This window comes from Arachis hypogaea, chromosome 6 (genome assembly GCF_003086295.3).
Source record: "Arachis hypogaea cultivar Tifrunner chromosome 6, arahy.Tifrunner.gnm2.J5K5, whole genome shotgun sequence".
Classification (NCBI taxonomy): Eukaryota; Viridiplantae; Streptophyta; class Magnoliopsida; order Fabales; family Fabaceae; genus Arachis; species Arachis hypogaea.
Window position 1 is genome coordinate 112,943,014 of NC_092041.1, and position 63,926 is coordinate 113,006,939.

Consider the following 63,926-nt stretch of genomic DNA (forward strand, 5'->3'; position numbering starts at 1 on the left):
TCAGTTCTTGTACTTGTATTATCTCTCTGCCTTAGGAGCATCTCTCCCTTTGAATTGTTGCTTTTTTTTTTTTTTCTCTTTGGAAGAAAGAAAGAAAAAAATTTTTATTTATTTATTTAAAAAAAAAAATACTTTTAGTGATTTTTTTTTCTTTATGATATCTTTAAGTCTTTAACCATAAATCTAAATCTAAATTTTTATTATTTATTTATCTTTTATATTTAACTATTGAGATTCGATAACAAGTTATATGAATTTTAAAATTTGATTTTTTTTAAAATATTAATTCAAATTGTTTCGAGGGTAACAATAATGACCACAAGCCAATGAATTATAGTTCAAATGGCATAATCTCCCCATAATCTCATATTCAATTAAGAGGTTGCGATTCGAATCTTTTATCTTTGATAAAAAAAAAAAAACAATAATAACCACAAATAAAATAAGAACGATGATACTTGTAAACTGTATATAAAACAGGAAAACTTTTTTTTTTCCCTGGTACTTGAAAATCTTAATAGAATTCAAGTTAAAGAAGACTAGTCATCATCTAGAATCTTGGATTTTAACCTAATATATTGGATACTTCTAAAGATATTTATAATCTATCTATCTATCTTATTCTATCTTCTATATTGATAATAAATTTAAAAATCAAATTATAAATCTATGATTATCACGTTAGTATTTCTTATTTGCACAACTATCGCAATGCATTCATAATGGATTATACTAACACAAAAAAAAAAGAATTTTGAACAATCAACGTCAAGATAAGAAAAACCATTAACCCAAAGTCCTAAGCAATTAGACAATAGAACAAATTAAAGTTTCAAAATTCAAACACTAAACTAGTAGCAAGTCACAATTAAATATGACAATTAAAAGGGGTATGTGTTTGTACATTTTTAGTCAGGTTATAACAAAAAACTTAGTCATGTGTTACAATTTCAACACTACCTAGCATTGTATTATGTCAAAATAATATTCAATACATTTGACTCAATTTAAGGGTTTTTTAACTTAAAGAATTAAAAATTGTCATGTTCCCTTTATATAGTTTTCATTGAGTTTTGTAAAAAGTAATGTAATGGCCCGTATATGAAGTATGAACATACAAGTATGATAAGAATGTTAACTATATCTATTTTTTTTCTTTTCGTTTTTTTTTTAATTTTCAAAAATCTGGTAACAATAAAGAAACGAATGAATAAAATAAATATATATAAAGATTTCTTTTAGTATGTTCATAGCCATTGATCCCCCCCTCCCCCCTCTTCCAATGAATTCTAGGTAGAACATGATTACGCCAACAAAGAAAGAAGGCCTCAAGTTGTCAAAGCAATAAGGTAGTTCAACTCAAAAGAGAAAGTGAAAACTTCCGTAAAACTTTGCTCACATTTATTGCATAGTTTTTAAGTATCATGTAAAATATAACACATAATGTAATTATGAATGAAATTCAGACTAGAAAAGTTATTAGATATTATAAAGATCAAGTCAACACTCAATCATAAATTCATGTATCTAAAGTCCAAATGATAATAAAAGAGGATGAATTACTCTTCTGAAACACAGTACAGTAAAATGAAGGAGCTTTTCTTTGTTTGTTTTTAATAGAAAGCTCTAATTTTATTGAAAAGATGAATGCCAAATAACAAAACAACCAGGAACTATGGGGCCTCATGAATCGAATGAATGAGGTTTCAATGAAAGAGAGACATTTGAATTTTGACCATAAAAGTTGGAAAATTAAAATCTGAAGAACATTGTTCTGATAAGATCTTGGTATGTCACATCTGAGCTACATGCCTCATCAGTCTTCAATTGATATCAGAATTGATACTTTTGTCTTCCTCCTTATCATCGTTATCTTCTTCATCCGTAGAATAATCTTCTTCATCCATAGAATCTACTACAATCTGCATGGAACATCCACACAAAAATATTGTCAATTCAACCATCTGATGATTAATTAAAGCATAAATTGAAAATGGGGTCGAATATAACAAATACAGAATGTTACTTAAAACTCAAATTTAAACATAAGTTTTTTCAGTGCGCAAATAACATTGCTTAAAAAACATATCACATATGAATAACTTTCCCATATAAATTATAACTAATTAATGATAAAGTATACATATAAATATAATGCAAACAAAAAGAAGCACAAGAAACTGGAGCAAACCATAATTTCCCTTACAATCTGGAAGATTGCCGAGGACACACATTAAGATTCAAGGTAAGGCTTAATGATTGTCATCATATAGTTCATCTTTCACAGAATTTCAAACCTTGAACATATCAGTTTTCATTATATGAATATAATTAGACACCATATATATATTATCAATCAAAACCATAAGGGTCTCTAGGCAGGGCTCAAATAAAGAAAGCAATTGTTCAAGAAACAGTAAGGCCAACACAATAGTCTATATGGTGCAAATTGCAATCAACATTTCTTATTGAAACTGCATTAAAATATTGAAATTCTATGAAATTAACAGAGGAATATTGAGAGTACTTACACATTTCTCAACTTTTGGATTGTCCTTGACCTTTCTCACTTTCTTCATTCTGTCATAACCTTTGCTGTTATTCTTAACTTGTTGGTAGAAGCCGATACTCATGTCCCATAGAACCTTCCCACAAGTACTACAAGACCTGCAAACACAACATAGATAATAAATAAATTAAAAATAAATAAAAACCAGATAGGGTAAATTAATCAATCAACGAGATTGGAATGATTAGAATATAAAAAATTTTCTCCAAACACCAAATCCCAAGAACATTGTCGTTATCTTTTCTTTTCCGATAATTTTGTACTATATCTTAAAATCAAAATACAAATAAATAAAGAAAAGAAAAGAATTAAAGATGGCAATTATGATAATGCATGCAAATTGCAGTATAGATTTGAAAGAAAAACCCTACTCTTTGTAGTTTTGATACGCTAATTAATTGAAAAAAAAAAGAAGAAGAGAGGAATCCAGGGTAAGAAGAAGAACCCGTTGAAATTCTTGGGGAAAACGTCGGGAATTTGTTGAATTCTGGTTTGTTGATAGCGCACACAGTGATCACACCACTCCATTGTTATTGCTTGCAGCAACTAGTATTCGCTTCTCGAAGGCTCGTTACGTTCAATTCAAGCTCGCAAAGAAAGAACGAACTTGTTCGCTATGATGAAGAATGAACGAGTGTCTGGATTCGGTTCAGTTATGAAATAGTGAAGTATTTATTTCAGGTCGGGTGAAGTGACGTGTTGTCAGTTGTAACCGACTAAGCGCGAAGAATATAACTAACTAACTAGTTTGTTTCAGCATGTGATAAATGAAATGGAAATGAAAATGAAAATGAAATTCATATCATTCTAATTTAACGAATGAAAACCCTCTGAAATCCTTGGGGAGCAAGAAATCTATATATTGACTAAGTTTCATGAATTCTCTCTTTCTTCCTTTCATATTCGCTTTTCGGTTGACGTGGCACAAAGGAAAAGTATAAGGAGACAATAAGGGAGGTAAACAATGTGAACAATGGAATATAAAAGGAAGGAATTTCGCTAGAGAGCCAATGGAATATTTGTACAATGTGTACAATGGGATATGAATTAAAAAATGAACATCACCTATACTATCCAAAATAACCATCAGGTACTAGGGATAATAAATATCTCATGTCCCAAAAATTTAAGCAGATTTTGAGATTCACCAAGAATCGAACTCTTGATCTTTCGGATCTCTGATACCATGTCATAAAGCTACTCATCCCAAAAACTCAAGCTGATAGGAAAAGGTAACACTAATGGTTATATCTCTAATACATCCCTAAATCTCCATTGTACACATTGTAAAGGAAAATACTGTCCATGTTCAAATTGTCCTAATATTTTGGATGAAAACTTGAACAAATTTTAACACAAGACAAATACCGTTTACATGTTTTGTAACTGTATTTCAACGTCTCTATATTTCTGTTATGCAAGTTAGGACCCAACAGATTATACAGGAGAAACATGCTCAACCTTGTAAAGTGAAAAGTTAAATTGAGGATCCATTCCATGGTACAAAACTTAGCTAGTTGGAATTGGAGCAATCTATGGATGGATTCTAACAAGTGCTCAACACTATAAATTAACAATTCACACTGGAATTGTGGCTGCTAAGTCCTAACTTTGACTTCCTTCTAGTTTTGCTTCATTTGAAGAGTACTGCTCTTCTGTTGGGGCATGAATTGGGAAGGTTTTCTGAACTGCACCAAGATCATGGTCATGTTATCGCATCCCTCGCCAATAGTAATTGACGGTGCCAAACAACGATCTAGTACTCGCTCACACACTGCAGAAAGTTTTGTTTCCTGACAAGTTAAATAGTAACATTTTAAGAACATCTGTTGTTTGAAATCACATGAACCAAAACTACATAAAACTTAAATGTAACCTTGAAAGGTTAAGTATTGGTGTATCATGTTGCTTAGTAGTCCAAATACAACTTACACAACTCTGATCATGACATGACAAGAATGACAGGTAACTTCTTTTGGTTGATGAAAGATAACTGAAAACTTGAATTTACTTCATTCTCTTAGCTCAGTTTAGTTGGAGGATAAAATTTTAAAAGATCAAATTTCGAAAAATAAGTTATATACAAAACTCATCCACCAATGTCTCACTTCATTTATAGCACCTAAACCATACTGACCCTTATTAGGAAACTTGTATAAAACTCACCAACAGCAGTTCTTGACGCACGAAATCAACCAATTGTTGACTTGACATGCAGTCCCTGAAAAAATTAAAGAGAAACAAACGTTCACAAAAATTCAGGGATTTAAACAAGAGAAAGTAAAAGGGAAATACATCCACCAGTACAGTTTCTCACACTTTTATGACTCAAGTTTTAGTTTATGTGATGATTTGTTGTTAAGATGCATATTCAGGGATTTTTTTTTCTAAAATGTGTGCATCACTTCACTTATGAGGCTGCATCACCTTACCGCATCAAAGTGACTCGCTTTTTGGTTTAACACATCAATGTTTCTTTTGCCTTGGGGCAACACTGAGCTCACTTTGCATTTCTTAAATAATCATACTATTCTGCCAAATTCAAGATAACATTAAAAATCTAAATGGAAATATGAGAAACATTAGTAGCATACCATATGCCATCACAAGCGAGCACCATAAATTCATCTTCGTCACAAAGATCAACCTATAAAAAAAGTCAACCAATATATGTTAGCAGGTTAATTCGAGTTAAAAACTCGAAATAGAAACTAAAACAAATAATATGCATGGTTATGAAGTAATGAGAGACTCTTAACCACACATTTTATTATGAGTTCTAGGACTAGCATATCACTAAATCAGAAACTATGGTAGATCTATGTATCACATTGGAACTTAACTGATTTCAACAAGAACAAACTTACAATGTTTATATCTGGATTTGCAGTCACAATCTGTGTTTCAACTGAGAGAAATTTATTCTGCTTAAATTCCACGTCACCTGCGGAAAATTGATACACGTTGAATGTGTCTTTTCATACTGACAAATTCATGGATCTTCCTAATTAAATTTCTGAAAGAAAGAAAAAAGAAGAGAAAAAAGCTTAAACTAAAATTTGAAAAGCTGCAGTAGGTAAATACCTATAGCTCTTGCAAGATTTAAACTCCCATTAACTCGTCCTGCGTGAATGAAACCACCAGCTTTTAAGATTCTTTCCTTCTCAATCGCAAGGTCAGGTTTGTGGTCTCTTGTTAAATTGTATGCCTATGCAAAACAGCCATAGTTAGAACTTAAAAAAATACATCTACAATCTTTAAGAGACATAGTCCACAAGAGAAAGAAGCAAAAACAATATCTATGCATTCTAAGTTTCTAACTAGTTAATTCAAGAGACATATGTTATGAAATGTACACTAGCAATTCACAGAAAACACAGCATGCAGTGTAGTTATACATTCAAAGAAGCAGTTAGCATGATAGAAATCTAAGAAGCTTCAATATGAAGTTATTACCTGACCCTTCCTAGACAAAACACAACGCGAATCACCGGCATTTGCAATAAAAAGTTGGTTGTTTTTAACAATTGCTACACAAGCAGTGCTTCCAGAAGTTGGTCCAGCAAAATTGGAATGGGGTCCCTACTTAGAAATTACAATATATAAGATCAAATTAAGCTATGGTAAGTTGGTAAGAAAAGAAAAAGAAATAAACAAAACCCCTACCTCCTCAAAAGTCCAATCATCACTTTGGCAATTAACATTGTTGCCGCGTGGAGACCGAATCAAACCTTCCATCATCCCATTAAACTTGTTCATCTTATCACCCAAGGCTGCTAATTCCCTCCAACCTCTTTGACCCTGCATCATCTCGTCCATTCTGCATAATAATAATGAAAAACTAGTTCATAACTTCACCGTTTTCATATGCTATTTTGGTCAACAATATGTAGACTAAGTCATATACATTCACTAACTATATAATTTTATTTTATTTCATTTTTTAATTATTTTTCAGAAAAGAGAACCTTTTAAATATTCAAGTGTCTGGTATACCTGCAAGGGACTATTTAGGATGTTTGGTAAGACTAAAACATTAAAATCATTTCAATAATCTCTTATTTATACTGTCGCTTTTATGCATAATTGATTATGTAAGCACTTATTTATTTTTGGATAGTTTAGCTGGGAAGTGGAACCACAACCTCCTTTAAAAGTTTGTGAGCCAAAAGAAGGTTTATACTCTAAATAGTTCAAACTTCGTAGACTGTATACAAACACAAAACTTATTTTGGTGATGTAATTAACAAAGAACAGGGGAACACACTTAAGGGACCTCTTTCTCATATAACCTGAAAAAAGCTTTCTGAAGAGAAGCTGCTATATCTCCATCAAGGTATGCTTTACTCTTAAGCACCTGAAGGTGAAGATACTTGGCACAAAACTTCGCAACCGCCTTACCTGGAAATTTTGGAGTTTATTAAGCATCGAAAACACATTGTTGATTACAAAACCATACATAATTTCAGTAATATTCTGATAGGACATGTAATGTGCGTTTCCAAGTTGAAGTTTTGGAGGGAAAGGCTTTGAAAAGTAAAAGAGACTTCACTTTACACTAGAAATCCTTCCCTTTTCCTTCAAAATCGAAGAGTAACAATTTCATTCATATTTTGGGAAATTGTTATGTATAAATAAGAAAAAGAAAGAGATAGATAGTGATACTTGTAACTTAAGTTATGGTGAGAGTTTAGCGAAAGTTGAGGGAACTCGTAATTATCCACATTCTTGTAGAGATTTAGAGTTCGTGATCATATTTACTGACGATTCTATAGCAATAAAGCAATCCAGTTAGAGTCCAAATGTAATTTCTTAGTCCTGTTTTTACCCGGCTTTTCCCTAGAATATGCATGTAGCTAATTATTACTAAGCTCTAAATTCTAATGCCTAGAATGTTCTTCCTTTATGTAACAAACAGTTAAACCAGCAATCTGTCATTCTTCCCAAATAGCCAAACTTGTTCAATCCTCACCTCCATGCCCATCATATACACCAAAAAATGAAGTGGACGCATCCACATCAAGATGTGCAGCATGCTAGCAGAAGAAAATGGCATGAAAAAGTCAACATATTTTCATTTTCAAAAGCTATGTTCCAAGTAATTTATTACTGATTACTCACAGCATCTTCCATTGTTGCGCGCCACCCTTGCATCGATGACAAACCATATCTAAGACAGTCATTTTCTCCGTCTTCAGAAAACTTTTCAGTTTTGGGAAAACTCAGATTTGTTCCCATCCCTATCTGAATAAAAACATATGCATTAGTTTTATTTCTTCAAGCATTACAATGAAAGAAAAACCTACACCAAAATAGTGACAAAATAATAACCTGGATGCCATTTAATAATGTAATTGTTTTTATGAAAGATTTCACAAGCATTAAACAAAAAATTAAGAATCAAATCTTCCATTTTCAAAAGGAAAGTAGAAAGAACCAAACAAGAAAAAATATTGTCTAGAAGTGCCAGGGGCAATGAAATCAAAGTTCTGAAGAAAAATATTGATGACAGAATGCTTATCAGTTCTGATATCATTAGCCTATGAGGCACAAATACGAATACAAGTATTAAAAAGAAATTAGTTATAAATTTAACAGGTTTAAGATAGCAGTATTTGATGCATATATGCATAGTTTATGTACAAGCAAATAAGAAATTAAGTATTTGTGCATCATAATTCATAGGTGATAATAAAGCATTCAACACAAACCAAGGAACAAAATAACTAAATATTTCAACACAGAGCAAACAGAACTACAACAAGCAGTGATGAAAATGGAATGACAACGACAGAATATTTGAATAGATAAAACTAATGGAGGCCTCATTATATTTCAATTTGGCAAAGAATTCACCGGTCAAAAGATCAAACAGAGTCAGAATCCAAAATCAAGCAAGACACAGATGATAATAAAGAGAAAGAGTCAAAGAGAAGCTATGAACAAAAAAAGAGTTCCAAAACTCATAATTGTTTGCATAGCAGACTCACTTGACTTTTGCAGTGACTCCTTGGAAAGTCAAAAAGGAACTCTTTTTATGAGTTTCAAGAGAAGACTTTCACTTTATAAAGAAGGAGAAAATGAACAGCACTCTCTTTGTTTTGTTGAAGGAAAGGAAACGAGAACTGGAAATTGGGAATAAAAAAAAATGGGGAGAATGAAGAAAGGTTTGAGGCACAGAGCAGAAGAATGAATGTACATGCACAAAACAAGTTGCTAGCACAACTAGTGGTGACTGGTGTCAGTGAGAATAATTTAAAAAAAAAAAAACAAAAGACAAGAAAAGGAGAAGACTTTCTTTCTTTTTATTTTTTTTTTCTGGCACAGAATACAATGATCCTTTCATATGTTAGTTTGTGTTTTTAATTTTGAGGAGCTTCTAAGAAATTACAAGTTTTTCTGTGTGAGAGTGACTGTTCACCCACCGCCACCAGTCCACCACAAATGAACAATATTTTCATGGCAAAATATAACCATATTTGGATATGCAATTTTGGATATTAATATTCTTTTAAAGGATTAATTAACATGTAAAATAACAAATATCAGTTAATAATGAACCGATATAAATTTTGGATATGCAATTTCTTCTTTTTACTGTTTATTAGTTTATTTTATTAGATCCCAATAGAGCTAAAAAGAATCCAAATAATTGAGTTAAGAATTTCGTTAATATTTTTGTTTGTGACTTAAATAAATTAAATAAAAAAATAAATAAATTATTGTCCTATTTAAGATTGTTTTTAAATTTTTTTTAAGGAGAAAGAAGTTCAACATGATGAAATTGTAATTTTATTGTTATTTTTGTTATAGTGTCTGTCACCGTATTTACATCTCTCATAATCAAACAAAAGTTAACACATCAATTTCAATGCATGATATTCCTTATTTTGAACACCAACGGATCAATAAACCTAAAATTATCTTGGTAATTAGTAACAAGATTAAACGCTTCCACACAATTCATCTTATAAATAATATCTCGTTCACCCACATCCCAAACTAAGAGATATCCTCTCCAAATAGTAAATAATTTCCCTTGAAAAATACGCCATCATTCGCAAACATCTCATTTGCCAACTCCCATTACAATATCTAATAACGCAAGCAAAACCAACACTATCACCCGAACCAGGATAACTAGCATCACAATTAATCTAGAAAGTACAAATGCATGGAGATTCTAAAAACTATTTAGAATAGAAGGAAAGGATGTACGTTGTAATTCAGAAGTATTTCTAAGCTCCGTTTCTGAAGCTAATGCTAGACAAATTACTTTTTTCGGAGGCCAAATCTTATGAGGATTAAAGATGTCATTATTCCTTACTCGCCATATCCACCAAAATCCCGAAAAGAACCTAAACGGATGCTCTCTGCTATGATATAAGAACCAGTTCTTCAAATCCAGAGGATGACAAGAAATATCCAACATATGCCATATAAGTTGAGCTTTTGGACAATCTCGAATACAACGTAAAACTGATTCTTGGCTAGAAAGACATCTTGAGCACCTATCCGATGACGACATACCTCTTCTGAAGCAAAAATTTGTAGTAGGAATAGCCTCCTTAAGACACAGCCAAGCTAAAACTTATGCTTTTCTGAAACAAGTTGACACCAAAGTCAAAGTCAATTCTCCCGCTCCTCCCAACCAAACGGCTGCTTACACAACCACAAGTAACCATTGGGTGAATCATAAACTTTGGCAGCAGATCCAGACCAATACCAATCCACTTTCGAACCTACTTGCACATCTGAATTGTAAGAAAGAATATTACCTTTCAGATTTTGAGATAAAAGAGAATAAAGAGTATCCAAATGTCACCAACCAACCGACCAGATATCCTGTATCCGGAAGTTCGAATCAGAAATGTGAACATAATCCATCTTATATGATAGTGTGTCATTTAATTTTTAATATCATAACCAACAAAATATTAGTATATTTGTAAACAATGTGAACAATGGACTCGAAGATTGATCCAATAATGTAAAAAAACACTCCACCCCTAAATTCCTTCCTAAACCTTGACATTAGAATAATCATCTGCACACCTAGTGAATTAAACATCTAGCTATTGTTAATTGTACATGAGTAAATTAAATCAAAAGAAATAATCATTCAATTAAAAATAATAAACATAATCATCTGCATACCTATTGAATTAAACATCTGACATATTTATTATTCACATTATTTAGTATTCTTATTGTCTACCTATATTTTTCTTTAAAAAATTAATGATATGGTAGTCATTATAAACTTTTTTTTAATATTGAATCTGTATTAGTGTAATCTATCAAAATGTTTAAAATATTATGTTTAACTTCGTTGTGAAAATATATAAAACGTCGCCATGGTTTTTAACTTCTTTAATTAAAAAAAAAATTCAAAAACCCCAAAACGTCATTGACGTTTTTCTACTCCTAATTTAGAAAAGATTATTCCATGCAAAACAGTTCTGCTATTTTGTAGAAAATATTTTTTTCTTTTTTAAATGAAAATGGCATTGTTCGTTTTGTATTTAACAAATTTAAAAATTATTTTTACATGCAAAACTAATGTGGATAATATTTTGTGTCTTTTAAAAAATAAAAAAATATTTCATATAAAAATAAAACTCACATACACTAAAATATTAGAACACATCACACAATTTGTTCTAATATAAAAAAAAAATCAGTCGCTCTTATTTTTATCATTTCATTTTTCTCGAACCTTTTTTGTTATTCGATCTCTGTCTCTCTAAAACTTCAACTCCCAAAGGTCAAAGGCCAAAGGGCAAAGGCATCTTAACTTTCAACTCCCCCGCTCCCTCCCAAACTCATTTATGGATATTTAAGAAATATTGATTTGGATATAAAAAAAAAAAAATAGTAAAAACCCATTTTTCTGTTGGTTAATCGGAAACCTTATATATTATTACATGTTCTTGTTGATAATTGAGTAGGACCAGATAACGACGGTTACCTTCAAGTCTTTCTCAAAATAAAGTTGACTTGGATATAAAGAATATCATATGAAGGGGTGTTTAAAAGTTTAGTAATTTTGTGTATATTTTTTTGTGACTGAACATAACACAAAGAAAGAAGACCTAAGAGAAAGAGTAGCACTTTTCTCTAATAATAATGTCTAAATTATTAGGGGGTTGTAACCATTCTAGATACACCTGCTTGTTTAAAGCAGCAGTCTTAGCCATTAAATCAGTCGCTCTGTTTGCTGTACGCTGGATGAGCACTAAAATAGCTGTCCAATTGCGCTGAAAGCCTGAAACATCTCTTTGATTTTGTCAAGCAGATCAGAGTCATTCGTAATCATGCTGGTTGTGTCTCGCGAAACAAGAAGAAACGCATCAAGATTATCAGTTTCACATATGACCTCTTTACACTCACAATCCCAAGCCATAACAAGCCCTCTCCAAATAGCATGAAGCTCACAAGAGAGAACACTAGAAAGAGGTATACTAGCAGAACAACCTTTCATCCAAATTTCCATGTTATCTCTAATAATACATCCAAAGCCAGCTAATTGCCCATTTTCAAAAACGCTTGCATCGCAGTTCACTTTACAGACATTCATTGGAGGTGGTTCCCAATTATATTGCAGAGAGGAAGGAATAATATTTTTTTGGTTGGTAACAACCTTAGAGAAATCGCGAGCAACATGTTGAACTAAGTGAACAATTTTCTCCTTACTCCATGGATCATCTTGATGGAAAATATCATTGTTCCTATCCCTCCAAATCCACCGAAAGGCTGCTGCAAAGAGAAACTCATTTTTGTTGAGGTTAGAATGAATCTAAGACACAAAATCCAAACTAGAGTCCTCAGCGGTCATTCCCAAATTTAAGCTAATCCAAATCTGACGAGTTTTTTGGCAAGTCCTAAAGCAGTGGTTAATATCCTCTAGAGCAAGATAACATCGCTGACAAAAATCAGAAATAGCAAGACCTCTTTGAAACCGATAACTAGCTGTAGGAACTCCGTTGTTGAGACAAAGCCAGAGCAGACACTTTATCTTCTCCGGTATTCTCAAGCGCCAAAGCCAAAGCCAATTTTCATTATCGTTCCAGCCAAATTTCTTCTTCAATAGCCATTCATACCCGCTTTTAGTCGAGTAGGTGAGAGTATTTGAATTCGTCCAAAAGCAACATGTTTTATCTCCTGCCTACTTGATAGGATTAAAGAGCATCAAATCAAGTTTAACTTCTTCCGGAATCATTGTGCAAAGAATATCCCACCACCAATGTCCATGGTACCAGACATCTTCTAGTTTCAAGTGAGAATCAGAGATGTGCACAAAAGGAACCAAAGGAGCTAGCGTTCCACATGGTCGCCAAGTATGATACCAAAAGGATTGAGACATCCTGCCTGTACACCAATCAAAACTATCACAAAGCTTTTCTATTGTCTTATAAATCGCTCGCCAAGTTCTTGAATTTTTTTTTTTTAATTATTAGATTGTGTATATTTGGCTACTTTTTATTACTTATTAGATTTTATTAAATAAAAATCAAAAGATGTTATAAAATGAAAGTATTGATAAATTTTATAAATATAAAATATATTAAGACATACATAAATATATTTTAATATATAATATTTTAAAAATAGTAAATAATATAGTCTTTTGTTATGTTTCAAAATAAATAAATACAAAGCATATAAATACATATAAAAATATTTTTTATTTATTAATATAAATTGTTGTGCAATATTATAAATTGTTCTACGATGATTTTTATTTTTAATGTCTTAAATTTATATGAAACAAATGAATATTTTGTACTATTTTAATGGCACTTATTATATAGCGTACGTTAGCCTGTATGGCCATGCAAGTGTATAAAAATTTTCCATAAATAAAAAGGGGTGAATAGGAGACTTATGTTAACAATATTTTGAGGGATATCAATTTGTATAATGCTCAATTTAGAAGGTTTATTAGGTGTAACTTTGTGTCTAAACTCTAAACAATACAAAAAGAGTAGCTTATTATTGCATTAACTAAAGGATCCTCATGCTTTCCCTTAACTAAATGCATGTGCAAATGATGATAGACAACAAAAAGCAATAGGCGAATGATGAGCTGAAAAACAAAATCAACAATGAGAGAATCCTTTAGATTTTAAGTAAAGAAGAAAAAAAATGATAGATGATAGATTAAGGAAAGATGTTGTTATTAGGTTTAATTATTTTGTGAATTTGTAATTAATTTTTTGTATTTTTATTAAATTATTAGTTTAATTATTCTGTCAGTTCCTATAATTTTATCGAATTTTCAATTAAGTCTCTATACTTTTTTTTATTTTAGTTGGATCCCTATACTATATCAGATTTTGTAATTAAGTCCCTACCGTGACAAAAATATTAGAATTAACAGAATATTCTATTTAACTATATAGAATATTCAGTCAAATATTAAGTATATTCGTTTTGTTTAATGAAATATTCTGTTAATTACAATATTTTTGTCACGTCAGAGACTTAATTACTAAATCTAATATAGTATATAGGGACTTAATCGAAAAGAAAAAAGTTTAGAGACCGAATTAAAAATTCAGTGAAACTATAAGGACTGACAGAGTAATTAAACCTTTTTAATTTTATAATTAGATTTTATTAGATATATAACTATTTATGTTGTCTCTTTTTATCAACTTAAATTTTTGGAATAAGTAATTTTATGTTATAGTATTAGAGTTTTTAGTTCTATGTCTAAAAGATTTAAAAGAAAAAGAATGTCTATGCAAAAATTAAGTAAACCAAAAAAGGTTTTTGTGCGAGAAAAATTGTTAAAGATATAACCATTCATATTGCTTCCTTCTATATTTTTTTCAAAAAATATGTGGCCAAAATTTTAATTATGTTCTTAGTTATAGATACTTTTAATTTGTAAAAAAATAATTTGTTAGTTCTAATATTTTTTTATACTAATAAAATTTTAATTATAAAATTAAAAATAGTATAAGTATTTAATTAAAAAATAAAATTTAATTAAAAATTAATAAAATAATTAAATCTTGTTGCTGTTGCTGCTACTGCTTTGGTTTTATTTATTCACTTAAAATATGGAGATTCTGTACTTGATAGAGGAACAATGGAAAAACACAGATGACTGTATTGGCTAATTGTTTTAGATATGGAGAAAGATTACGTATAATTCATGGTAATGATTAATTGGTATTTTTTTATATAAATTTTAAATTTTATTTTGTTTTAAATAATAAATCAAACTTTTTAGATTTGAAAAATAATAAAATTTGTAAAAAAATTTCAGGGGTCAAATTTTTTAAATTCACAAATCGAAGAGTTTGATTTGTATTAAAATATTTTTTTTGCCGTAAAAAATTTGAAGAGCCTGATTTAAACATTAAAATTTTTTTAATACTAAAATATAAATTTGATTCTCAAATTTGTATGTTTAAAAATTTTAAAATTAAAAAAAATAAATAAATTTAATCGTTAGATTTATATGTTAAAAAAATTAAAAGTCATAAATCTGAACTTTTAGATTTATGCTCTTCGTATAAAAAAATACATCAAATTTTCACATTATTTAAAAATATTATTAAAAGTCTAACACTAAAATTAAAAAGCGGAATGTGTTTATGTGTCAACTATATAATATTATATAAATACTAAGAATTAATTATTATATATATTATATTATTATGTATATTATTTTATATATTTTTAATATATATTTTGCATCATTAATTTAATATTTGAAATAGTTTATTTTTTTACACACTAAAAAATTATGTTTGTTGAACATTGAAACAAGCAACGTGTGTTTCATAAAACACTGAACATCAAGCTTAGATTGGTAAACAGAAACCAAACGGTCCTTACCTTGAGCCCATTAGTTTACCGCAATTCATAAGACTGAGCCCAACAAAACCAAGTAGCTTTGAGAAACGTTTTGTGTCAAGACCAAATAAAAAAAAATACTGACAAAATAAAAAGAAAGTAATTTTTTAAATTTAAAAAATAAAAATTGATCTTGAGAATTTCCGAACCAATAAAATAAAATAAATAATCTACCACAAGAAAGTCAAACACAATTAATAAAAGAAGTATTCAAATCCTATAAGGACCTAAGTTTAATTTCTGTTGTTGATAAAAGTATAAAACGTACGAGGACTATTTTAGTATATAATCTATACCTTTATTTAAAAAACATAAACAAAATGTAAAACTTTTAGTTTTAGGCGACAAGTGTTAACAAATTTTCGTAAAAAATATTGATCTTTTCAAAATGTATATTAAAAGTATGTATTGATAAAACTAATATGTATCCATCAACGTAATAATATCTATTAGGATAAGTATTATTTTGGTCTCTAATATTAAAGATTAGAATCGAAATTGTTCTTGATGTAATTTTTTATTTAGAATCATCCTAAATATTTTATTTCGTATTAAAATCATCTTTTTTTAATAAAATTTTTAATTTTATTACTAAATTACCCATTCTCTAATAAAAAAAATTATAAAATTTAAAAAAAAAAAGAAGAAAAAAAGAATGCGTTGGTGAAGATGGGAGAAAGGAAAAAGGGTACGCGATAGGAGAGCGGAGGGGAAAGGAAGAGGGGGAAAGGGGGAAGGGGAAGGGGAAGAGGAAGAGGGGAGGGGAGACGGAAGCGGCGGCAACACAGTGATCACTCACCACCACCGTCGCGTCTTCTACATCTTTGCGGGCTCTCTCTCTCTCTCTATCTCTCTCTCTCTCTTCGGCGGCGACGTGACGACCTCCACCATGCGGCGGGACGAGGCTGAGCGGCGGCTGGGCGCAACGCATTCCTCACTTCGACGGCAATGCATGTAACGGCGACGACTCCTCCCTCTTGGTCACTTGCTCGCATCCTCTTTATCTCTCTCTCCCTCTCCCCATGGGTGCGACACGATGGCGACGGCGACGCGAGTGACGGCGGCGACTCCTCCCCCCTTGGTCACTGGCTCGCTGTCACCCCTTCTTCCCCCTCTCTTTTTTCTGCTTGAACTTCTGCTTCTATTTCTTCTGCTTCTTCGACTTCTGTGTCTTCTTCTGCTTCTGTCTTTGCTTTTAATTCTAATTTTGATTTGTTATTTTCTGATTTTATTGTTGTTGTGTGTTGATTTTGTTATTGAATCTGATGTTGTTTAATCTGATTTGGTGTTCTTGAATCTGATTTAGTGTATTTGGTAGTAGGGGCGTTTGCGGTGCGGTTTGGTTCGGTTTTTGAGGAAAAAACCATCCGATCCGATCGTATAATTAAAGTGCGGTTCGATTTGGTTCGATTTTTTTGTCAAGGTCATCCGAACCAAACCAAACCAATTAAAATCGGTTTGGTTTGGTTCACTTTGTTCGGTTTTTTCAATCAAATAAAAAAAATTTTCTACCATACTATTATGCAAAGTCGTAACATTGAAATCGACAAACCGAAATACACAATAGCTAACAAAGTCTTGATCTAATGAAATTTAACGACAACAGAATTCAAATACGACAATTAAAGAAGTTCAATAGTTCAACAGTCAACACAATTGAAAATAAAAATAAATTGTCATTAAACTGAAAACAAAGTTATGGTGTCTTCTCCAACAAAATAGCTAAACTTCTTAATGCATACCAACCTGGAATAAAAAAAAAAAAACAACAACAACAATAATAATAATAATATAAGAAGAACAATTCTTACCATAACAAGATGTACTCAATTAGACTCAACACTAGAATCTTCTTCATTGGGATCAGCAATACAATAAACCAGCAGCAATCCAGCAATCCAGCAATACAATAAACCAGCAGCAATCCAGCAATACCAATTACCAAGTTATCAAAACTTAACAATAATTCAATAACCAGCAAATTAAACAGCAATAAACAGCAACCATATTGACTTGGAATAATTCAAATTAAACAGCAATAAATAGCAAATTAGCAACCATAAACAGCAAAGAAGGCAAGAAATGTCAAGACTTTGCACCACCTTTAGAACTCTTCTACCTTTTGAATATATTAAGGTAGGTAATTAACTATTTATGCATACCATACACATTGTATTTTATTGTTTATGTATTAATATTTCATCTCCTTAGTTTTATTTTCAAATTTTAATTTTGAAGTAATTAAAATTTGAAACCAAGTATAAACATGATTTTTTGGACAGTTAATTATTTGTATTGTTTACTGATGATGACCAAAATCATTAGGGAAAGCGGTCAACTTCTGATCACATGCATGAGGGGTGAAATACATCAAACACTTACAGAATAGGGTGGAAAAGTTGCAAGCCAAAAGGGATGAGTTAGTGAAGTTGATTAAACAACCATATTAAACAACCACCACTAAACAGCAACTTGGAATGAACAGCAATAAACAACCAGTAAACAGTAATAAACAGCAAATTACCTGAATCGGTGGCTCGGGCTCCATGTTAACTTGGGAGGAAGGCTGACTGGGAGACTCGGTTAGGGTTCTGCCGTGCTGAGAGTGGGTTGAACTGATGATAATGGCGCTGAGTGGGAGAGCCCAGAAACACTGCTGGCGCTGGGTGGTGGCGTCTCAACAGCGACGGCGTGGTGCTGTGCGTGGGCGACGGCGTCGTGCTGTGGGTGGTGTCTCCGCGAAGAGGAAGGCTTCGGCGTGGTGCTGTGGGTGGCGTGGTGCTATGAGCGGCGTCGTGCTTTGGGGATTTGGAGAAGAGAGAGCGAGAGCGACTGAGCAAGTGAGCAATAGAGAGTAGAGAGCACAGCCGCATGTTAGGGATTGGGGATTTGGGGGATTAGGCCTTAGGGTTAGGGACGGCTAGGGGGGGAGGGGGCGCTCTCACACTCGCGCAGCAGGGCCAGGCACTTTGTTCGTTTGGGGGGTGGGGGTCTGGGGGGTGGGGTTAGGTGTATTTAGGATTTTTTCCGAACTGGTTCGGTTCGGTTCGGTTAGGGTTTTCAGAGTCAAAATCGAAAACCGAACCGAACCGCACAAAAACAGCAAAATCTATTTTTTTCGGTTTTTTCGGTTTTTGGTTAATTCGGTTCTCAGTTTTTTTAGTTCGGTTCGTCGGTTTAGTTCGGTCCGAATCGGTTTTTGAACACCCCTATTTGGTAGTGGTAAAGATGCTGATGGTAGGGGTAAAAGTGCTGGTAGTGGTGGAGGGTATTTTTGTCCATAAAAAGTTAAAAGGACGATTTTAATACAAAATAAAACGTTTAGGACGATTCTAAATAAAAAATTACATCAGGGACGATTTCGATTCTGACCCTCAACGTTAGGAACCAAAATAATACTTATCCGTATCTATTAAAGCATAAACAGACTCATATCCACGGCTAATTTTTTTTTGGTAATGAAAAAAATTGTGTGTAATTTAATACCATGATTAATTAATATATATTTTTTAATATGAATTTTATTTATTTTAAAAAAATAAAAAATTTGGATCTAAGAGTTAGATTTTTATAGTGTACAAATTGGAGGGTCCAATTTATGATAAAATAAAAAAAATTTCAATATAAAGTAAATTGGAGAGTCCAATTTGTATTTTCAAAAATTTTTCAATTCTAAAGCATAAATCTAATCCTCAAATTTGTATATTTAAAAAAATTAAAATAAAAATAAAATAAAATTTGATTCTCATATTTATAAATAAAAAAATAAAAACCACAAATCTGACAACCATTAAGAAAAAACCACCAAATTTTCATATTATTAAAAAATACCTCATTAACTACCACACAAAAATTTAAAAGCGCATATCCACTGCTAGTTAGTTGCTATGAAAGCAAAAACGAGAATGAATCCTTTCAAAAAAAATTTAATAATTGAGGGAGTAAAGTGTAATCTTTCACCATTAATTTTATAAATGGGACTAAAAAAAAACATAAAAGAGAAAATAATGAAGAATTAGAGATCATATTTTACTTTATCAATTGTTAAAAAAAATTAAGAAGATTCATTTCAAACAAAAATACTTTTTGATAAGCCCATTATGTAATTGATGAATTTTGTATGAAGAAATTGTCTTAGAAGATTTTAAAGATATTGGACCTTGATATTAATGATGTTTTTCAGACAATAATCTGTTTAAAAGCAGAAACACTAAAAATAATTTTTTTACTATCAATGTAAATAAATAGACAACTTTAAAGACATTTTAAGTAATAAATATAATAACAAAAATTAAACAATCAAATATTAAAATTTTTATCACAGGAAAACGCCTAAAAAAAGAAAAAAAAATTTACAAGACCTAGTCTAATAAAAATTTTTACTATTAAAATAATAGATATACAATTAATTATTTCAGTAATACAAAAATATTTTAACAATTAATAAAATATATCATTAAATCTGATAAAATTAATGTAAATTTTCTATAAAAATAAATATTTTAAATAAAAAAAATACAATATAACTAATAAATTATATTCTAATATTTATTTTTATACTAAAAACAATATACTAATATTTTATAAAAAGTAAAGTAATTTATTAATTTAATAAGATCAAATTAAAACTGTCATTTTTCCCTTTTCTTCTCTTCTTGACAACATGTCCTTTCTCACTCTGTTTCTTTCTTTCAAAATGAAGACCCTGTCTCTCCCCTCCTTCACGCCGCTATAAGCCGTGTAGCCAATAAATGATGATAAGTATATGAGCATGCTTATGTTCTTTGAGATGGTCATACACTCACATATTGTGTGATATTGTTGAGTCTCATAGGTAGGGATGGCAAAACTCTCCGAAACGTGGAGATTTCTGCAGAAACTGCCCTGAACGGGGATTCGATTGTGGAAAATTTTTTCTGCGGAGATGGGATGAGAGACAAAATTCCTCCGAAGCAGGCGTAGGGACCCGAGCGGGGATCTCTGTTCTGTCCCCACTATTCCCCAAAATTTATGAATTTCCTGAATTATCCTTAATAGTTTATTTCTCATATATGTTTTTTAGTCATTTCTCACACACATATATATATAGAAACCCAAAACTCCTAATTTTTATTTGTATAACCCTTCTTCAATTCAGAGATCCCTAACGCTGTACATACTTCATCCACTGCTTTGTCCTTGGCTCGTCATTGCGTCCCCCATTGCGTCATTTCGAAATAAGTCACCATCGTGTCATTTAGATTTTTTATATAAAATCTTACCATTTTTGTATAAGATAGATACTTGCAGCTCTATTCATATAAAAATTAATAATTAATTAGAACTATTATGTAGATGGAGAATGGGGTCCCCGCGAAAAATGGGACCCCATAAAAAATAGGGATGGAGAGTAATATTCCTCCACGACAAAATATGGGAACGGACTTTTTTCTTTCTATTCTTTTTGGACTTGCTTGTGACTTTGTCAGGCTTTACTTCGACAACCACAACGACGATACAAAAACAAAAGATAAATGTTTTTATTCGTACAATTATGTTAGACAATTAACTATGTTTTAACCAACATTAGTCAATAATTTATTAAGCTAAAATCAAGTCCATAAATAAAAAAAATCCAAAAATATTTAAACAATCATTCTATGCGGATAAAGATTGGCACAAATAGTAGATTTGTTGATGATCTGATCTCCATATAACCGTATTCGGGTTTAAAACATGGTTTAACCTAGTGGAATATAAAAACCTATATATAATTGTATGTGTGTAAATAGATGTGTGAATTTGTGAGTAATATTTAAAATGAAAGGCTATTTAATTTATTTTACATAAAAAATAATCATTCTTTAAATATCATAAAAAAAAAAATTTCATACATCGCACTATCCTTTTATTTTCCTCTTTTTTTTTCATGTATTCAAATTCTCACTCTCAATAATGAAAAATCATCTAAAATTCTTTCTCTCACTTTCTCACTTGCCGCCGTCTTTCATTGTTGTTGAAATAATTGTCGTCGCCATCGCCATCGCCATAACTTCTCTCATACTCTCTCTCTCAACACCTAAAAAACCATCCAAATCTTTTCTTTAAAACTCTCTTATATTTGTCACTGTCTGTCCTCATCATCGATGTTTTTGCCGTCACAATTGTTCAATCTTTGGAGATCTCTTTGAGAACAGCCTCTCCAGAAAAAACCCAGTTCTCACCATCATCTCCAAAGACATCCTCTTCGATCTTGCCGCCATTTTTCATTGTTGTGTGCAACTATCTTTCATCTTCGCTTTTCTCTTTTATTTCAACTTTTGCTGTTATTGTTTCTCCTGCATATACATTAATGTATCCGAAAAAAAAATCCAAAAGTATAGAAAAAAAAATTCAAAACCACACTATAAGAAATTAAATATTCGAAAGTCAACAAAAAATAAATGTATCAGTTTATTTTTATTAATGTATGAAGGATTACCATGTGTTCATAACACGAAACGGAAGAAAAGAAGGTAATCCTAAAGATTTATTTTGTGCTTAAACTTTATTCCAATAATAAACAATATATAGATCAGATCTAAATACCTATAGACGCTTTAGTAAAAACTTTATTCTTCGATTGTACGAAGACTCTATGCGTATCCACACCGAGACCAACATTTGCTGTCAACTCCTTGACCAATGGACATCTGATATAAATTGAGAAACCTCTTGCAACTCTTTGCACGCCATAAAATTCTTTTCCAAGAATCAGGCTCACATACGTTTATGTGTGTAGAGGTAAAGGAAAAAAATCCTTGTGTTTTATTCTCGTTTTATTCTCATTTTTCCTCTACTCTTGGCATACATATATATAGTATGAGACTTGTTACTAATTTTAAATTTGATTCTCAATTCAAATTTAAATCATATCTTGTTATTTTAAACTTGAATCTTTCAAATTTATGAATCATATCATAACTCAATTTGAAACAAAATTAGTTAGGATCTCATCCAAATTTAGAATTCAAGTTTAGAAATAGAATAACTAATTATTCTCAAATCTCATATAATATTCTCAATTATCATACTATTATTATATTCTTAGTACTAGCAAAGAATATAATAATATTTCATTTGAATTAATATAATTATTTATTTGATCAAATCAAAATAATAATTAAATAATTCTACAGCAAAGGTTAGAACACTCGTTAGTGTGTGACCCCATAGGTTCAATACTAAGCAGGTAGTAAATTAGTCATACTAAATTTACTAATCAAGGTTGGCGTCTAGCAACACTCATCAACGACCCGATATTATGAAGTAATATATTTTTACTAAGAACCTCAGAAGAACAAAGTATAATTCCTTCCATCTTTCCAACTCTTGGTTAACCCTTAAAGTATGGTTTAATTGTCAAACTCTAACTTGTTATCATTATTATAATGAACTGTGAATGACCTAAGAAACTCATTTCTTCATTCATTCAATCTCCTTGGCCAAGATTTTATTCATCTCAGTCATTATAATCATAGAGCTTAAACTCTTTACCGAGAGTTGATGGATTCCTTATTGACTAATCATTAATTCTACAAGTATTTAAATTATACCCAATATCCATTCAACTAGCACCCTAGGGTATTAGGTGTCCGGAATCAAAGTATAATAAATACATTGTTAATTACTATGACAGTTGCATGTCAAAGGAAACTCTATTACTATGTTCATCTTGAGAATATCCTATTGACAAATATACGGTAATTATAACCATTAGGAATTCTCAGACTGAGCCAGTTCAATGGTCATATCTCTATATGCACCATCTATATATATAATTTAATAAATGAGAACTATTAATATTCATCCAATGAAGACCATTATATATATATTGATCTTTCCGGATTATTAATGTCCTTTTTTTTAATAATCCTATGACCAAGAACAATTTAGATTAAATTATAAAAGATTTATCTCTCAATATTATGATCACTATCACAATGATAAATCTCTAAATTTAATCAAGGACCTTATTATATTAACATTTTAATATAATAATAATAACAAATTATTTGATACATGATTGATTGGATTGTGGTCATACTTCTTATTCCCAACAATGTATCAGTAAGAAAATAAAAAAATACTTTCTTTTACACTCTCCCTTATCGCTGTTTATCCTCATCATTAATATCCTTGTCATCACAATTGTTCATTCTTTGGAGACTTTTTTGGGGACAACCTCTAAACCCAGCCTTCACCGTCATCTCCAAAGATATCCTCTTCCATACTGCCACCGTTTTTCATTGTTGTCGCGTGCAACTATCTTTCATCTTCACTTCTTTCTTTTGTTTCAGCATGCTATTATTATTTCTCCTGCATATACATTAATGTATTGGTAGAAAACATCTAAAAAGTACAAAAAAAAAATTCAAAAATACACTATAAAAGTCAACAAAAAATAAATAATGTATCAATTTAATTATTTTTATTAATGTATCAATAAGAAACATCAAGAAATACAAAGAAAAGAATATTCCAAAAATATGCAAAAAGAAATATCCGAAAATAAACAAAAAATAATGAGCTAATTTTAAAGAAAGTTGGCAGGATGAGAATTGGTTACAAATTTTTTTTATTTCTATTTTATTATCTTGTATTTATTTTTATCTTTAAATTTTAAATACATTTTTTTATTTATTTATATATATTTTTAATTTTATATATTTTTATTTTAAAATTTAAATTCTAAATTATTTAACACTTTAAAGGTGTAATGTGATAATAATTTCCTTTTTTTTCAGTGTTGGGAAATTAATTTAACTAGAACTAAAAAAGGGAACACTATGAAAAAGCAATAGGTCACATGTGGCATCTAGATCAAAGTCCCCATTTAATTTCATAGGTTTAGTAGTACTCACTACAAAAAAAAAAAAAATAAATTGTAGAAATTTGTTAACGGAGATTTTTAAAAAATTTTATAAATTTGAATTTAAAAATAAAACATTCTCTTTTATTTTATTAAAAAATTTATTATCGAAAACTTTAATTTTAAATAGTAGGTTTTTAACAACCTCTTAAATTAAAAAGAATTTCTCCACACAATTTGGCAGACGAAAAATCTTTTTCTTTTTCCAAAATTTAATTCCCCTCTTCTTACCTTTTTTTGCTTCACTCTCTTAAGATTTTAACGTAAGTTGATTTTAAATAATTTATCTCAACTTTATGCAAATACGTTAAATTTTGGTTATGCATTTATGATAGATAACCTTAATAAATTCTCCCTAAACATTAGCAATTGTTCGTTTGTTGTAGTACCTGGGTGTTAATTTTACTGTACATCTTATTTCATCTGGACATGGTTCGATTTAGTAGATCGTTAGTCCACCTTCTAGCAGAGACAACAACGTCTTTTTTTCATCTACTCAGAAGTGAATGGAGAAATACAGAGTGGAAGTTCGAGGTTGAATAGACCGAATGTTGTCAAATGTATAAGTTGAAGGCAAAGAACAACATTATCCTGAAGCTGGATTCCCTGCGAAACCGCCAGATAGATCTGATAATTGAAAAATTTTAAAACGTGTGGGTGATTGGGATCTTAAACTTTACCTTGACCATATTTTGAACTATGTCATAAAGTGTATTTTTCATATTTTGCCTTGTTATCCATAACTATATATGAGAACCCCTATTTTAAATATGATCAACAATGACAACTAACAAATGGTCTCTACATGAACTCTATATTATAATGAGTAAACCAAATGTATATCTTAGCATATACATTATGTATATTTTACTCATTATAATATAGAGTTAATGTAGAGACCAGTTATTAGTTGCCATTGTTGGTCATATTTAAAATAGGGATTCTCATATAGTTATGGATAATAAGGTAAAATATGAACAATACACTTAATGACATAGTTTAAAATATGGTCAAGGTAAAGGTTAAGATCCCAATCACCCATATGCTTTAAAATCTTTCAATTACCAGATCTATCTGGCGGATCCGCAGGGAATCCAGCTTCAGGATAATGTTGTCCTTGGCCTTCAACTTATACATTTGACAACATTTGGTCCATTCAACCCCGAACTTTCACTCTTTATTTCTCCCTTCACTTCTGAGTAGATGAAAAAAAAAGACGTTGTTGTCTCTGCTAGAAGGTGAACCAATGATCTGCCAAATCGAACCATGTCCAAATGGAATAAGATGTGCAGCAAAATTAACACTCAAGTACTGCAACAAATGAACTATTGTTAGTGTTTAGGAAGAATTTGTTAAGATTATCTATCATAAATGCATAACTAGAATTTGACGTGTTTGCATAAAATTAAGATGAATTATTTAGAATCAACTTGCCAATCTACTTCCAGTCAGGTCAGCACGTGTCAGGGTCTTCCTATAGTAAGCATATGGAGTGTATCTACTTGTGGATACTTTAAACTGTTAGTCTCCATTCTAAAATATAGTTCAATAATGTTATCCAGAAATAAAATTTATGGGTGAATATAAAAATTAAGTGTCACATTATCCGTTGTCAGGTATTTCTTCTTTTTCAGAACTTTGTTCGCTCAACTTAACTAATGAATTGTTTTGATCACACATAATTATTGGATTATTAGGGCTATTACCTTCCATTGTTGAATCTTCATCCTTATCTGACGAGTCCTGAAGCTCAGATGATTCGGATCCAGATAGTACCATAATATCAGGTGATGAGGTATCACTGTTGCTGTTGTACTTTAGATGAAATGCTCTTTCTACATTGTGTAGTATATTTTGGTCCAATCGTCCCTACATAAAAATTTTTATCTAGAACAATTTTAATAGGTTGGTTTATTTCATTGCACAGTGGAATAAAAAATATCCCAAAATCTGCATAGGTAAACTGTATAGTAGTCCTTCTTTTAACAAAATAGGAATCTCTAATCAGCTCAATTGAACCCTTAGTTATGACTTTCTGTTTAGTTTTACTTTTTAGATCCAACACCAGACAATTATCCCATTCATCAATTGCGTAGCATGAGGACCCTAATTGGTGGCCATAAATTGCTACAAAATATGTGGTGGCAGAGTTCTGTCTCCATGTATTACATATTACATCTAAAATTAAATATTTTCCCTCACAAGCTATTTAATACAAAACATAATATTATATGTATTTGGTTACCTGCCCATCGTATAGTCGAAACCTCAAAGTCTCTTCTTTAATTTTAATCCAGTGTTCTTGGGTTGCCATAAACCTCCTGAGAGAATATAATAACACCATAATAGGTTAGTGAGACTTCGATTATTTGTATTCTAAGAAATAGACCCGTACTACCTAAAGTAAATAGTCATTTTTGATTGATATATTTAAGCTTTATAAGAGCAAAAAAAAAAAAAAAGTTGGCTATGACAATAACATATAGATTACAAACATCATTTATGGAATGTGATCGTCGGATGATTATTTTGAAACTAAATACAAATTGTAGATACCATAATTAGTTTCAGTGCTTTTGGTAAATGAATAGAGTGGTAAAGAAATCTGAATTGAAAGATTTAGAGTCAACCAATGACATAAGTTACTTTAACCCAAGCCAAGTTTAATAAAATATGACATATAAAAAATAGTTAATTAAACAATAATTATAATTAATCATATAAAAAAAATTAACAATACTTTTGGTACATGATAAATTATTAATGAGTACAGTTATTTCATGAATCTTGTGCTAAATATCTGTTATTTGATTCGGAAAAAAATTATTTTTAAAACAGCTACATAAAAAGTTATATATATATAAATACTACTCAAAAAATGAAATTCTTAAGAATTCTTTTTTGTTCAATTGGGTTAAATATCATCTATCCTTTTGATGAATCTTTATTTTTAAGTACTTAAAATAAATTTTGTTTGTCAATTTCTTTATGAAGTTACCTTTTTATACTGAGTTTAAAATAGAGTTTGACCATTTAATGATGAGTTGAATCCGTTAAAACAAAATCTGTAAAATTTTCTAACTGATAAAAAGAGGTCTCTAAGGATGTATAGCCTATCAAGTTTTCATGGCTTTGTTATTGGTTAAAAAGGGTTAAAACTGTGACCTATGAAACCTAATTAAGTTTGTATGATTTGAAGACTTTTTCCCTAAATATGGGACAAGGGGACTAGCAATTTTACCAATTTAGTGTAGTATGTTTCTATGTCATCTACCAATTGAATGCTACTGTATGTTCATTTTCTTATAGACATGCAAAATAAGGATCAACGAGAGTTCAATTTTTTACCTGTTGGCATCATTCCTATCTGCATGCACCGCCATCTAATTTTGTGATATTGTTAATCATCTTTTCAGCACTGGAGAAGAGATCAACGATTTTTTCCTCTTACTACGAAAGAGATTGTATTAGAATAATAAAAAAAAGAAATTTTTTAGTTTCTCTTAGTATTAAGAGAGACTGTTAGAATTCAGATGGAGATGACATTTCACATGGATGGTTCGAACTTATTGATTTGCTCTTCAGATGGATCTCAAGAAAGATGTTATTGGCGCAAACTCTTATTATGTACCTCTGCTGAAACTTCTTTCTCTCTTTTTTTTGCTTTGCTTATTTTCCTTTTAATTAGTTAGTCACTAAATAAAGAGATGCCTAAATGGTTATTATATGTGTGGAGGAGTTACAGTCTTTCCTTCTTCCGAACCCTAAATGACAATTTAAAAGAAAATTGAATAGCCATTATTCGAGCATATGCATATAGATAGCCCATATGTTTTTGTTCATTTACATATATGTCTTTTTGGTTTTCTTGGGCCCACCTTTGGGTGGAAATTAATTATTTAACTGTTTATTTGCCAAATAATTTTAAATCTTCTTTAAGCATAATGAATAACAGCAGCACCAGTCATGGAGAATGAAGGTGAGGCGTTATTTTTCTTTTTTTCAGATTCAGACAGTTGGATTGTGGGTTCGGTCAATTGAGGACTGGTAATGGGGCCTGAAGCTGTCCAAAATTAAAAAAAAAAACATTATGTATGGGTTCTGAGCTAAAAAAAGAAGTGTCATATTATATGGCGCAGTGAAAGGATAAGGGCATGAAAATAAATAAAACTCATTCTCTTCTTTTATCAGATCTCTCTCCATCCATCTCTCTGCTTATTGGTACCCAATATCTGCACTGTCACCGGAGCTAACACGTGAACTTTGCTCGCGATGCAAATAGAGGAAGTATTGATAGAGACTTCTCTTCACTTTGCAAAAAACGAAGCTCGATCCACACGCTGTTACTCAGCATGGATGGCTATCGTTAGCAGTGTTGTAAAGGTAATTGATTTTTTTTGCAGAGCTAGCATAGTTACACAATTTGTTGGCCGAATACATCATGACATTATAATAATAATTTGGTGTAGTATATTTATACTTTAGAGAATTTTACTTTTATTAAATTCTGTATTTAATTAATATTTTATAAAATAAGAAAAAACTATATATATGCATAGTATAAATATTTTGGCAGCACATTTTAAATTGCAGAAGTTCACAACTCTCAACAAAAAAAACTGTTTTAAGTATATGATATTGGCAGGGGTTTAAAACCCCCATAACCTGAATCAAAACCGCCACAACACAGGACCGTTGAATGTCTTTGGAAATCAATGCAATTTAGTTGAAATTGCCGCAAACAGCGGAAGGTAAAAAACTGCCGATATTTGAAGTTCAAAATAGAGTCGGTTCTTAAAAAACTTTCATAATTTATTGCACGATACTTAATTACGTCATTTTACTAAATCGCACCATTACGCAATTTGTGAGAGTTAAAAACTGTCGCAAATAAAAAAAATTCCACAAATTAACGTGTTTTTTGTAGTGAGTGGGCACAATAATGCAAGTGGGCAACTTTGGTTGAAAATGTCTAATTATATATATGAATTAATGATGATAATGTTAGAGAAATAAAAAGAAAAAGTTAAAATTTGTTTTATCTGATTAATTTATTTTAGTTACCAAATATTTTTAATGAATTAAAATAATGAGATGTACGTTTTATATAAATTATAAAATTAATGGTGATTAAATTTTTTATTTTAGAATATCTAATTCAAAAATATATGATGAATATTTGATAATTAATTTAGTATTCATAAAATATTTTTGAATAAAAATATACAACGAATATATATTTAACAAAAAGTACATACATATATAAGATATATTTTGTCACTGTCTGATTCGTCGTAGAGAATCTTGTGCTTTAATCTCTTGCTCATGAGTCATGAGCACTATTTCTCAGCAATGCTTAATCTCTTCTACACCAATCATTCAACCAAGCGTGAGTCAGCTGAAAGTGAAAGGAGGATACCCAAGCGTGACTGAGTAACTATATATGAAGTATATATAGAGGAAATTGAAGAAATTTAAAGACAAAAAGTTTTTGTAGATTATCAGAATAATTACCTTATTTCATCTTAAGTTAGGATCCAAAAGTACAGTTAAGTTCTTTTTACTTTTCGAGAAAACAATGCATTTACACAATATATATAGAAACTTTCTTTTCACACAAGACTATAGTATTTAGATATTTAAAGACATATAGAAGACTAATTTTGTGGTGTTTTTTATTTAGTGTTTTATTTTTGTTTAATTTATTTTTTATAATAATTTTTAACCTTTATATTTTAATTTTAAATTGAAAATTAAACATTTAATTTTTTAGTAATTAAGCAATAATTTTTAAACACCATAGTAAATATGTATATAGTATATGACAAAAATATTATTTATACATTAAAATTAGTCATTAATATATATATATATATATATATATATATATATATATATATTTATTTTTAATGTATATTTATATTTTAATATGTGTTTTATATCAATGATTAATTTTAGTGGCTAATTTTAATGTATACTTGAATATATGATCACACACAAACTGACAAACACATAGAGAAAGTAACTTGGCTCTAATAACCATTTTCTTTTCTTTTATTTTTTCTCTGCATCATGGTTAAGCAAATTTTCTCATTCATTATAGAAAGAATGGACATAAAACTCATACGATGGATATGTGACAATATTATTGGAGGCTAAGTAATAAATATGTGAAATTTTTCACAGTAATTATAAGCACACCATCTATCCCTGTCTATATATCTCTATATATTTTTCTCCCTTGTAAATTCTTGTGCTAGGAAGACAACTTACTAGTTACCATTAATAAGAAGCAAGATAATGGTTTCTTGGGAAAAACCCCATGCTGTATTAATTCCATACCCAGCACAAGGTCACATAAACCCAACCCTAAAACTAGCAAAGCTTCTTCACCACAAAGGCTTCCACATCACTTTCGTTAACACTGAATACAATCACAACCGCCTTCTGAAATCGAGAGGCTCCGACTCACTGAAAAGTCTATCCTCCTTCCGATTCGAAACCATCCCCGATGGTCTACCTGTGGACCCTAATCATGGGGATGCAACGCAGGATATACCTTCTTTGTGTAAGTCCACAGCAACAAGTTGTTTGCCACACTTGAAGAACCTCATTTTGAAGCTGAATGATAATAATTGCGGCGACCAAGTTGTTCCTGGTGTTAGTTGCATAGTGTGCGATGCTGTGATGAGTTTTGGAGTTGATGCTGCTCAAGAATTGGGAATCCCTGTGGCCGTTTTCTGGACAGCAAGTGCTTCTTCGTTCACATGTTGCATACAATATTCTCAGCTTCTTCGTAAAGGCTTAGTACCCCTCAAAGGTAATTTTTATCTTCTATCTCTTAAATATTTTAAGAGTAATACCACGTGGTTAGTAAATATTATTAATTTTTTGTTAATATTTAATTAATAATAATTTATATTTATATTTATAAAAATTTTATACACAAAAAATATATAATTTATATTTATATTTATTAAAATTTATATACATAATTTAGTATTGTTTGTAATTATATTTTTTAAAATTTATATACATAAATTAATAAAATTTATACGTCAAAGACAATTTAATATTTATACTAATCAAATAATAGAAAAAATACTAAAAATTAGTAATCTCTAAAAGTTTTTCATATTTTAATTTGAAATTTTTTACTTCTTTATTTAATAAAATATTCTTGTTTAGTAATGTTTTATTATTTGTTTAGTTTAATATTATCCAGCAAAAAAATTTTAGTTAATAAATATTATTAAAAAAGTATAGTTTTCGTACTTTCGAAGTGTTATAGAATAATTAAGTTTATCACAAATTAAATTTAAGTTTAATTGTTTTTGTCCTATATGTGCAAATAAAAATCAAATACTTAAAATAGTACGTAAACCTAAAAGAAAAGAATTGAAAACACCCTTCTAAAAAACAAGAAAATTACACTGTAGTCTAATTTTGTTTAGATTCGATATCGATGAAAACACTGGGAGTTTGTTCAAAAAGTTAAATAGATTATATGATTTATTTGTTTCATATTATATTATTAGGTTTAATGTTTATGTTTTCTATTTTATTATTATTTAATCAATTACCATCATGTATAATCACGTTTAGCTGAAGTTATAATCAATTTATTTATATATAATTTTGTATTGTAACTTATACATAATTCAATCAATTTTTTATTCAAAATATCTTCACACAAAATAAATAAGTTTTTTTTTAAGAAAATTAATAGCTTAAGAAACTAATATATTCGTTTAATCAAGTCAGAATGAAATATTATAATATTTCAAATACATAATTACCATATTTTTATGGATAATTTTAAACTTTTAAAAGTTTTATGAATCAATTTAAATTTATTTTATTCGTTTAAAGTTTTATTTTTAAAAATTATTTTATTAGAGATAATTAAATCAAATTTTGATAAATTGAGTTTAAATTAAATTATATTCTTATCTAATTTTATAATAATTATTTTTTTTTTAATTTTTTGGTCATGCATGTAAAATGCATGGTTGAACAAGTTGATTCAACCTGGTTTGACTCCCAAGGAGCCCAATTTTAACATAAATGGGATATGGAGACCATGCTTTTCATGTCACCCTGAATTCATCAAGCGCGATCCAAAAAGTTAGCATGGTTGATTCAATCAATCCTGTTCTCACCGAATTTGATCATATTAATATAATTACTCCTCTGATCCAATTACTTATTACTCACTTGATTTTTTGTTCGAATCGGTCTCTCCTATCTAGTTTTGGTAACTAGGTCTAAAATAGTGGTTTATGACTTTATGTACAATTATTCTAGTGACAATAATTAATGAATATTAAATAAAGTAAATTTTAGTTGTTATTGGGTTATTTTTTATAGTTTTTTAAATATTTAAATAATGTTATATGTCATAAATATTATTATTTTTTATCAGTACTTAATTAGTAATAATTTATATCTATATTTATAAATATTATTTTGCATATAAAAAATATATAATTTGCACATATATTTATTAGAATTTTGCACACATAAATCAATATAATTTCTATCTATATTTTTTAAAATTTATACACATAAATTAATAAAATAATAATTTAATATTTGTACTGATGAAATAATAACAAAAAATATTAGAAATTTATGACCCTAAGAATTTCTCTAAATGTTATTGGAAAAAAAAAATTGTGTAGTTTATGATGATTTTGACAAATTTAATTATGCGTTTGATATTAACGCAGACTCAAGTTATCTCACAAATGGGTATTTGGAAACTACAATAGATTGGGTCCCCGGAATAAAAGAGATTCGTTTGAGAGATATTCCCAGCTTCATCAGAACCACAGATCCAAATGATATTATGCTCAACTTTTTTCTAAGAGAAATGGAGAGATCTCAAAGAGCTTGTGCAATCATAATAAATACATTTGATACCTTAGAGCGTGATATTTTGGAGGCATTCTCCTCCATTAATAGTTTGCCACCTGTCTATTCCATTGGTCCTATGGATTTTCTCTTGAACCATATCACTGACCATGAATTGAATAAAATTGGATCCAACCTTTGGAAGGAGGATCAAGAATGCATTACATGGTTAGACAAACAAGAACCAAATTCAGTGGTGTACATAAACTTTGGTAGCATCACAACTATGACCAATGAAAATTTAATAGAATTTGCTTGGGGAATTGGCAATAGCAACAAGAGATTCTTGTGGGTAATTAGGCCAGATCTTGTGGCTGGTGAAAATGCTATTCTTCCTAATGAATTTCTTGAAGAGACTAAAGTTAGAGGCATATTATCAAATTGGTGTCCCCAAGAAGAGGTTTTGGCTCACCCTTCAGTTGGGGTGTTTTTGACACATAGTGGTTGGAACTCAACATTGGAAAGTGTGTGCAATGGTGTGACAATGATATGTTGGCCATTCTTTTCGGACCAAATGACCAATTGTAGATTCTCTTGTAATGAATGGGGAATTGGGTTGGAGATAGAAGATGTTAAGAGGGAGAAAATTGAAAGTCTTGTGAGGGAGTCAATGGATGGGGAAATGGGTCAACAGATGAAAGAAAAGGCTTTAGAGTTGAAGAAATTGGCAAAGGATGCTGCTTCTGACCCAAATGGATCCTCGTTTCAGAATTTAGACAAGGTGATTCATGATGCACTATTGAGCAAATTTGCTAAAAATTAGTGTCAATATATAGAAGTTTGAATTTGCTTATTACATATCCTTCTTAATGGAATTTGTACTTTGTAATGGATAAACATTCATGGTCCTAACGATAATATAAATTTTAAATGCATATTTAGTTTAGATAAATGATTGGAAGTTCTAGTTATTCTTTTAATAATTAAATACGCAAATATTTAAATATATACATGTTATTTTTTTAAAATATAAAAGAATAAAAAATTTAAAGTAAAAATTAAGGATAAGTACGATTTTGGTCTCTCACCTTGAGGGTGAGAATCGAAATCGTCTCTCGTGTATATTTTAATTTAAAATCATCCTTAAAGTCGTATTTAAATTTAAAATCGTCCTTTCTAATAAAATTTTTTAATTTATTCCTAAACTACCCCTATAATAAACAAAATTATAAAATTAAAAAAAAAAAAAACGCGTTGGTTGGGGGGGGGGAAGGAAAGGGTATACGAAGGGGGAGGGGAGGGAAAGGGGGAAGGGGAAGGGGGGATGGGGGGACGGCGCCGGCGGCGAAGAGAGGAAGGAGGGGAAGTGGAAGAAGCCGGAGAAGAAGAGGAAGAAAATGAAGGGGACGCGGGTTCGGGGCAGGGGGAAGGGGAAAGGGGGGAGGGGACGGTGGCGGCGAAGGGGGAAGGGGGAAAGGACGCGGGGTGGGGTGGGGGGAAGGGGAGAGGGGGAGGAGGAGGGGGAAGGGGAAAGGGGGGAGGGGCACGGCGGCGCGAAGGGGGAAGGGGAAGAGGGAAAGGACGCGGGGTGGGGGTGGGGGTGGGAGGAAGGGGAGAGGGGGAGGAGGAGGGGAAGGGGAAAGGGGGGAGGGGGATGGCGAGCCACTGCTGTTGGAGTCCGCCTCGCCGCCTCCGCCTCGCTTCTGCCGTCTCCGCGTCGCCGCCTCACGTCGCCGCCTCCGCCTTGCTTCTGCTGCCACACACCTCGCTTCTGCCGCCTCACACCTCGCCGCCTCCGCCTTGCTCCTTGATTCTGCTTTCTTGCTTTCTGTTTCTGTTTGGTGTTGTTTCTGTTTCTGTTTGGTGTTGTTTCCTGCTTTCTTGGTGGTGGTGGTAGTGGTTGGTGGTGGTTGTGGTTGTGGTTGTGGTTGTGGTTGTTAGTGTTGGTGTTGGTGTTGGTATTGGTGTTGGTGTTAGTGGTGGTGGTGGTGGTGGTGGTACTGGTGTTGGTGCTGGTGGTGGTTGTGGTGGTGGTGATGGTGTTGGTGGTGGTGCTAATGGAGGAAGTAATTGTGTTGGTAGTGGTAAGGGTATTTTTGTCCAAAAAAAATTAATTAAAAGGACAATTTTAATACGAAAAAAAACGTTAAGTATGATTATAAATCGGAAATTACATTGGAGACAATTTCGATTCTGACCCTTAACTTGAGGGACCAAAATCGTACTTATTAGGAAATTAAGTTACGACTACCAACCATTGTACTTTAGTTTATATTATTACAAATTTACAATATTAAATATACTTGATTTGATATTAATAATACAACATAATTTATTCAAAAAAGTACATCATAATTTTTTATATTTTAAATTAAGTACAATAATATTATGAATAAATATTTTTTTGTGAGTTTAATTAGAGAATTAGATCAATTAATTTTTTAAGTTAAATCTCAAAGTCTAAACTTACAATCGAGTTTGAATTTCTTCCCTCAACTTACAATTGTCACAAGTTTTTCTATAAACTTAATAAAAATGACTCTTGGTTATCCATGAGGCATATTCCGACGAATATTTATGATCGGAGTGATAATGTGTATGGAGAGAAGCCATGCTAGACAACAATGGTTATATTACTTGACAATTATAATTTTTTAACGCAACTTAGTTTCTATTAGTAGTTTATCATCCTAATCCTAATTTGAGTTCCAAAAAATATCATTCCCCATCAGAAGGTATTTTCTTTTTTCTCCTCCACCATTGTTAAGTGCGTTTGGAAAGGGTAATGATGGATGGAGGTAGAAAGGGAAGAAACAACTCATTTTGGTGGTCATGACAAAGGAATAAAAATAATTCATAATGTATAAAGGAAGCAAAAAGTTTAAGGGCTGCGTTTGTTTACAGAGACAGGACACTGAAACACAAAATCGTGTTTGGTAGAGGAGACATGGATAGAAACAATGTGTTAAGAGACACTGAATTAGTGTATTTTGTGTCCATTCTGACAGGAAGGACACAGAGACACTAACAAAGGACACAACTTATTTTTTATTTTTTCTTTCATTATTCTTGTTAATTTTTCATAATTATATTTTTTATTATTATATTTTTCATCTCAAATTTTTTGAATGAAAAAAATGAAAATAAATTAAATTTTTATAATTGATTCTAGTTTATTATCAAACAGAATACAAGAACATAAAATTTTGTGTCTCTGTCCATCAATATATTGTCCTGTCCTATTTTCAGTGTCTTGTTCTATCATGTTTTTAGAAACAAACGCAACTAAGATACTCAAATGAAGAAATTGATACAGCATAACTGCATAAAATAGTTTTTTTTTTTTTTTGGTCATAAGCATAAAATAGTTTAAGACCTATCATTGCAAACATGCAAGCACTTATGATGAAACAAGTCCAAAGGTGTTATAAAGAAACAGAAATATAAAAATTTTAGGCCCGAAAACATAGCAAAGAAACAAAATGGGTTTACTGGATCAAAATTCTCTCTCAAGAGACACCTTTATTTGGCGAAGCCTTCTTCACTTCGGCTATCAATTTCGTAAGTCCACTTCGCTCATTTGCTGCCCTCAAAGCACCAATAAAATTCCACTTGTAGGAGGAACATTTTGAAGGTCTTTCCTTAGAGAAATGACAGTTTTTAATTTGAATATGGAACCAAAGAAAGTGTTGAATTCGCGTATGGAGAGGAGGGTGCTTCACCTCGTTGTGGGATAAGAGAAAGCAGAACTCGGACACTGTGAGTTGTGTCCCTCACAATGTAAAAAAAAATTACCCAGAACAAACAAAACGGAGAGTCCGAATTCTATGTTTCAGATTTCAAATTTCATCAACTGCAAATCGGACCATGCGATTTGTGAAGCAAAATTTCATGACCAAGAACTCGCATGGTCCGAGTTATGTACTTCTGAGTTTTTTCAACTTTTTTTAACATAAATCGGAGGGTCCGATTTGTGTACTCTGAATTTTTTTCAACTTTTTTAACACAAATCGGATGGTCCGATTTGTGTACTCCCACAATTTTAAAAAACACCAAAAATTACCATATTAAAATATATCACTTATTTTACTTCCATATCAAAATTTTGTTGTCGAGAAATGAGCGGTTTTCTTTCCTTAAGCTGAAAATAAAATATTACCCAACATTAAAGCATTTTCTTTCAGAATATATATACACACAGGAAACCAAGAATGAAATAAATCAACTATCAGTACCTATGAAACTTCTACATCCTTGTTCCACACAATCTCTTCCAAAATGTTATGGGACGTATTGCCCTCATTCTGTAATTGGGACTCGAAGGGTCCTACATAATGCTTAGGGGGTCCTGTTGGTGGTTTCCTCTTTATCCTTATACATTGACTAGCAACAACTTCATCGTGGAACATTCCCACTTCCCACTCCTTCACTTTCAGTGCCTCTATCATAGATTCAGCAGAGGTTGCAGAAATCGTAGTCGAACCCTCAGTAGATTCCACCCATCATCTCTATTTCCAAATGCACCTAACAATAGCAGACGAGAAATAAGAGTGACTTTGATGCTATGTTTGTTTGAGGAGAAAATAAAAAGAAAGAAAAAAAAAAGAAAATAAAATAAAAAAAAATTATTTTTTATTATTTGATTGAAGAGAAAAATTAAAAAAAAAAATAGAAAAAAATTAGTGGGATTACCAAATTTTTTTTTCTTTAACATTGGAAAAAAAACTTATTTTTTCTCTTTACTTCTAATATTATCCTTTCATTTTTTTAAATATATTTTATAATTTATAATATTTTTTTCTTTCTTATTTTTTTTCCATCTAAACATATCTAAAAAAAATTCACTCAATTTTTTTTTTTCTTTATTTCTTTCTTTTCCTTTCTCTCTATTTCTTTCTTTCTTTCCTTTATGGTGGTCAAATTGGGATTAGGGTTATAAACTACTAATTAGGATAAATTAAGTTAACAAATTATAATTGTCACGTAATATAGTTATTGGTTATCCAGTTTCGTACACATCATCATTTTGTTCATAAATATTCGTCAGAATATACCTCAAGAACGACTATGAGTCACTTTTGTTAAATTTAGAGTGAAATTTATAATAATTGTAAGTTGAGAGACAAAATTAAAACTTGATTGCAAGTTTAGGATCACTTTAAAATTTAATTCTAATTTTTTTAGTCAATGTCAATTAACATTTTTTAATTCTTAATTTTGAATCATAAATTTTAAATTCTCCAAAAATAAAAAAATTTAATAATACTACATGACTAATATATTTTATTATTTTGAATCATCAGTTAATATTAATATTCTCAAATGTAACAAAATATTAAAAGCTTAAAACAGACAAATACTAATTAGAATTTATTGAAAAATGTGGCCTTTCAAATTTTCTCTAAAAAATTTAGTATTAACTAAATACTTAAAAAAATTCTTTATAATTTTTTCTAGTACAGAATATATTTCTCTTGTTGTGCTAGGCACACCAATGATACAACACACACTACTTTTAGGTTACGCAATTGGGTGGCTACCAATTCTCTTTAGAGTAAATATCCATAATATTTTATGAGATTTGCGTAAATACTTAATGTAATCTTTAAGATCTCAATTTTTTTTATAATAGTCCTTTAGATAGAATTCTGAACACTCATAGTGGCCCTTGAACATATTTCTGATGATGAGTCATCACTGCAGCATTTACGTAGCCTCGTTTTGCCATGCTGAATGGCTCCAAAACGTTGTCGTTTTGGTTTGGCACCCTAGTGTGTAAAAAACGACTCCGTTTGGATAATATGTAGCATAAAAAACAGTTTTATCTTCAATACAAACACTTCACTCGTCTTTTCTTCTTTCACCCTCCCACTTCTTCTTCGTCTCTTCATCAATAGCGTTGTCGTTGGGTTCTGTTGTCGGGGTTAAAAAAGTTGAGGAAAGAACTAATTCGACTGAAGACTCTTTTAATTGTTTCCCTCCTCCATTAGAAGCACGAGGTTCTGACATCCTCATCAGATTCAAGGTAACCATTTTTTTTTACTTTGGATTTTCAATACAGTGTTGGTTCTTCATTATATGTAAGTTGTTAGTGTGGTTGAGATTTTCTCATTTTTTTGTCATTATAGTCTCTAGGGTTTGAAGGTAGGTTAGAATTTTGTGGGGATGCTCTATTTTACCTTAATGAAACAAGAATAGGATAAACAATATTTATAGAATTGAAAAAATATGTGTTCTTATGGTATTGATTTTGTTTTTGTATTATGCATTAGTAGGCCAACAAAGTCTGTTTATATTAAATGTTAATTTTGAATTTTTTGCAAATGGAAGAGATGTTAGACATCATATTTTATCATTGGAATGATTTCAAAAAAAAAATACAGAAGAAATAATGGTATATTCTTCATACAACAAGGCGTGTTTAGGTAATCTAGACGCTAATACTCTAGATGACTTCTACATACAAAACTACTATAAAGAGTTTGGGTACAATGACATAAAACATTGTTGGTGGCATGTTCCTGAAAAAGGCTTGGAGAATGGGTTGAAAAACCTAAACAATGACAAGGAAATAAGAGAGATAGTGAATTGTGATAGGAGAAATGATGGAGTGAATAATGTATATTTCGAGCATGGAGTGTCAGTGTCGGAAGTTTTAGAGGACAATAACACAGTTGTATATTTGAATGATGATGGTGGAGAGGGGTGTAATACTACTATAGAGGCTGTTGTGAATCTCCCTAAAATGAGATTTATGTAGTCATAGTTACTTCCACTATATACCAAGTCTCAACAGGTAGCTTAATATTTATATCATTAGGTTTTTGTAATTTAGGTGAATGCTCATTTATGTGTAATGCCAAATTTTATTCATATAGAATTCTGGTAAGAAAAGGCTTTCAAAATTGTCACCAAGAAGAAGATCCTCTCCATTGACAACCTCTTCAATAGTGAATCTCATGCAGGGTACTAGTTTAGGAACAACAACAAAATTTGTCAATTTGATGAAGTTCGTCCAATTCCAAGACTTAAGCCTCCAAAAAAGAAGAATTGAAGACTTTAAATAAATGTGTATATAGCCTTTTGTTTTGCGTTATTAAATCTTTTCACTAGACACTGATTATATAAGGATGTGTGATTCTTTATGTTTTGTTGGAAACACTACAAGAAAAAAGGCCTATGGCCACGCTTTTTTTTTGCTACGCTTTAAAAGCGTGGCCAAAAGTAGGCTATGGCCACGCTTATGTGTGGGTGGCGTTTGAATAGAGATTTTGCCAGGCTTTTTTTTGCTACGCTTTAAAAGCGTGCCGAAATCTCTATATGGCCACGCTTTTATGAGGGTGGCAGTTGATGTGAGATTTAACCACGTTTTTTTCTGTCACGCTTATAAAGCGTAGCCATAGAGAGATTTTGGCACGCTTTTAAAGTGTAGCAACAGAAATTTGTTATTGTAGCGTTTTAAAAGCGTAGCCGTTTCCTACAAGCCTTTTGGCACGCTTGAAAAGCATGGCCAAAAGGTTCCCTCAGAAAAAAAATTAAAAAAGCTCGAATTAACAAAAACGCTCCTAACTCAGCTCCTTCGTGATTCTAACACTTAGAGAAAAGAAGCTAACTCCTTCTGCCCTAACTCCTCCTTCGAAAGCCCCAATGGCAATTGCAACCACCAATCTCCTCCTTCTTTGTGCCTCACCGCTTCCCCCTCCGAAAGCCCTAGCTAACCAGTCTTCAATTTTTTCGCCTTAACCCTTCTTCAAAAGCCCTAACCCCTGCCCTCACCGCGATGACAACACTCCAACGAAGAACGACGACGCCCTCCCTTCCGCGCTGCCGCTCGCTTCCTGCTTCTTCGCTTCCGTGAAGAACGACGAAGCCCTCCCTTCCGCGCTGCCGCTCGCTTCCTGGTTCTTCGCCTCCCTGAAGAACGACGAAGCCCTCCTTTCCGCGCTGCCGCCCGCTTCCTGGTTCTTCGCTTCCGTGAAGAACGACGAAGCCCTCCCATCCGTGCTGCCGCTCGCTTCCTGCTTCTTCGCTTCCGTGAAGAACGTCGAAACCCTAACATCTGACGAGGTGGAAAAGCGCCATTTCCAGCTTCGAATAAGGCTGTAGGTTTCTCCTCCTTTTATTTTTCTGCAGTCAGATTCATGAGGATGACTCTAAGTTTTCAGTCTTTTTTTTTTATTGTTCATTGTTTTGATTCTCATGCATTTCTTCAGGAGAAGGTGAGGAACCCGTTAGTCGAGAACAATGCTAAGCAGTTCGGGATCAGAGGAGCAGAGGAAGAAGAGGATCCTCAAGCAGAGGTTGAAGGCTCCACCAGCTTTGAACTAGTTCACCAAGACCCTTGACAAGAACCTAGGTGCGTAAATAAGTATCTCCATTTTGTTTCATTTACCCTGTTTTATGTTTGTGTAATGCTTCAAGTGTGGTAATATTTCCCTCTTATGGCAATTAGATGATGCTTCTGATCACTTTATTTTTCTATCTAACTGCATTTAACTGCCTCTTTGCAATTTCACCTTTTGGAAATGATCTCAGTTTCAGAAAAGGAAAGGGAAGCTTGAAAGCTAAACATGTATATGGTGAATGTTTTGAAGTTGTAGCTTCATTTTCTGAGAGAAAGAGTGCATCGTGTTGATCTTGTTGGTGGTGTTGTTTGACTGGAATTTTAAGAATGTAATAGACTTCTCAAAGTTTTATAAAAACTATTTTTCACTAATTTTGGATGTCTAGATTGAGAGCAGAAATTTATGAAAATTATTGCCATTTCTACAATAAATACTGTCGAATTCGGTTCAAACTCTAAATGATCATTTTGAGTTTTAGAGACTTCTAACTCTTATTAACTCTTGATTCTACCTTATTTTAGTTACTTAAACTTGTCTAGCTTAGTGTCACAGCCCCAAGAGCTAAGCTCTTGCCATTATCAAAAGCTAAACATATATATTAGTTTCACTATGATGCATTAATCTTTCATTACTTATATGCCAAAACTTTAGTGTGTTTGATGTATTATCTTGCTGTCACTTTAAATAAGAATTGAACGCATATAGTTATTAGTCAAGAGCATTTTTTTTCTACTTTATTAACTCATTTGGGTATTAATTACTATAGCTTAATAATGATTTTCTACTGGCTCACTGTATCTTCATTTTGGTTGTTTTAAATTGGTTTCTGTGATGGTTACTATAGGTTCATTTGAGCTATCATGTCCTATGTTCATGTGTGTAAGTTTAGGTTTCTGCACCAAACATGAGTTCAATTGGGTGTTATATCACATGAAGCAGAGAAGCATGATGATTGTAACCAAGTTGATGAGCACCAAAAAGATGTTGATGCAGGTGCTCTCTTTGTCCTCAAATTTAAAGGTAACTAATAATCTCTTTTTTCTGGTACTTATACCTTTCTTAGGTGCCCTTTTTACATGTTTGGATGGACACAAGAGGACTCAAACCAGAGTTTAGGAGTTTGTAGTAACCATATTTCATTTTGACATGTTTTGGTGTCGTGTTTTGTTTGTTTTTATAAAAAATATAAAATATATAAATTGGGTGTTATTTCATTGTTTTTTTTTTCTGTTATGATCACGGCTCTAATAGGAAGTCCTGAACAGAATTTATTTCAGTTCAAAATAAACGTGGTATCTTTGACTACTTTCAACTGTGATTGAACTTCTAAATTTCAAAAGAAAAAAAGGTTAAGATTATTTATTCTACCTATGACCTGTTTGTTATTGAAAATTTTTAATAATTATTATAAACTAGAAAGGGACATAGAGTGATATGTAGGTGACTTTTTCAAGATTCAACAGTTCTTATAAAAATATTGTTCGATTGATGCAGACTTATTAGTAGAAATGAAGCAGGAATACACCATTTGGAAAAGAAAGGGCACTGGTTTCAAACCCAATACATAAGACCATCTGAAATTTGAAAAGGAAAATAACACATAAAATTTGAGTTTGTTTTAAGACCATCAGCCAAAAGATTTTAAAATTCTGCATTGGAATCAGGGTTGGTTGTAGAGCTGATTTATATTTTATTTATGCAGGGGAAGCTATTTTGTTCCTAATTTTGTTTATTTTTCTATTTTATGTCAGTAGAAGAGTTAGAATGGGTGTGAAAATGGTGTTTCTTGTGAATGATTGAGCTTCTTTTATTTCCCCAGCTGTTAAGACAAGAAGTTAAAATAAATGAACATAAAAATTTAGTTTCCAAGTTTATTTGCTTTTAGTTTTTGGATGTTTACTACCCTTGTTTTTTGGTAGTTTTTCTTGTTTCTCACTCTGGTCTCATTTGTTTCAGTTTCACCCAAGGCACCTAAACTAAAGCCAATAGCAGGTTTGTTAATTCCATTTTGTTGGATAAGAGAAACAAAGCCCTGGTTCTTGGTCTTTAATTGAGCCAAGTTCATTCAAAGTCAGAGGGAAAAACTGCTTTAGGTTGGTACAAAATACTTGTTTTTGTATACACACCATTTTGGGGGATTAATGATTAACCTTTGGGTTATGATCACCCTCATGTTGAGGATATCATGACAAAAACAAAATTTTTCATTATTGATAGTGCTAGAATTCATTGTTGCTTGGACTTGGTTGGCAGGGACAAGAAGAAAGAATTTGCGCCAACCAATGCTGCTTTCTATTCCCTTGGAGCAGACCTCTTTCTGTCTCAGCTAAAACCTGAACATATTGCACGCTGTTTAGGAGTTCCTTCTATCAGCAAACCTGGGGATGTTCCTTCTATTCTCATTGTAAATATTCAGGTAGCTGCATATTTCCTAGTCTAGATTGAACTCAACTGAGAATTTCTTATCTTACATTATTCGGGTGCAAATTTTATGTTCGACATCTGAATATTAGTTTATTCACGTCTGTATATGCACGGCAATTTTTCATACTCTTGTATGATTTACCCTGAAATTGTGTGCTGTTCAAACTGCAGATTCAACTGTATCCTGCGACTGTCTTCCAAACCGTACCTACAAGGTAAAAATTAACTTCCAAAATTCAATCCTTTGGTTTAAGATTTTTTTCCTTATAAACACACTTCTCTGAATTCTCTTATCTTTCTTTTATTTCTATCTCATGGGTTAATCTATTTCCTTCCTATAGGATTTATTATATGTGCCATGCATAAGGCTTTCATGCTGATATGTTGTAATTTACTTTGGATAAATAGTAACAAATTTTTGTTTCTCAAATTCAGGGAGCAATCTCACAAATTCAATTTCTTCAAAGCTCTACCATTTGCACCACAAGACTCCAAGAAACTTGTTAATTTTTGCTATGTCTGCTGATGGTATTACCTCTTTTTTCTTCCTCCTTCCCTGTTTTCTGAATTTCGTAAAGGCTTTGGGAATTGATGCTACTGGTGTCTTTGTCTTGAATTATTGGATTATTATTACTAGATTTGGATACTAATTTTTGCCGATTGCCACTGTTTGTGCTTTTAATATTGAATTTTGTGAATTGGTGCATTTGGTTCGCTTGGTTTATGCTATTTGTTATTATCAGTATTAATGCACGCCAAGTGCTCTCTGATATGCCTCTTTGATATTCCTCTCTGGTTTATGCATGTTCACAATTCTGAATTCTAGTTGCCTTCTGTCTAAGCAGTTTTCTTTTGTTGCTTTCATTGAGCTGTTGTTATGCTAGTGTATAAAATATATAAAAAATATATATAGTTAGTTTTTTTTTAAATGTTGATGAATGAAAACTCTTAACAAAAATATAAATATGATCTGTTGTTGTATGTTTGAAATGGATAAAAATGGATCTGAAGCTAAGGGTATGAAATTATTTTCAATTATTTTATTCTGCTGCTCCTATGGTACTGCTTTGTTTATACTTTGGTTTCTTAAACTTTCAACTATTTTTAACAGTTTCTTGCCATCCATATGCCACCGACATTACATATGATAGTTTGGGTTGTGGAGTTCTTATTCTTTTCATTCTGGATTTTCTGAATACTACTTGGAAATCTTTTTTACACTGCAGAATGTAGAAGAAAGTGAAGAAAGAGCACTACAGGTTTAACGCTCTGATTCTGAGTTGCTTGCTCATGTCTTTCGAAGGTGATTGCTGTGGTCAGAAAAAGAGAGTTGCATAATTTTTCATGCTTTGATGTTTGTATTTGACGGAGTAATCTTTAATTAATACAGTTATTCTTAGGTAGAAGTTTATTATTATTATGATTACCTTATGGATTGAGAATGATTGTATTTAAAGTATACCTATCAGGAGACCTAAAATTAGATTATTGGAAAATCACAGCCTAGATATACTTTAATCTCAGAGAAATTAAAGTTGAGACATACTTGCCAGTTTTAAGTCAAAATTGAAATAGTACTAGTAATTCATAAAACAGTTTATATAACAGCGAAAAATAATCAAGAAATTTGTTAATTGCTGGTTGGTTGCTACAAATAATATCTTCAAATAGTAGATATATATATATATATATATATATATATATATATATATATATATATATATATATATATATATATATATATATATATAGAATTGAAGGATGCTGATGCTAAATTGAATATATGGGGGTGGTTATAATCCTTTTTCCTTTTATAGTGCATATAATTTATATTTCATATAGTAGTTCCTAGGTCTGGATCAAGCTATATATTGGATTAATATATATAAATATGGCCTTTTTTAAATGGATTATGGCCCACAATTTGTGCTAAATATATTTAAATGGATGCTATTTTAATTTCAAATGTAATTTTCAAGCAGTTCATGCTGAGCAGTTAGACTAATGCTCTAAAGTTGCCAAGGGTTTACCTGCCCTTTTGGGGTTTTCTCCAGCCACTTCTTCGATTCCTACTTTCTAAATTCCCCCATTTTTCAAATTTCTATGGTTTTTTTATGTTTTAAATTAAGAAAAAAATTTAATTCTCAAGAGCATTTTAATTTTATGCTTTCCAACAGGCTTTTGATAGTTATCTATCCACCACTACTACCACTTCTTTTATTCTGCTGCTCCTGTGGTATTGCTTTGATGTTGCTGTGGTGCTGATTATCTGTTGCCGAACCGCTATTCGCTGCCGCTGCTACCTTTCTAATTCTGCTTCTGCTGCGCTACTACTTTGGTGCTGGTGTTGTACGGATTACGACAGTATTTAAGGTTGGTTCATGTGAATTTAAATACATCTCTTAATTTGTTATTAATGTTATGTGGACAACTTAAGTGCTTTCCTGAGGCACTCACTTCAGGACCTTTAAGAATTGCTAAAATTTAATTTTCTTCGCTATTTTATGTCCAATGCCTTCAAAGTATTTTGGAGACTTGGAAAATTGTCTCCTAGTTAATTAGGAAGCTAGACTCGCAGTTAGTGAGACTAGCAGTAAAGACTTCAAACTAGAAACTTAGCTATCTATTTGAAATATATAGGTTTTCGATGGATGTGTCCAAGGATTGGATGGATACACCACGTCATGAAAAAGAATATCAACTCGGTGTAGAAAAGTTTTTACACTTTGCTTTTTCATCACCGGGAATTCCTCAAGGGGATGAAATTCAATGCCCATGTGCAAAGTGTTGTAATAGACTTTGGTTAAGGAGAGATGTCGTGTATGACCATCTAATATGCGATGGATTCCCCCATAATATATGCAAGGGAGCCATGTGAACCTGAAGTGATTCCCAGTCTCCCAAATGATAATGGCGAAGTTGATCTAGTGAGGAATGATCTACGAGCAACCATTATAGATGTGGCTCCAAATATGTTTGCCAAACAACGTGGTGAGGAAGATGAGGGGAGTGAATACGGGTACATGGAGGACTCTGATTCTGAAACATCTTGACATGTTTTCATGTAATGCTGTTTTGGTAGAATTCTAAATGTCTCATTTGTTTTAGTTATTTTGCTTATTTAATTACTCGCTTATGTTGATTATGTTCGTTTAATTATTCATAAAATAATATTTTTTTCATTGTAACTCTTTTGTGTATGCAGAATGGAGAAAGGAGAGATCGCTAAAAGAAAACGGATAAGTACCTTAGCACAAAAAATGAAAGAAAAAAGTCCAAAAAAAAAAAGAATTCCTTTGAGGTTACACAAGTGAGGTCAAGTGCTAAATTGCTACAACAATACAATATTAAAAGAGAAAAGATCATGGCTGAAAATAAGAAGGCTAGCTTCCAAGCTCAAGACCCAAAAGATCAAACAAGAAACCAACCCATCACAATCGTGGAAGATGCCATTGAAGAGCAAGTTAGGACTCCAAAGAAGAAAAAAAAGGTGTAACCAATGTCACTTTTTCAAGAATGTGAACATAATGGGAACGGGACAATGTCTCAAGCTGAAAAGACCTCCAAAACTGGGAATCAGAGGACTGTTGAAGCTGATACAATGGAACAAAATGATTTAAGTTCTGATGATGAGGGAGAAGATACAAGCGAGCTAACTGCAAGTTCAACGAAAAAAGGAATGAGTCTTGACATGTATTTTAAAAAATACATGGAAAAAATACAAAGGCGAAATAAAAAAGGAACATTTCTTGAAGTACAACACAAAGAAAGAAATGATAAAGAACCGACCGTTAGAGATCCCGGAGGTTCAATTTCGCAAACTAATTCGGTATTGGAGTCTTCCGACTGTTAAGGTAATATTGTCTTTTAGTTCTTTATGTGATTAAACTTGGTGTTTTGGAAAAAGGTAGTGTGATTTTGAAAAAACAAGAAAACATGTTTATTAAGAATAATAACATCTCTTTTTCATGTTTATATTTAGGCTGTGTCTACTAAGAATGCTGAAAATAGGTCAAAGCAAACATGTCCTCACCGGATGGGTTCCACAAATTTTGGAATAGTGCGCAAGCAGCTGGTAATGTAACTTATTTTTTTGTAATTTCTCATTTATATTCAGGTTGTAGTTTACTAGTTAGCATGCTTCATGTAAATTTTTCTATATGTACTCTAGCGCGACTCTAAAGAGAACAGTGAAGAACCATCAAGAGTTGAAGTTTTCATAGCAACTCGCACAAGTAAAAAAGGAAAAGAAATTGATGCTAAAACGCAAAGCACAATTGTGAGTTGTTTGTATTTGTATTTGGAAATGTACAATATTAATTCTATTGTGATTTCTATAGTGATTTCTATTAATATTGTTTGTATGCTAAATTAATGCGGCAGGCTGAACTTCAAACCCGCATAGAGGCAGGGGAAAATGATGAGGATGCATTTGTAGGAGTGTTAGGAAAGGACCAACCAGGTCGAGTTCGTTGTTTTGGGGCTTCGATTACAAAAAGCTCTCTTAAAAATGATGAGGAGATTCGACAAGTCAAGGTTGAATACAACAACAAGGTTGAATCATTAGAGAAGAAGATGGACGGTGTATGTAGTTTATTAAAGGTATTGGTGCACCAAGTCAACCCTGGAATGAGTGAGGAAGAGGTAGCAGCCTTAGTGCAAGCTGCCCAAAATTCTCCTTTGGATGCCTCAAGTAGCAGACCGAGAAATACTCCTCGCTCCTCCGAATCAACTCATATTCCACCCAAAGATGTAAGTCACTATCTTTGGATATTCGATATATTTCCATTTAAAGTAGTTGACTTATTGTTGTTGTTGATTTTGGACATTTGATAGTGAGATAAAAGATTCTAAATGGTGCTAATGGTGTTGAATTGGAATCTGAATTCAAAGTTGTTGACTTTTTAGTAGTGTTTTATTTTGTATCTAGTGTGGCATTGAATCTCAATTTTGGATTGAATCTCAATTTTGGAAAACACGAGAAATCTTTGAAGATTTGCACTTTTTTCCTAATCAAATTGGATAAAGAAAAAGAAAAGAAACCATAATTGAATTTTAATGTTTTTGTTTGTTTTGATTTTTGCAGACTCCAGAAGGAATTAATGGCTCTCATGGTATATCTCATTTTGCTTGATTTATTTATTGGGGATCAGTTATAGAATTGATCCATATGCAATTTGTATTGATTTTCCAGTTGCTAGTATAAATTGTGCATGCATGTGACTGCAGTATAGGGCTACAAGAATGGTTAATTTGGTTGTGAAATATATTAGGAGTTAGGGTGATACATGCCATTGTTGAGAAACATGTGACTGTTGCAGAAAAAAAAAGGAGGGGAGGGGGGCAGTTTGATTGTTAGCTTCCTAGCTATAGCAGTACCCTTTTTTCCTTTTTTGAAAACTTTAAGAACAAAAAAAGTATCCTGGCTTTCAATGAAAGAAAAGCCTTTGCTGGTTACAATTATTGTACAACTATAACATTCATTTGTTGATAATATATGTCTCCATTTTTTGGTTTGGTATAAGATGCACTAACACAATAATATTTAAAATTATGCAGGGAAGTGTTGAAAACAGTTTCGCTCACAATGGTGATCAGTAATCATGAAGTTTTATATTTTGTAATGAAGTGTAAAGGAAGTAGATAATGTAACCCATGTTGGAATTGTAATTCATGTATTAAGAAACTGCTAGTGGATGAGACTTTGATTTTTGGTATTTTGTTAAAGTATAACTAACATGTGATCAAACACTTTCTCTGTGACAAGTTTATGAAGCAAGGATTTGTTGATTTAAAATTAGTAGTCATCTTTTAAATTTTGAAATTATCTATGATTTTGTAAGGTTTATAAAAAAAGTAGTGCCAATAGGTACTGAACTATTTTACAGCCACGCTTTAAAAGGGTGGCCATACACAACAGCAATCAACAGCCACGCTTTATAAGCGAGCTGTAATTCAGTTCAGAACCTATTGGCACGCTTCTAAAGCGTACCCATATCTCTACTTGTTCCCACGCTTTGGAAGCGTGGCGATATACGTTGCAGTGCACATGAACAGCCACGCTTTAAAAGCGTAGCTGTATCTCACACCTATTGGCACGCTTTTAATCGTAGCCATATGTCTTGCTATTGGCACGCTTTTAATGCGTAGCTATATGTCTTGATATTGGCATGCTTTAAAAGCGTAGCCATATCTTGCTTTTGGCACACTTTAAAAGCGTAGCAATAGTTCACACATATGGCCACGCTTTTAAAGCGTGCCGGTCTTTAAAAGCGTGGCAAGAAAAAAAGCGTGCCAATAGGTCACGAAAAGCGTGGCGATAGAGCAACCGGCACCCTTGCAGTTGTGACCCTTTGAAAAGCGTGCCGGTAGCTCAAAAAGCGTGGCGAAAAGCTATCGCTACGCTTTTAAGGACTTTTCGCCACGCTTTAAAAGCGTAGCAAAAAGCTTGTTTTCTTGTAGTGAAAGTCCTTCCTTTTGAGGCAACTACATTTGACAACTTCATGTTAATTGGTTGCCCTTTATATTTGTCATTGGCTGTTTTTTTGCTAAACTATAAAATTTACCTTAATACACTAATGCTTTGTGGTTTTCAATCACTTTTGTGGCATTCTTTAACATATTACTGTTTTTGGTTCATTTCATAAACAAATATAAATACAATAAATTTATAATTAACTAGGTTTTCATTCCATCAACAAATACCATTTTTACATATATTGCGCGTCCAATGAATAAAGAAAACCCACCACCAACTCATTTCACTCATGATTTACAATACATGCAGGATAATTATCAACATTATCAATACAGACACAATTAACACCAACAATTAGGTAACTACTTTTTTGCATCTGGATATCTTCTAACCTCCGAAACCTCCAATCAAAGTTCATCTTCACTTGATGATCATCGCCAGAAGATTCTAATTTATCAACTTATTCATCATTTTCAGTATCTGTTCACACAAAAGTTCACACCATCTCTTTCCACTTGTCTATAATAAAAAAAGATATAACATGCTCAAACTTTAGACAAAAACAAGAGAAGAACAGTGAGGTAAGGACAATCATAACAACACAAGTAATACTGATAACTTACATTATAATTAGGACAACTATAAAATTGTTTGTTTGGATTTGAATCTACTCCAGACCATTTGAAAATTGGCCGGCAGTCATAACTGCACCATTCTAGCAGTCCTGATCTTCTGCTTCTGTTTGGCGTTCTCGTCTAATTCCAACTAAATGGAAAAAATGAATAGAGCTTCCAGCTGTTGCACCACCCATCATCGATATGACGAAGAACAGCAACCAAAAGAATGAGAAGAAAACGATAAACAAGAAAAAAAATAAATTTTTTGAATATTTAAAAATTTAGAGTTAAATATAAAAAAAAAATCAACATGAATATAAATTAAAAACGTGCCAGCTAAACTAGCTATTAGAGCTATCTAATGTGGCAAAACAAGACCACGTAAACACTGTGATAATGATTCATCATCAAAAATATTTCTAAGTACTATTATAAATATTTGAAGTTCTATCTAAAAAATAATTATAAAAAAATTAAAATTTTAAGAACTACATTAAATATTCACGCAAACTTCATGTACTATTGTAAAAATTTACTCAATTCTTTTTAGCTAGCTGCCTGAGTGCCTGCATTATTATTTTGTATGATTGATCATGATGTATATATAATGAATGAGACCCGTGACTTTATGTGGTCCTATACTCTCTAACTTCTTATCGGAGTTCAATAGAAATGGCTGCATTACATGTGTGGTTATAAATTATTTTTTAGACTTAATTAGTTTGAAAAATTCTATATATAAAAAGTCCAAAAAGCAAAAATGTTTAAATATATAACTGGACTAAAATCTTCTGCTTGGTCATGCACGTGGATACAATAATTAGACTCAATCATCTGCTAATCGCTATATACGACAAACTTGAAAGGATTTGGATTATTTTGAGGAACACTAGAAATATTTGTCCAATGACGTGAAGTATCGGTCATCACCATCTTATTTTGATATTTTCGGCCACCAGCACTGCTCCGTTGAATCCATTTTCAAATTTCACTCGACATTCGACACGTTGCTTATCTTTCGTATTAAAACAGCACATGTTGTCTCCATGTGTTTGACATTTTTGAATATTTTCTTGACGCATATGGTACAGAATATGCTTTTTATAATATTTGAATTGATTGGTATACTTAAATCATGGAGTATGAAGGGATTTTTTTTGGGCAATTTACGTTAGTAAATTGTTTCAGTTTTAATATTACGTAAATACATTGTTTCCAAATCTAATACGCAAATACATTGATTCACATATCTATATAAACTGTTACTGACAGTAGCGATTTACAGGTGTGCATAAATCGCTACAACTAGCCGCGGTTTACGTGTTAAAAGGGTAATACATAAACCGCTACAAGTAACAGCGGTTTACGTGTGTGCGTGTGTGAGGGTAAACCGCTATAGGCTATAGCGGTTTACGTGTAGTTGGCTGAATGGGACTGCCTATATAAACTATGGAGGGGCCAAATGTGGAGAGGTAGAGTGTTATTCACAAATGGAAGGGGAGGATAGTTTTGTGGCTCTGGTTCACTGCTCTGGAAAAATTCAAAAGAGCAAAAGACATGGTGTAAAATTCACAGATAGAGAACCGTTTAGTATTTTTATCCGATCGTCGAATACGTTGGCAGAGATTAAGCTAAGCATATTACGGAAGTTCGGTACCTGTGGGACGAAGTGGGTAAAAAAGTTATTTTACAAGATTCCCATTGCCGTTGTGTCAACTGGTGTGAGATATGAGACCTTCGTGATCGGTCGGATGAAAACCTGCAGGTCTTGTTTCACCGCAGGCGTAGTTTTCCGGAGGTGAGGATACCTGAGCTGCTTGCGAAGTTGGAAGATGATGTGGATAGCTCTAGGACATCGGCACCGAATCCTCAGTCGACCACAGCCGGTGGTGCATCGACATCGATGCCTGTGATAGCAGCGGCAGTTCCGATTCCTGAGCCCGAACATGCTGGGGCTGTTCATGCATATGTTGCTCCTGTTGTGCCTGATTTTGAATGTGATGCCGGACCGGATCGAGTTGAGAATGCACTGTGTGACGATGATTCGGATGAGGAGCCTGTCGATATTGGTGGGGACAGTGATGATGATATTCCAAGAGGTACATGTTCAACCCATGGAGGTTTCGGTTCTGGAACACAAGAGTACCCTCCCCACCTCTCTTCTTTGAACTTGGAAGCCATCGGCCAACACCAGAATGTAGATGCAACATTCGATGGGCAGGGGATGCATGATGGGACACCTCTGACTGAATTTCAGATTGGCCAATCGTTCCAGAGTAAAGAGGAAGCCGTGTTGAGTGTAAAAAATTACAGTATTCGGCGTGGAGTTGAGTACAAGGTAATGGAGTCCGACAATCTGAAATATCAAGGGAGATGCAAGGAGTTTGGTAACGGGTGCAGGTGGTTGATTCGGATAGTCATGCGGAAAAGGAAGAGCACATGGGAAGTTAGGAGGTACAACGGTCCGCACACGTGTATGGCCACATCGATATCAAGCGACCACAAGCAACTTGATTATCATGTCATCTGTGCGAGAATCTTTCCATTGGTTAGAGCTGATGCGTCGGTGTTGATTAAGGTGTTGCAAGAGGCAACGGAGGCGACATATGGATTCAGGCCTAGTTATCGGAAGGTGTGGTTGGCGAAGTAGAAGGCAGTAGCGCAGATATATGGCGATTGGGAGGAGTCATATGCGGATCTACTTCGATGGATCCTTGGGGTCACATCCACGATGGAAGGTTCCGTTGCTCTGCTGAAGACCTCCCCGGTTAGAGTGGGTGACCAAGTTGATGAAGATAGAGCCTACTTTCATCGGATGTTTTGGACATTTCCTCCGTGTATTGAGGCATTCCGCCACTGTAAGCCGCTCGTAAGCATCGACGGAACACACCTCTATGGCAAGTATGGCGGGACATTGTTGTTGGCGATTGCTCAGGATGGTAACTCGAATATTTTGCCTGTTGCGTTTGCACTCGTGGAGGGAAAAAATGCAGAGTCTTGGTCATCAAGGTTTTCCACAAAATGGCAACCACCGTATATGTACCCGGTTCGCACTCTTGTCCCCAAATAACTGAGTCGATAACAGCATCATGATGTAGGCCCGTGCGTAGATGCGGACAGTGTCCTCGTTCGCATCTAGTGGTAGCACCCTAAACCTCTCGTGGAACCATGTAAAGTGTACTGTCATCTGCTTGACCTTATTCGGTGGAGGCCGCTCACCGAATAGGTCCTCAAACCACTCCCAAGCTGGTCGGCCACCCTCCATGTATTTCTCAAACTCACCAAGGCAACCACTCACAACCTCCCCATCCACAGGCAGCCCTAGCTGAAATGCCACGTCTTGCAATGTCACTGTGCACTCTCCGAAAGGCATATGGAACGTGTGCGTCTCAGGACGCCACCTCTCAACAAACGCACTAACCAATGGCTCATCCAACCAGAACCATTGGCTGTTTAGCCTGGCCAAATGGTACAATCCAGCCCTCTCTAAATACGGGATGATCCTTTTATGCATGGACATATTCTGTTGCCGTCTCACACTGTATATACACCTAGTGGGTTGCACAGAACAGCAAAAAAATACAAAGTCCAATTAAATTCTCCTATCCATAAAAAAATTCCCCTATCTAACTGGATACAAATATCTTAAACCATCAACAAATGATGAACCATCAACAAATTCTCCTATCTAAAAAAAATTTCCCTAATCACGATAGTAAAAATAACAACACACATACTTGAATAAATAACAGCCAGAAATATAAAAATATTATAAAGCTTTAAAATTAAAAACTTCATATCATACAAATACACTAACCAAACTAAAATAATTCACTAACGTCAACTGTCCCTTTCCCTAAACTAAACCAACACCATGTAGAATAACATTCATTGAAGGGATTTGAAATTCAGCTAAGTAGTCATATTTATAACTTAACAAGAAAAACTCAAAATACTAAACCAAACCCATTAAACTAACATCCTAACATGCGAAACCTAATTTCAAACTAGAGGGAATAATCTATAAATTCTAGTTCGTCTACCTTACATACAATTTTTCTGACTAACATATGCAAAGCCTAGAAAAAAATAATTATTAACTAACCTCGTCACCAATAGAACCGGCAATATGCGCAACACCGTTCAGTCGGTACAAGGTCCTGTCTGCCATGATAACTCGCCGGAAGTCACCACTGAGATACCTCGGACCCGCTCTCAACTTGCTCTGACCTCTCTCTAGAATTTCCTCTCTCTAAAAAACTTCACAACCCCTCTAAATGAATAATCCGCGGCTACCACCACGGTTTATATACACAGCACACTACACGTAAACCGCTATAGCCTATAGCGGTTTACCCTATACACGCACACATGTAAACCGCTGTTATTTGTAGCGGTTTATGCACACCTGTAAACCGTTATTGCCAGTAGCGATTTATATAGATATGTGAATCAATGTATTTGCGTATTGGATTTGGAAACAATGCATTTGCATAATATTGAGAGTGAAACAATTTAATAACATAAATTGCCCTTTTTTAATATATAGTTATGGTTGAAAAGATAAGATAGACCATTCTTTTCATATAACTGACCAGAGTTTTTATTGCTTTCAGACATATATGTGTACCGAGAATATCAATATTCTAGTTGTTTTAACCGTTAATCTAAATTATAAGAAATATATATAATATATATTAATTGAAATCAACGGTTAAAATAATTGAAATACTGTTATTTTCGATATATACTTAAATTTTTTTCTATATATTTACGGTAACAGAAAGTAACTCACGTTTAGCAATCAATTTTTTGTTTTTCCTACTGTGCAATGTCGCACCCTCCTTTTCCAAGTTGTATCGCCGCTTCACCTATCCTCCAATCTTTTTGGTTGCCAAATTTCTTAACTATGATACAAAATTTTTTTAATCAAAATCTTTTATTTTTTAAAATTTTAAATTTATAATTCTTTAAAAAAAATTTATATTATTTACTAAAAATTTTGATATTACTTTTAATTAAATGATATGTTTAATCAATGCTGTATTTTTTTATTATCTTTTTTTGTGTTATTCTTTTTCTTTTTTTATTGTGAGAAAAAAATAGAAAAAAAAAAGAAGAACAAAAATATACATAAATCTAAAGAAATGCGTGTCTATAAATTTGATTTTATTAAATTTAGTTATGTATTTTGTTTGATACTTTAATTTTTTTTATGATTTAAATAAATAAAGAGTATTTTTTTTATACATTAAAAGAGGTAATTAATGCAACATCGTTCAACCACCTCCCCCTTCTTTTCTTAACTTCAAATTGGTTCTTTTCTTTTTTTTTTTTGAGCGGTACCTTAGAGATCATTTGAATGCAAAATAGAAGTCACCAAAAAAAAAAAGAATGCAAAATAGAAAATAAAAAAAAGAAAATAAAAAAATAAAAAAAAGTTAATTATTTTTATATTATTTGGATGGAAAAAAAATAAATACAAAAAAATAAATTTTTTTTTATTTAAATAAAAAAAATATTATAACCAAGTAAAATTAAATTAATATTCTTTTCTATATTATATATAAATTATAATATATTAATGTATGTAAATTATTTTTTAATCACTCATTTTCTTTTCTTTTGTTTATTTTTTCCCCCAAATTCCCTTGAAATAAATACTGCGTTAGTTCTTAATCGTTATTTATTAGTTGTTACTCCTTGAATTCTAAAATTATATATAGTTGTGATGATTTAGAATATAGACTAAAATGTTTCTTATATAAGTTTAAAATTGATTATTTACCTCATAATTTAAAAATTCAACGAAACGGCTAATAAAAAATAGTAATCAATTTAGAATTTGACTCTATATAATATAATAAAAATATTATTTATATATAAATATATATAATTTAATTTATTTTTAATATATATTTTATTTTAATAATTAATTTTGATAAATAATTTTAGTATATTGATAAAAACAGTCCATAATAATATAATATGATGCCGTAAACCAAAAAAAGTAATTGAATTTGGTTACAGGATAAAGATAAAAGATCCAGTACCCAAGTCCCGCCCATTCTCAATCTATTGAAATATAAAATTCATATCGTGGTGCCGGTGCTAATGCTACTAGACGACTAGTCTACCACCGCCACAACCACAATTAATTGGAGCCTCCAAATATAGTAGAAACTTAGATGCAGTCCAATTCATATAAAGTTGATAATTGAGAGTCGTATAATGATTTAATTGATTTGACTAAATTTTTATCTAATGACTCTAAATTATCAACTTCACTTAAAATCAACTCCACATGAAATTTTTACCACCAAATATATTATTACTTAATTACTTAATTTCACAACAGACACATACACCTCCACGGCTCCGCTATAAAATCCAATACCTTGCATCAACAACAGAAAGCAAGAATTGAACAAACAAAATGGGTTCTTTGAACATAACAAAGAATAATAAGCCACACGCGGTGTTCATGCCATACCCAGCACAAGGACACATAAACCCAATGCTAAAACTAGCAAAGCTTCTTCACCACAATGGCTTCCACATCACGTTCGTTTACACCGAATACAATCGCAACCGCCTTCTCAAATCCAGAGGCTCCGACTCGCTCAGAAACCTACCATCCTTCCGATTCGAAACCATCCCCGACGGTCTACCCGTGGACCCTAACCCTGTGGATGCAACGCAGGATGTACCGTTACTGTGTGACTCCACTAGTAAAAGGTGCTTGCCGCACTTCAAGAAGCTGATTTCAAAGCTGAATGGCGGTGACAGCGGTGTTCCTCCGGTGACTTGCATAGTATCTGACGGAACGATGAGTTTCGGGATTGAGGCAGCGGAAGAATTGGAGATTCCAGTGGTGGTGTTTTGGACGGCTAGTGGGTGTGGGACCATGTGCTATATGCACTATCGCCAACTTGTTGATAAAGACTTCACTCCCCTTAAAGGTATGTACTTTCCTCTCTGAATTTACTTTTCTATAAATTTTTTTTTAATTAGATTCGAACCCACAACCTCTTAATTAAGTATGAACAGACTATGTCATTTGAGCTATTAGTCATTAGCTTACTTTTCTATAAATTAATTTTAAATAATAACAAAATAAAATAAATATTAAGTAACTAATGTTTTTTTTTGTCTTGTTTTAAATAACATTAATTAATTTTCTTTTTGCTTATACTAAAAATATTCCTTCTTAAAAACATTCTTATATAATAATAAGAAAAATACTAAAAAATTATTAAAATTTATTATTTTTATTTTTTAGTTATTAATTAATTATTAATATTTAAAAATAAAGTAAAGTATTGTTTTTGTTCCCAACGTTTGGGGTAAATTCTATTTGTGTCCCTAACGTTTAAATCGTCCTATTTGTATCACGTTTGTAAAAGTGATTCAATGTTATCCTGCCGTCAATTACACATCATGAGCGCTTTAGTTTGAGTTTTAAAAATCTCTTCTTGAAGTTAGAATATAAATGTTTGGGATATAATTGATGATCTACTCCGTGAAATAGCTCATCAAATATTGAAATTAATTTCTACAATATTTATATAATTCACTTTTCTAGGGATATAATTGAATCTAAACACAATAGTGGATATAATATTAAAATCGAACACATTCAAGTGAAACCTAATTGAGAATGAATACATACAAGTGAGAATAATTGAAAAATATAATTTGACTTGTTAGTATAATTGATAGTAAGATAACATTGAATCACTTTTATAAACGTTAAGGATACAAATAGGACGATTTAAACGTTAGGGATACAAATAAGACTTACCCCAAACGTTTGGGACAAAAATGATATTTTACTCTTAAAAATATAATTTAAAATATATACTTAAATTATTGGACTAAAAAAATTGTTTGATAATTAAAAATAATTTAATAGTTTTTTAATAATTAATATAAATTAATAAAAAATAATTAAAATTTATCTTATTTAATAATTAATAATATTAATAAATATTAAATAAAACAAATTTTAACAGTTTTTTTTTGTTAACTCTAGCATTAATGATGGTGAAATTAGTTGATATGGTTAGTATTTTATACTCTAATTAAAAAAAATTGTGAGTTCAATTCTTACAAATAATATTGTTTACAAATTATATATTATAAAAGATCTTTTTTTAAAAAAAAGTTATAGGTCAAATTTTAGAAAAATGTGTTTAAAATATCAATAACATTAATTAATTAGAAGATATCATGTTTCTGAGTTTCAGTATGTGCCATACTTGACATGCAGACATGAATGATATCACAAATGGGTATTTGGAGACAACTATCAACTGGGTACCCGGAATGAAAGAGATCCGATTGAGGGATATGCCCAGCTTTATCAGAACCACAGACCCAAATGATATTATGCTTAATTTCTTTTTAAGAGAATCCAAGGGAGCTCAAAGAGCTCATGCAATCATAATCAATACATTTGATGCCTTAGATCATGATATCTTGGAAGCATTCTCCACCATTAATAATTTGCCACCTGTCTATTCCGTTGGTCCTTTGAATCTTCTACTAAACCATATCACAGATAAGGACTTGAAATCCATTGCATCTAATCTTTGGAAGGAAGATCCAAAGTGTATTGAGTGGCTAGACAAACAAGAGCCAAATTCAGTGGTGTACATAAACTTTGGTAGCATCACAACTATGACCAGTGAAAATTTAATAGAGTTTGCTTGGGGAATTGCCAATAGCAACAAAAAGTTCTTGTGGGTAATTAGGCCAGATCTTGTGGCTGGTGAAAATGCTGTGTTACCTCCTGAATTTGTGGAAGTGGCAAAAATTAGAGGCATGTTAGCAAATTGGTGTCCCCAAGAACAAGTTTTGGCTCACCCATCAATTGGGGTGTTTTTGACACACAGTGGTTGGAACTCAACATTGGAAAGTATGTGTGGTGGTGTGCCCATGATATGTTGGCCCTTCTTTGCTGAGCAACAAACCAATTGTAGGTTTTGTTGTACGGAATGGGGAATTGGGTTGGAGATTGAAGATGTTAGGAGGGACAAAATTGAGAGTCTTGTGAGGGAGTCAATGGATGGAGAGAAGGGTGTTGATATGAAACAAAAGGCTTTGAAATTGAAGAAATTAGCAAAGGAAGCTGCTTCTGCCCCAAATGGATCCTCATTTCAGAATCTAGACAAGTTGATTCATCAAGTTCTCTTGAGCAAATTTGCTAAAAATTGAAGTGTGGTTTAGATGGAATAAGGTGTCGTTTTTCTTATGATAGCTAGTGAGAAAATATTTTATTTGTAATAATTTCTGTCTTCCTCCGTAGATTCGTATAGAACCAAATTGTCGAGTTGATGAATGAATGAAATAAAATAGATATGTGAATTATTTCTAAAAATATCAAGATTGTGCTAAATAAGAGGTCACATATATATAGTTAAGGTACAACTTGTTTATTAACTTATTATCAATATTTGTGGATACTTTAACTTAGTATCTTTTGTTCAAGCACGGTACCTTTTGTTCAAGCACGGTACGTATTCTTCAGCTAATGGTTACCCAAATATAAGTTAACACATATAATAACAATATCTGTTAAATGAAATAACTATATTATGTTAACTCCTTTCAACCTTGTGCTAGCTACTTTACATATTTTAAACTGTTTAATAAACTTTATAGTACTATAGCATTATATATATAATTATATATATTCTCAAATATTAGATTTAGATAAAAATATTATTAGAAATTACTGTTTATATATATATATAAACAGAAATTAAAAAAAATGAGGGATAAAATGCTACACTTATATAGAGTAGCTATAGGTATACTACTTGTTACGATTGTAAAGTGATGTAGTAGTCCTGAAAAGTGTAGCCTATTCTTTTGAACTTTGGTAACCACTACTGCTAAAAAGCGTAGCCTTTGATCCTAAACAGCATCACTTAAAAAGCGTACTCTATTTTCAAAGGCCATAAGCGTAACCTTTGAGAATAGGCAACACTGGTATAGGCATCCCCTACAAAAGCGTCTCTGAAACCTAAAAAGCGTAGCCTTTGCCTAAGACATCACTTTTTTTCATTTTTGACTACACTTTTCAAGTGTACCTGAATAGATATTTTTCTTGTAGTGTATTTTAGTAGATTAAAATTCATTAACTTATTGCTGGTCGAAAATAATTTATTTCGAAAAGGAGAGGATTCGAAAAGCAATAAGCGTGTGTTTTTGAAGGAAAGATAATATAAAAAGGATGGTAAGGAAGTTCGAGCAGGACTTTATTGTGGTCGGACAACAAGCTGATTGAGATGCTGAATTGAAGGACCAAAAGTTTGAAGGTTGTTTGTTATGATGTTATCAATGTTACTTTTTGTCTAGCAAAAGAAGCAGGAATGGTTATCTATGCATTAATGAGCGTGGGAGTTACACTTCAATTTGATTGGTTGAAAATTTTTATAAATAGAAGAAGGCTCGAAAGTGCAAGGGTTGGAACTTTGCTTCAGAAATTACTCACGCACACTCACATCCCAACGAATTTCTGAGTCTGCTTCGAGTCAAATTTCTGTAGGGTTTCATCCACTTGTTTTACGTTTCATTTACATTTTTTCTGCAAACTCTGTTTTTCTTGCAAATTTATCTTTTAAGCAACATTTATTATTCTTGTTCAATTTACATTTTTAGTACTTTTATTTTTCGAATTCAAAAGTTCTTTGATATAATTGAAGGCATTTTATTACTTTATTTAAATTCAATGCAATCATTTTTAATTCAGTCAATTTATTTTCAAAGTCTTTATTTATTGTTTTCATATTTTCTTATCTTTTTGTTCAATTAAAAAGTTTTTGATGCACTTTGAAAAAACTGGTACTCGCATAGAAGAATAGGTTTCGCTCTCAGATATTAGATATCAAACTATTATTTTCGATTTGCTAAAAATTGACAAAACACTTATATAAGTAGAAGATTATAAACAATTTTCCATGCACAAATAAAAGTAACATTATATAAATGGGCAATACTATGGTATAAAAGAAAGATTCCTTCTATACATATAGAAGACACGTATAAAGAGATGAGTATGTTATGGTGGCACACTGGCACAGCTCTCTAATTATAAATTACAGAATGTGATGTGTGACTTTATTAAAAGGGGACAAACTCTGTATTTGTTGCAGGAGTGGGACAGGTAAGTAGTGGTGATTAGTAGAGTCATTATTCTGTGTAAGTAAAAATGGAAAAGTCTAGGGGCTAGCAACTTTATTAAATTCTGGCCAGCATATAATCAGTAAAAGAAAAGTGAGTAATCCCATATCATTAGATGAAATCTCACACCATTAAAAATATCATTGATGACTACTTGATGGCTATAAATCACAAAAGTTGCTATCCCCTAACACTCCTCAATAAAAATAATTAAATTATGATTATGTTGATATAATGAGCTTGTAATTAGTGGTTGAGTTTTCTGTTTTGTGGGCCAAGTTTTATATATGTTATTACCAATATGAGTTAGGTCCGAAGTGGAGGAGGTTAAAAATTTGTAGGACAAACATACAAGAATATAGGAATGACTTATTTATCATTATTGGTAAATTAACAGCTACTATACCGTTATTAATTTATATTATTATTATTATTATTATTATTATTATTATTATTATTATTATTTAATACCAAACCTTTCACCTACATACTACGTGTTTTATAGATTACATAATAATTATTTAATTAATTAACAAAAAAACACCAGAACTGATTTTAAAAAAATAATATTAATAATAATTGTGTACAGGGACAAATTCAAAAAATTTTGTGAGTGGAGATAATATATAATATGATAATAATTTTTATAATTATACTTTATTATTATAAAATATAATTAATTTTTAAATTATTTAACTAACAAATTAAAATATTAAAATAATAATTTAAATAATAATATAAAAATTAAATTTCACTTTTTTAGGTTTTATATTTTAAAAAGATTAAGTAATTTTTTATTGTTAATACAATCAAATATCTCTCTTTTTATATATGTCGTTAAATAATCATTTAAAAATATATCTCTCATATAATTACGAAATCGATTTTTTATAATATTCATATTTAAAAAAGTTTTTTCAATTAATGTTGTCCCAAAAAAAAATTAAAATTAACTTTAAAAAAAATACCAATAAATAAACAGTATTTTTTTTATTTTATTATTATTATTTATTTAACCTTTTTTTATTTAATAGTCAATATAAAAAAGTCCCAAAAACTAGATATAAATTAAATATTTATTCTAAAAAAAGACTTTAGATGTCATATTTTGATGTAATTTTTTATAAATAATATTAAAAAATAAGATCTTTTTATTCTTAAAAATTTATAATTTTATTTCAAGTGAATTGTTTAAAAAAATTTTAATTGTTTTAATTGTGAATGACTAAATTTTTTTGAAAAATAAAAAAAAATTTAGAGATTAAATTTTGCTCTAAATATTTTTTTTTTCATCTTCTAAATATTTATTCAAACATTGACAAAACAATTTAAGATTAAATAGATATGTCATTGGTTAAATACGAAAATTTTTTTATCACTTTTAATAAATATATTATTTATTAGTTATTTTTATTGTAATTTTTAAATCATTTAGAAAATATTTTTGTTTGCGCTTGAATCTTTTGGATATTAAATTAGAAGTCACTTCTATTTTGAATAAATAATCATATATATATATATATATATATATATATATATATATATAGCACAATAATGATATTCACTAAGTATATAAACTGATTTTTCAAATTTTAAATTTATTTATTAATTGTAATTATAAAATAACAAATCTATACTTATTTCACTCGTTCTTTTTTAAATTTATTGTAATAAATTTATTTAA

At 31.6% G+C, this 63,926-nt stretch overlaps 4 protein-coding genes and 1 pseudogene across 6 annotated transcripts in view; 2 read left to right on the forward strand and 3 right to left on the reverse strand.

The window, feature by feature from the left end:
• Nucleotides 1-86, reverse strand: part of LOC112755808 (uncharacterized) — a 2,185-nt gene extending 2,099 nt beyond the window's left edge. The window contains exon 1 of the mRNA XM_025804103.3: nt 1-86. This exon is cut by the window's left edge and continues 507 nt beyond it. The gene's annotated coding sequence lies outside the window, so the exon portion shown is untranslated.
• Nucleotides 87-1,461: 1,375 nt separating this feature from the next.
• On the reverse strand, nt 1,462-3,777 carry LOC112755810 (uncharacterized). The gene is made up of 3 exons (XM_025804104.2): nt 3,015-3,777; nt 2,532-2,667; nt 1,462-1,922 (listed from the first exon to the last, which is right to left on the reverse strand). The coding sequence occupies exons 1-3, from the start codon at nt 3,095-3,097 to the stop codon at nt 1,824-1,826; spliced, it is 318 nt and encodes a 105-aa protein (XP_025659889.1). The 5' UTR covers nt 3,098-3,777; the 3' UTR covers nt 1,462-1,823.
• A 117-nt stretch (nt 3,778-3,894) lies between these two features.
• Nucleotides 3,895-9,051, reverse strand: LOC112755809 (probable protein phosphatase 2C 60; annotated as a pseudogene).
• A 21,265-nt stretch (nt 9,052-30,316) lies between these two features.
• On the forward strand, nt 30,317-34,140 carry LOC112755811 (7-deoxyloganetin glucosyltransferase). The gene is made up of 2 exons (XM_025804105.3): nt 30,317-31,152; nt 33,065-34,140. The coding sequence occupies exons 1-2, from the start codon at nt 30,633-30,635 to the stop codon at nt 34,009-34,011; spliced, it is 1,467 nt and encodes a 488-aa protein (XP_025659890.1). The 5' UTR covers nt 30,317-30,632; the 3' UTR covers nt 34,012-34,140.
• Nucleotides 34,141-57,017: 22,877 nt separating this feature from the next.
• Nucleotides 57,018-60,434, forward strand: LOC112755812 (7-deoxyloganetin glucosyltransferase). 3 transcript variants are annotated; one of them, XM_025804106.3, is made up of 2 exons: nt 57,018-58,014; nt 59,325-60,434. In XM_025804106.3, exons 1-2 carry the CDS (start codon nt 57,489-57,491, stop codon nt 60,269-60,271), a joined length of 1,473 nt encoding a protein of 490 aa, XP_025659891.1. In that variant the 5' UTR covers nt 57,018-57,488; the 3' UTR covers nt 60,272-60,434. The 3 variants fall into 3 exon arrangements, with proteins under 3 accessions (XP_025659891.1, XP_072053827.1, XP_025659892.1); XM_072197726.1 differs by having other exon boundaries at nt 57,465-58,398; nt 58,838-60,434; XM_025804107.3 differs by having other exon boundaries at nt 57,468-58,014; nt 59,302-60,434.
• Nucleotides 60,435-63,926: the final 3,492 nt, after the last annotated feature.

Coding starts and splice junctions, on each gene's coding strand:
- LOC112755810 (XM_025804104.2), bottom strand. CDS start 3,097: ATGGAGTGGTGTGATCACTGTGTGCGCTATCAACAAACCAGAATTCAA. Junction 2,668..3,014: donor TTCCCCAAGAATTTCAACGG/GTTCTTCTTCTT, acceptor TTGTGTTTGCAG/GTCTTGTAGTACTTGTGGGA. Junction 1,923..2,531: donor ATCCAAAAGTTGAGAAATGT/GTAAGTACTCTC, acceptor TGTTCCATGCAG/ATTGTAGTAGATTCTATGGA.
- LOC112755811 (XM_025804105.3), top strand. CDS start 30,633: ATGGTTTCTTGGGAAAAACCCCATGCTGTATTAATTCCATACCCAGCA. Junction 31,153..33,064: donor AGGCTTAGTACCCCTCAAAG/GTAATTTTTATC, acceptor ATATTAACGCAG/ACTCAAGTTATCTCACAAAT.
- LOC112755812 (XM_025804106.3), top strand. CDS start 57,489: ATGGGTTCTTTGAACATAACAAAGAATAATAAGCCACACGCGGTGTTC. Junction 58,015..59,324: donor AGACTTCACTCCCCTTAAAG/GTATGTACTTTC, acceptor CTTGACATGCAG/ACATGAATGATATCACAAAT.